Source organism: Amborella trichopoda, chromosome 11 (genome assembly GCF_054954075.1).
Source record: "Amborella trichopoda isolate Santa Cruz 75 chromosome 11, AtrichopodaSantaCruz75HAP2 v2.0, whole genome shotgun sequence".
NCBI classification, from domain to species: domain Eukaryota; kingdom Viridiplantae; phylum Streptophyta; class Magnoliopsida; order Amborellales; family Amborellaceae; genus Amborella; species Amborella trichopoda.
The window spans coordinates 41,718,777-41,783,656 of record NC_142346.1 but is presented as its reverse complement, the minus strand read 5'-3'; the positions used below and the strand labels follow the sequence as shown (position 1 = coordinate 41,783,656).

General features: G+C 36.2%; 4 protein-coding genes across 11 annotated transcripts; all 4 read left to right on the top strand.

Annotated features, from left to right (window-relative positions):
• The first annotated feature begins 5,704 nt into the window (after positions 1-5,704).
• On the top strand, positions 5,705-24,341 carry LOC18424672 (uncharacterized). Its single transcript, XM_020661723.2, has 8 exons — positions 5,705-8,789; positions 10,884-11,189; positions 17,736-17,948; positions 22,117-22,197; positions 22,302-22,388; positions 22,492-22,587; positions 22,710-22,763; positions 22,847-24,341. Exons 2-8 carry the CDS (start codon positions 10,950-10,952, stop codon positions 23,045-23,047), a joined length of 972 nt encoding a protein of 323 aa, XP_020517382.2. The 5' UTR covers positions 5,705-8,789; positions 10,884-10,949; the 3' UTR covers positions 23,048-24,341.
• Positions 5,782-8,883, top strand: LOC18424671 (disease resistance protein RPM1). The gene has a single exon (XM_006829260.4). It carries the CDS (start codon positions 5,782-5,784, stop codon positions 8,533-8,535), a length of 2,754 nt encoding a protein of 917 aa, XP_006829323.1. The 3' UTR covers positions 8,536-8,883.
• LOC148779914 (uncharacterized) lies at positions 23,096-24,341 on the top strand. The gene has a single exon (XM_088852371.1). It carries the CDS (start codon positions 23,096-23,098, stop codon positions 24,233-24,235), a length of 1,140 nt encoding a protein of 379 aa, XP_088708497.1. The 3' UTR covers positions 24,236-24,341.
• A 3,271-nt stretch (positions 24,342-27,612) lies between these two features.
• On the top strand, positions 27,613-52,628 carry LOC18424673 (uncharacterized). 8 transcript variants are annotated; one of them, XR_016044823.1, is made up of 12 exons: positions 27,613-32,721; positions 33,336-33,537; positions 33,676-33,826; positions 38,795-38,924; positions 39,257-39,331; positions 43,581-43,677; positions 43,836-44,106; positions 44,239-44,281; positions 44,365-44,468; positions 47,205-47,672; positions 47,854-48,059; positions 51,668-52,628. XR_016044823.1 is itself a non-coding variant. In XM_088852370.1 (11 exons), the coding sequence occupies exons 1-11, from the start codon at positions 28,068-28,070 to the stop codon at positions 47,601-47,603; spliced, it is 5,673 nt and encodes a 1,890-aa protein (XP_088708496.1). In that variant the 5' UTR covers positions 27,613-28,067; the 3' UTR covers positions 47,604-48,207. The 8 variants fall into 8 exon arrangements, 4 of the variants coding, with proteins under 4 accessions (XP_088708496.1, XP_088708495.1, XP_088708494.1 ...); XR_016044826.1 differs by lacking the exon at positions 51,668-52,628 and having other exon boundaries at positions 27,613-32,205; positions 32,653-32,721; positions 43,587-43,677; positions 47,854-48,207; XR_016044825.1 differs by lacking the exon at positions 51,668-52,628 and having other exon boundaries at positions 43,587-43,677; positions 47,854-48,207.
• Positions 52,629-64,880: the final 12,252 nt, after the last annotated feature.

Genomic DNA, 64,880 nt, shown 5'->3' with positions numbered 1-64,880 from the left:
CTGGACCGGCTCTGCCTGGCTTTAATGGGGCAAGGGCAGGCCTTATGGGAACAAGGTCGGGGCTAGGGCCAGGGCTAGACTGGCCTGGCTCAGGGTCGTCGCCACCCTTGTTTTTATTGTACAATGAGACGTCGTTTGTGGTTTGTATATACGATGAAACCATGTTTGTTTGAAATAAATATTCCAAAGTTAGTTCATAAGATAAAGAGAGAGGGATTATATGATGATCGTGAGTGCTATTGGCATTTTATTACCATTTGACATTCACCTGAGCATGAATTACGTACATGTAAAGAGGGCTTAACCGTTTGGTTCTTAATGTATAATTTGATATATGCAGCATGGCTTAACCTTTTGGTTCTTAATGTATAATTTGATATATGCAGCCATGCTCCATTTATCCTTAAGTGTGAACCGTCAAAAGGATGGTTGAAACTAATTGTGGATATACCAAGCATAAATTGTTGATAATTGAGGATACATTGACATTATAACATGTGTCAATACTGTAACATTATGTTCCAAGTTCAAATACCTAAGAAAATAAAAAGAAGTGACAAAGATTATTAAGGGGTTAACATCTCAAGTTCGAATTCTACCACTGAACTACTAAAGAAAAAACAAAAAGAAGCGAGAAAGATTATTAAGGGGTTACCGTCTACATGCGTTATATCGATTGAAGCACCCCTACTGCATCAAATTTTTTGAGAGTATACAACAGTTTCTAATTTATGTTGCATAGTTTTTACTTATTTTCTACATTTAACATTTTGGAAAAATATCATTTAAGGGGTTTAAATACATTACAAAATCATGAAAAGCGTCAAATGGTCATAATTAACATTTGAGGGACTGCTTTTTCATTTTCATTTTCATTTCACTTAGCTACTTTTTCAAATTTTTTTTTTTCCTAAATTGCTCTTTTTCAGGGTTGGGAAGCATAAACAATCAAGTGCATTTAAATAAGTTGGCCCTTAGAAGGCCCCAACCAAATGACAAATTTACCTATATTTGTTCGGGGTTATAAATAAGGAGCATACTATGCAGGACAGTAATAAGGAAAAACTAGAGTATTTTTGTTATTTGACATCCAAATGCATTTCATATGTCAAATGACATAAATACCATTAATTTGTCCTCTGTAAGGACCCTTAATAGTATGCTCCTTATTTTTAACATTGGACAAGTAAGGTATTGTTATATTATTTGGTTGCGGCCTTTTGGAGGTTAAATTATTTAATTGCCTCTAATTATTTAGGCTTCCCAACCCTGAACTAGAGCAATTTGAAAAATCCATATTTGTTTCGAGGAAGTATGTAAGTAAAATAGAAATGAGCAACCGCTCAAGCATTAATTGCCTTAAAGTGACTTTACAAGTTGTTGATTATGTGTAGAAGGAACAAATCATTAATAGTGAAAATGAAGCTCAACAACATGATGCTGCTTACAATGTAGTTATTGAGGAATCTCGTGTTCCCTCACAATATCTAGAGGGACAGTATGAAGTTGAGGAAGAAGGTAAGGGTATTCCCAGATCTTCAGTTTGAATTACCCCTCCTTAATCTCTTGGGTGATCCTATCTTTGATGAAGTACCAAATGAATGGGAGAAAGTTGTTTGAGATAATGGGGATAACTTACACCTTAATCCATGGTGAGGTGGAGGCCATGGTTCCCTTCATTAAAAGTGAACAGAAGTTTGACAACAACAAGGTCAATGAACAGTTATTGCCAGTGATGGGAAGAGATCTAGTAGTTTCTTAAAGAGCCAATTATGTTCACTCATCACACAAAAAACATAGGCAAAATACAAAAAGAGTTGAATTGACTCAAAAATTACAAAAAAGTCAACTACGGCAGATTTTTTAAATTTATCTCAAAAAACACCTCTCGGTCCGAGGATACCATCCCCGGACCAGTTTTAAATTTTTTTTTTCTAGTTTTTTTTTGTTGTGTCCTATGTTTTAGAACAGCTGGCGACTGGTTTGAGATCCCCATCCTTGGATTGCCCACATTGTGGTCTTACATTACATTACAGGTGGTCCAAAGTCATCTTTGGGCTGCCTATATTATAATGTTACATCACATTACAGGCGGTCCGTAGTCACCTATAATGTAGTATAACACTACAATCTAGGCAGTCCGAGGATGGGGACATCAGACCGATCACCAACTATCCTAAAACATAAGACACAATGAAGACAAGTAAAAAAATTAAAACCGGTCTAATGATGGTATCCTCAGATTGAGGGGTATTTTGGACGGGCGGGGGGGGGGGGGGGGGGGGAGAGTCTACAATAACCGACCTTTAATTATCAAGACAATTTGACTCTTTTTTGTAGTTTGCCTACTTTTTTGATGTGTGACATGAGGCTCGTTCTTAAATTGATCGGATTCAAACACCATAGATGCTGAATGGAAAAAATCTAATATCAATTCAAAATGTTTGGGTGTGGAGACATGGAGAATCGACAAAGGACCACCATGTGAAATGGTGGGATCTGAGTGTTAAAATTCAAATTTGTCTTGGAGATGAAAGAAAAATAACTCTGGAGATCAAAGATGGCGTGTACAAGTGAATGGTCATGCCGTTTGGCCTATACAAACGTGTGGGCCATGTACTATATTTTCTTCAGCACTTTGTTGCGGTTTATTTTGATGACATATTGATATATAGTCAGAATGAGGAAGAACATCAAGAACACCTCTTAGTTGATTTATTTGATTATTGGAGCTTGATAATTGAGATAGAGGTCGTGAAGATCTATAAATTACAACTTGGATTACAACAAAAGACTTGCAGTAAAGGATAGGGACCTTTATGCTCAATATGTTGAACTCAACTTGTTAGAGCTAATTCTTCCATGTAATGTTATTAGGACAGGATTTGAGAGGCTGGTCCTACAGTTGGACTATGGACCAGTGTCAGTTTAGACTAAAACAAAAATTAGGTTCGAAAAAAACTCGCCAAAATCAATGATCATCTAGATTTAGCCTATTAGTATGGCCAATTTTAACCCATTGTACATGCAAATGTAGGGCAACTTTTTTTGTAATATATTTAATATTTTATAACTGTTCTTCAGACACACACACATCCGATCCAACAGGTACTAACGGCAATCAATACAATTTTGACTAGATCCAACCAATGAGGTAATGACTATTCAAGTGGTCGGCCCATTTTTTATAACGATATTTTATAACTAGGAGGAGTTGATGTAGGGCGTGGAAATAAGGAGATTATAGGACAAAAGGGGTGATCATTGGGGCTTGCTTGATATGAAGATTGGGAAACGATTATCATTTAGTGGTTTCTAATTAGTTGTGGTTAAGAAATTAATCTACTTTGTAGTTTCTAATTGGGACCCTGTGAATCAGTGATTTCCCTCGGCTGGTGTTACTAGTTTTCCATTTTTTTTGTCGGGTTACTTTAGATTTCAAGTGGTGTGTAATTTAGGAAGACTTGTTGATATTATAGTTTTTTATTTTTTCTAATCAATGAAAAGAGGTTGAGGTTGCGGTGGTAGCACACCCCATATCTTAGTTGCACATTGTGGCTTCCATTCCCATTGAAGCCACTAATTAATTCAAAAATAAAAAAAAGATGTGTTTAATGAAGTGGTGTCAGTAGGAATGGAAACCACAATGTGGTGATTAAGGTGTGGGGGTGCTACCACCACGACCCCAGCCCCTTTCTCTAGACCTATTATAGTTGATTGACCATCTTGGAGATCAATTAAGGATCCAAAACTTCACAGCCCCTTTCTCTAGACCTAGTATAGTTGATTGACCATCTTGCAGATCAGTTAAGGATCCAAAACTTCACAGGTGATCTACTATAGTTGATTGACCCTCTAAGGAAAAAGGGCGGGTTGTTTGAAGGTTTCATTGGCTTTGTTTTTTCATACATTTGTAGTCTTTGCTTTATGGGTAGCTTCTTGAAGGTTTCCTTGGCATTATTTTTTCATAATGTGTTCCTTAAATTTGAAAAAATTCCTAAAACCCCCCCTTAGCTCAAGTTTCTTAACATCGTGCTTTTAAATTTTTTCTTGAATCACTAAAAAAACTCCAACAATGTTTTCTTTTGCAATTACCCCCGATTGAAAAAAAGTATTCTTTTGGACTAAAATACCTTTATTTGACCAATGATTACAGCATCCTTTTTTTTTTTTTTGTGTGCCGGACTGGCACCAATATGTATCTGACCGACACCAAAATGTGCTAGACTGGTCCAACACATTGATTTCATAGTGTTGGTCCAACTGCCAGACCGACACCAAAATGTGTCAGACCAACAAAACATGTGCCACATTGATACCAAAATGTGCCAGACCGGTCCTGCACATTAACCAAAATAGTGCCGAATGAAGCCGGTCCGACAGTGTTTTGTGTTGGATCGGTACTATAAAAACTTGGGTACAAAGTAAAAAAAAAGGTATTTTGGTCATAATTTTATTGACTATTTGAATGGGATAAAAGCGTAAAACACGATAAGCATTTTTTTTAGTGATTTAAAAAGGCTTTGGAAAAGGGCTGTTTCAAGTGATTTTTTCCTTAAATATAAAAGGGAAGACCTTGACTACCATGTGTTCCACGAAGAGGTGTCACATATTCATGTAGACTTCAAACATGCCCTTCTTCCCCTCAACGTCCTTTCGACCCTTATCTTCTACAGCGACCAATTCTAAAGTTGTGTTCACAAGGCCAATGAAAGTCATGTCTCTCTTTCTAGGGGTATTCCATTCTACAAAGAGATTGTCTATAAAGTGAGAGGGTATAATCATTCGTGGCCCTTAAATTTTAAAATGAGTAATTGTAAAGGTGTCATTGAATAGACATAGAGTTTTAAAAAAATAATTTTTCGACCTCGTGACGCATCTCCAAGCCATCCAATTTGACATTTAATGAGTGTGAATAGTTGTGAGAATCATGTACAAAAGATAAATCATCTCTTCCTAAAGGACCCCTTTTATTAAAAAGACTCCAAAAGATTTCCTACTCCGTAGGAGTGCACTATCTATTTACTCCCTTGGGCAACCTAGGGATACTTTTTACATCTCAAGTTTTGGAGTCATGATCTTTGGAATAGTCTAAGCAAATTTTTTCTTTTATAACAAACACTCTATGTACTAAAAAAACACTAATGCCTAAAGATTGAATAGAGACCATCCAATCTTAAAAGGGCTAGATCTAAGCGTCTCATATTCTTCTTTAAAAAATAATCATCTAATAATTGCTATATGGTTCTCAAAATTTTATACTAAAAAAAAGTTACCTGGCTAGGTGTTGGTGGGAGTAGATGCAATGTACGGTCGTGCTGGAGCACAATATATGCACTCTAAAAAGACCGGGGTAGTTCATTTCATTTCGAGGATCTGTTTGAATGGACCACTAAACATGAATTATGGCTCTTTTTAGCAGGAGCATTTTCATGTCTTCATCCCTTTTTGAAACCTGCTTGTGTTGAAAACAACCCCAAATAGAAGCTAAGCAATTAAAATTATGTCCCACAGTCTAAAATTATACTGAGGGAAATATCGCTAGGACTGCCGTCCAAAGTCACCCAAACATGTGTGGAATTAGGATACCAGTATCTATTTTATGATGTTTTGGCCACCATTTGCAATTTGTATGTAGTTACATGGTCTTAGCAATTTTCAATTTCAATCAATTTCCTTAGTTTCATCTTCCCTAGGCCTACTCAATATCTTAGTAATAGCAATAGAAGTGCCTTGTAAGCCTAGGTCTTTTAACCATAACCATTCTCGAGAGGATTAGAGATGGCAGATGCTGCAGTGACATTCTTCTTGGAGAAATTGGATTCACTTATAACCCAAGAAGCAAGGCTCCTCTCTGGCGTGCACAAGGACATCGTTTGGCTTAGGGATGAGCTAAGCACCATGCGTGCATTCTTGGAGGATGCAGGTAGAAGGAAAACTAAAGAACCCCTCATAAGAATTTGGGTGGAGCAAGTAAGAGATGTCGTCTATGATGTTGAGGATATCCTTGATGAATTTGTCATCAAGATGGAGCCGCAACACCGATTTTCGCTGAAGAAGCTCATAATTCTCCATCGAGTTGGAACCGAGATACAAGGCATTAAGGCACGTATTCGTGCCATTACAGATAGGAGAAGGACTTTTGACATTCAAAGGAAAGAAGATGATAAAACTCTGGATACTTCAGGTTTAGAAAATCAAGATCCAGTTGCAGCTTATCCTTACTTTGAGGAAGCCTGTATTGTAGGTATCGAAAGTGATGTGGAGATTTTGGTGGGATGGCTGCTAAATGGAAGTTCAAAACTTGAGGCAGTTTCGGTTGTAGGGATGGGTGGGATAGGGAAGACTACTCTTGCTAAGAAAGTTTATAACATGGAAGAGATTAAGATGCACTTCGATTGCCGTTCATGGGTGAGTGTATCACAGTCCTTTACATTAGAAGCACTTCTAACAGCTATAATAAATGGCTTTTATGAAGATGAAAAAGAAGCAATTCCTATCACCGTTGAGGCAATGGACGAGAGGCAGCTTCATCGATACCTTAATCTGTACTTGCAAGAGAAGAGGTATCTTGTTGTGTTGGATGATGTATGGAGTGAAGATGTTTGGAATGGTGTAAGAATTTCTCTACCAAATTGTGAACATGGAAGTCGGATTGTCTTCACAACTCGGTTGAGGGATGTAGCTTCTTTGACACAAATAGAGAGCCATGTGCATAACCTTCAACCCTTGGCAGATGAGGAGGCTTGGACCCTATTTTGTAACACGGCGATTCGGCAAAACGATCTAAAGAATTTCACTCAAGAATTGGAAGAGGTGGGAAAACTTATTGTGAATAACTGCGAGGGTCTACCACTGGCAATCGTGGCTATTGGGGGCATGATATCCAAGAGAGCGATGGCAGTGGCTGAGTGGAACAAAGTGCTAAAGAGTATCAACTGGGAGTTGGCTAACAATTCCTTGTTCAGAAGAGTGAGAGGGATCTTATCGATGATTTATAATGATATGCCACCTCTACTCAAATATTGTTTCTTATATTGCTGTTTGTTACCAGATGGTTATGAGATCAAACAAAACACATTAATCAGGTTATGGGTTGCAGAAGGATTTGTAGTAACTCATCACGGATTAACCAGGGAGGAGGTAGCAATGGCATATCTTAAGGAGTTAATTGTTAGGAACTTGATTCAAGTAGTGGGTACTCGCTTCAATGGGCAGGTGTGCCGGGTCCATGATGTAGTGAGAAAACTTGCTCTCTCCATTTCTGAGAATGAGAATTTTGGGGCAGTTATAACTGGTGTGGAGACCAAATTAGATGATAAGACTCGGCGCACCTCAATCCATGAGTTCCATGATAGCTTCATGACTCAGATACAAAAGTCGCGCCTTCGCACCCTACTCATGTTTGGTATGGAAAAATTGCCCTATCCTCTATCCTCTTTTCTACCCAAATTTAGATTTTTAAGAGTCTTGGACATGGGAGGTGTTCATATTCCTAAACTACCTAATGAAATTGGGAAATTAATTCCTCTAAGGTTTTTAGGATTGAGGAATACAGGGATACAAGAGCTCCCTAAGTCACTGAAAAAGCTTCATAGACTAGAGACGTTGGATGTCATGGGAAGCAATTTGGAGTCATTGCCCTCTTCAATCTCGAGCCTGCAAAATCTGAACCATCTGCTTGTAAGTCGTAGGCAGTTTTCCACAAAGGAATTCATGACTGAATTGTTTGAATCTGACACAAACCTCCTTTATGATCAATTTGTTCCAACTAATGTTTGTATCAGGGGCAAAACAAGCCTTCATGCATTAAAATACATCAGAGTTGACAGTGCTCTTGTTAAAGAGTTGGCAGATTTGGTTCAGCTTGAGAGACTACATGTCCAACTAGTGAGAAGGGAGGATGGGAAGAAGTTATGGGCCAGCATTCAAAAAATGCAGCGCCTTCAGACCTTGGTACTACTATCTGTAGATCAACACGAACCCATGTTCATTGATTCATTGCCTTCTTTGCCGCCGCATCTAACCCAACTGCTCACTGATGTGGTTTTGGAAAAGCTACCAAACTGGTTATGCTGTCTTTCTAGCCTCACAGAGTTATGCCTAATTTCTTCAGCATTAGTGGAAGATCCACTTAGTGCTCTACAATCACTTCCCAATTTGGCAGTTCTAGTTCTTTCAAAAGCATATAATGGGAAGACCATGGGGGCTGATGGAATAGGAGGATTTCCCAAGCTCAAGTTTCTCATATTTCATAACTTGGAAGAATTACAGTGGTGGGGAGGAATGAAAGAGGGAAGCATGCCAAATCTCAAGTCCATGTATGTCATTGGATGCAAGAAGTTGAAGATGTTGGATGAAAGCTTTAAATTTCTGACTTCAATTCAATATTTCTTTCTCGGAAATATGCCAGAGGAGTTCGTAGCCAGGCTGAGATCTGATGGTGGGGAAGACAATTACAAAATTCAACACATCCCTGTCATTGAAATATTTTATTTGATTGATGGGGAGTTGGTCTCAAAGTACCTAGAGTGATTCTTGGGCATTTGGAAAAACATGCACAAAACCTGGATGCATATTGGTTTCTCTATATCAGTGTGTTTGAGGACCTGGAGAACGTCATTGCATGGTGCATCTCCCAAGAACATATACCTTGGTCTTGGACTTCTATCATGGATGAGATCACACAAGCCTTACAGAGTAGAGAAGTAATATTCAGGCATGTAAACAGAGAGCGCAATGGAGATGCTGATCGATTAGCCAAAGAGGCAACGTTGTCCTAGCTTTATGTACTCTTGCTCTCTTTCGTCCTGTCTCACCTATTTCCTTTGTTCTTCCTTTTTTTTGTATCATTTTAATGGAAATTTTCCGTCTTTTCTCTCCTTTTACTTTCACATTTTGTTTACCCTTGTACCTCTTAATTATCTCAGCGAAATTTACTTGCCGTTCAAAAAAGAAAAAAAAAGAAGACCTTGTGAAGTCCACTTGGACTCAGCTGAGTAACTTAGTCTCGGCATGGAGCCATGGCGAGTTTGTATTTACCAATTCGGGGTTGTAGGGATGTAATTATTTTTATGATATTAGTAGTACTAAATCACTAGGTTGTTAGGGGATATTTTGGCAATTTAGATGAGTGGCTTCAGCCAAATGACCTACCCCTGCAACCTAGGTTTATAGATCTTAGAAAAAATATTGGAAAACATTTAAATTCTTGATGTAAATTGTTGGAAGATTTAAATCATAGATTTTGGGTACACTCTATTTGAATGAGAATCTTGATAGGATCATGGTTATATCTGTAGAAGTTTACATGCATCTCCTCTTAAATATCCATTACTATACATATCCTTTTATTATCCAAAATGCTGTTTGCCACTTTGATCCAAATTTATCACTGAAGTGGAGATATTTTAGAAAAATAAAAAATGCTTAATATAAATAAAAAAAGTGTTGAAAAAAATAAAAAAAAGACAAAAAAAAAATCTACTAAAATATAAAAAGCATATAAAAAATGTTTAAAACAAAACACATTCAAATGAAGTTGAAAATTAATGTAAAAATGGATTTTAACGAATCGATTTTTGAATTAAAGTGAGTATTAATGACCTAACCAATTTTTACCATAATGTAAAGAATATTAAAAAATGCATTACAAACCAAATTCCTTATTTTTAGAAATTTATATACATTTTTTTTTAAATACCTGTCGATCACCAGTTGCTTGTTTTGATCTAATCGGGATGTTAGCGGTTAGATCACCCAGTTTTTCCAACAATGCTCTGAATGACAGAATCAGCTTTGAAATGATGTAATTTTTAACCCAAATGTGTATTTGGGGTGATCCAAAGCTTGAATTGAAGATATCTTCAAAGATATGCACCCTTATCTCTATGGTTGTTTCAGAATCTAGACATTAGGGCACTTCCCCCCAAAAAAGAATAATCCAGAGTTTGGGCTTCAAATTGTGGTTGAATACTTGCTGGGAAAATCAGTGATGAATTTAATTTTTTTGGTGTTAAAATTTCTAATAATTAATATTCTTTGATCAGAAAATTCACAAATAAAAATAAAAATTCTTTGACCAGAACCCATGAATTTCTAATATATGGATTAGAACCCATAGATTTTATCTTCTAGATTGATTTGGAAGCTTCTTTGATTGATCTAGAGTTAAAGTATGGGTAGATTAGGATTTGGTAACCACTGCAAATTGATACACTATCCATTGACCAAATCAATCAATTCATGTGAAATTTTTGGGTTTTCGCTTGTGGTGAGAAGCCTCTTTAGAGGAGAGATTCCTGAACTGTTTTTGTTGAGGAAATGGTTTTAGATCTCTAGCTTAGCATTTAGCAAATGCTATAAGTCAATGCTCTTTTCAAAAGAGTGATCTGTCCTACATTTTTGTGAGATGTCATATTGTTGTGGGTATTTAGTCATCTAGAATGATCAATCTTCGTTCTCATGTAAAATCTTCATGTGTAACAAGGACTCATCTATTTTCTTAATTCAAAGAGTGAAGGCATAAAGTAAATTTGTTATGAGAAGTTTACTCTTATGTGCAAGTTGTAGCTGTTTTTGTTTTGCTGACATATGCACTTGATTTAATGAATTGTTTGATGGTTCTATTCTTTTTGCCTGTTTCTTTGATACTATTTTGTAAATGAGTAATTTTAGTATTAAAAGTATTATTTCGTTTTGGCACAAGGAAAATTTATGAACATATGGTTGAGGTATTTTTATACGTTATTTCTGTTGCAAAGTTTATTTTTGCTTCATTGAGGAACCATATACTTTCTTTCTACCTAGGATCGTGAATTTATATATTGTAGCCATGGATATTAGTTTGATTATTCCTGTTGCTTATTCTAATACCCTTGCAGGAAGACAGTTGTTCAACATCTTCACGGTGTATACTGAGCTTTATTTTCAGTTTTCTCAGTAATATTATGGAGGAAGAGGATATAAAGAGTGTCACTGTTATTTGGAAGGGAAAGCAAATCACTGTAGAGACTAATTCAGGCTCTACTGTTGAAGAGCTTGGTCAGAAGCTGCAGACAGTGACGAATGTGAAACCTGAAACAATGTGGTTACTTGTTCCACGCTCTACAAATAATAGCTCCAAATTACTTTTACCATTCTCACATGAGCACTCAAAATTAAGCTTGCAAGAAACTGCTGTTCTCAAGGTAAAGACTTTATTTGTGATTCAGTGATAATATATCCATTTTCTTCTAGTAAACCTGATGAACAACTCTACTTCTTGTCTTTGCCTTATTTCTTTCATTTTTAATCATGCTATTATTGGAGTTATTGAGTTCGTTTCAATTGCATATAGCTTGTTTAAGTTGCAATTATTTGTTTGTAGAATGTAATGTGTTGTATGATGGTTTTATATTTATCAAGCTCTTTCCTTATTGTTTTTTTCCAGCTGTTTTAGCAATTAGATTGTTATTTGGGTACAAAACCAGGAGTTTAAATGTGGAGTCATCTTTATGCATGTTTTCTGAATATTGCAAGGATGTTTCTTAACTGTCTTCATTACTGTCTATTGTGGCTTCCCTTTGTCATAATGATCGTTATCTATTGGTCTCACCAATTCTAGATGGGATTTAACCTTGGAAGGCTTGATGTTCCGCATTTGATTTGTGGTTGTCCTGTACTTTCTCTAAATGCACGTTTTTGTGGCATATTTGTTGTAAGAAATATGTTTTTACTTCAGTTTACACAGGACATCTGAGGTGCCATCTAAGCTGATCATGTATGGATGCTGTGGCCCACCTTCTTGTTTTTTTCATGTCCCAGCTTGTTGCTTGTATGAAATGGCTTCTAGTCCTTTGGATTAAGTTAGTCCCTCATATCTGTTCTCTCTCATTCTGGTCACTAGTGGTACAACCATAGGGACTTCATATTATGTTGGCACGGACTAATTCCTCTCTCATTAACTTTTTCTCTTCTACACAATCATTCAGTATTCCATCTTTGTGGTGATGGAGTGGCCAGTTCTTTATGGAGCTGTATCCAGGCTGTAAAGCTGAACGCTAGTATCTAGGGAAAATTACAAAAAAACCCCAAGACTGAACAATTTATGCAACTTACCCCCAACCTAACCTTTTCTCTCAGTTTTTTTCCTACAACAAACTTTCTATGCAAATAACCCTCCCAACCCAAAAAAAATAAAAAAAAGACTAAACTACCCTTAACACTATTCCACATGCCTCTCTCTCTTCGGCAGTAGAACCTGTGAGACACAATGCTCCAGTAGTAGCAAAGGGCGCTCCGGCTGTAGTGCTCCGGCAGTTGCAAAGGGCGCTCCGACAGTAGTACTTGCGGGACATAGCGCTCCCGTAGTAGCAAAAGGCTCTCCGGCAGTAGGAAAGGGCGTTCCGGCAGTAGCACTTCGGCAGTTGCAAAGGGTGCTCCGACAGTAGAACTGGTGAGACACAACGCTCCGGAAGTAGCAAAGGGTGCTTCGGCGGTAGGGCTCCAGCAGTGGCAAAGGGTGCTACTGTAGTAGAACTTGTGAGACGTCAAATCTCGCCAAATTGATTTTTTTGTATGGGAAGGGTATTTCCGTCTAAAAAAGGAACTTTTTACCTTGGGGGGGTTTTTGCATAGAAAGTTTATTGTGGGGAAAAAAGTAAGAGAAAAGGTTTGGATGGGGGTAAGTTGTATAGATAGTGTATTTTGGGGTTTGTTTTGTAATATTCCCTATTATCTATCCATCTATCTATGAATAATGTTTTGTTTTTTTAACTATGTACTCATCTACGTGAACAACCTTCTCTACATTGCATCATCTTATATTGCATCTTTACTGCCTATCCATATATAGTTCTCAGCAGGTGCTCGACCTTTTTACCCTGACATTGTCTCTCTTGTGTGGATTTCTTTCATTTATTTGGCTTTATAAGTGAGGAACATATCATTGGCCAAACTTCAATGAGTGTACATCAAATTGCAACTAGTGGAGCCAACTCATTTTTCTCCGCTCGCAAACAAGGTCTTATGCGTTTACTATGTCAAGCACTGTTTTATGTAATTTCATTGCTTTCATTGATTCTCTGTGTTCCCAAGGAATGACAAGGATATGAAGTTGTTTCATTTGTGATTAATTTTGGGAACCTATGAAAGTAATCCTGTATATTATTCATAATACTTTGGATCTTATCACCACAGATTCTTGAAACTTGTAATAGGGCATTTCTTGCATGCATGGAACTAGCTTGGCAAGTTGGCCCACAACTTGTTTAATCTTTATTCGATTCAGTCGTGTGGCCAGACAACTTGTCAAATGGCATGGTCATTCTTACTTGGTCAACCTCCGTGATCATTACTTGGCCAATCGTGTTTAATAGATACCCTATGATGGTTTCCTCAGGTTTGTCTAGTCTTTGAGGCCCAGAGCAAGATTGCTGACCTTTGCTTTCATTTACACTTGATCTAAATACCAATTTAGGATTGTACTAGGTATGAAAAAGCTATTAATGGTGCTCATTGGCAAGAGCAATTTGTAAAGAGTTCCATGCACTTGAGCAACTAATACTGGAGACTTTTTTTTTTTTTTTACATAGAAATTCCCATATGTTCCCATCCATTAGAACTGTACATTACTATACTAGCTTGTCATCCTTTATGGATATAATGCAAAACTGGTTATGGAGGGTCTGTGTTGAAATATCGGATTGATTAATAGGAAACATTATTTCATATTTCCAAACTTTCAAGTGCTCAGGTATTGTTACTAGTAGCTATGAAACGATGATGGGATACCATGTGAGCATAACAATGCATTCATATGTATAAGGATCCATTGGCAAGCCCTAGTTATATGTCAGAGTCCTCTTTGCCAGTAAAAGAAGGCTACATATAGTTTCAAACAATTCCCAAGGTGATCATGTTCCTCCATTCTTCTCTATCAAGGGTCATACCCTTAGTAAGACCAAAAGTCACCATATCTTTTCTCATTACTTCTATCCATGTCTTTTTGAGTCTTTCCCTTGCCCTTTTAGAGTCTTCCACTTGAACCAAATCGCACACACCTTCTAACCTGTGTTGTATTAGGTCTACAATGCACATGACCAGCCCACCTAAGTCTAATTTTCCACATCTTATCGCCTATTGAAGTGTGGTTTAAGTGCATTGTGTTGACTTCTTTTTATGTGAAGCATTCCAAATATCAGATTCTTGTTCTCTGATCTTTGTACATAGCGTAATGATTAACTGGAATGACCTGACCATTATTTCTCATATTAAAAGTAAAATACTTCAAACACTTTTTTTTTTGAAACATATGGGGCATTTATCTTACTTTATAGAGAGTCACATTAACTATTCAACACAAGTATTTATAGACATCATATCTCGAGATCATTTGTCAAACTCTACAACCACTGGAGTTCCACTTGAACTTGATGCCAGGTATTTGATTGTGGAGCTGGTAGACTTCTTATTTCAGACGTTGAACCTTACCTGACTTTGCATCTGTTAGTTTTTTCGGTGGCTTTGTACTGTCCCCTGAGAGATTGCCTCTCGCTGTTATGCTTTGGAATATTCAGTATACTGTGTCTAAAAACATTAATGTTTTGCCTATGCTATCTTATCTGATTTCCAACTAATACATATGCCGAATTTGATTGAGCCGGTTTTCGAGGGATTAGTCAATCTACTACTGACTATAGCATCTTCTTTAGTCTTCCTTTTAATCCATGGTGCCACAAGAAGCATGGCGCTGTATCCTTGTTAAATGCTAAAGATGATTATAATCTGTTCATTACTTGAGATGAAACAGTTTGCCTTAGAGCTTGTTTTAGTAATTCTGGTGTCGAGATAGGAATGCTTACCTTTCCATGAAGATATAGTGCTCCACAAAGTTTGTTCAATTCAGTATTTCATGACAGGTCCAAGCATTCTGATGTAGAAGGTGATTTATCATAGGGAATGCATGCAGGGATCATCAGTTTGCCTCTATGTTACCTATACTAGTATAAAAAACTGACTTTTTCACTAAATCCTTGACCGTAGACACAGTTATTAGGGAAACAAACTTTTCAGTTTTTTCTATGAAGGGGCTTGATGCAGTGAAAATCAAACCAACAAGTAAAACAAGAGAAGTGGAAGCTCTAGTTTCTTTTCATAAAATAATTACACTCTAACATAATGTTTCTCATGGGCATTAGCCCCCTTTTAATACAAGCCATCAGAAATAAAATAAAAAGAATATCCTCTCTCTCAAAATTACGCAAAATCTCCTGATGTATATATTTTTGGGAAAATTACAAAAAACCTCCATGACTACACTTTCTATGCAACTTACCCCCAACTAAACTTTTTCTCGTCCTTTTTTATCCAAAACAAACTTTCTATGCAAATATCCCCCCAAGGGAAAAAGTTCATTTTTTTAGACGGAAATGCTCTTCCTGTACATAAAAATCAATTTGGCCATATTTGACGTTGACTTTTGGACCCCAGTTGCGCATTGCCGGAGCGTGCCATTGCATTGCCGGATCCAATATTCCATAAACTTTTGCCAGACCGCCCTAAGACACCTACCAGACCGAAACTAAGTACTGCTGGACCGCCCTTTGCAATTGTCAGAGCCCAGTGACTTCAGAAGTTCTACTGCTGGACCGCCCTTTGCAACTGCCGGAGCCCTGTGACTTCAGAACATTTACTGCCGGACCGTACTTACAAAGTGCTGGAGCCTTATGACTCCAGAGTTGCCGGACCGCACTTGCACAGTGTCGGAGTGTTGTGCTTACAGAGTATTCCACAGCCGGACCACAATTACATAGTGTCGGAGCCCTGTAACTCTAGAGTGTTTCACTGTCAGACCGCACTTACACAGTGCCGGAGTGCTTGATCCATTGCCGGACCGCACTTACACAGTGTCGGAGCCTTATTTTGGTGGGATAGAGGAGAGAGAGGCATGGGTAAAGTAAAAGTAAGAGAGGGTACTTTAGGCATTTATTTATTTATTTTTTAGTTGGGGGTATATGCATAGAAAGTATATTTTGGGGAAAAAAGTGAGGGAAAAAATTAGGTTGTGGGTAAGTTGCATAGAAAGTGTAGTATTGGGGGTTTTCGTAATTTTCCCTATATTTTTTTGAACTTCACGTGACTCCCTCCTTTCCATCTTTAAACACCTACTTTCTCTCCTTCTAGATCCATCAATCTAGAAAATATTCTCTCTCTCCTAGGTAAGATATTCTCTACAAAATCCCATAAAACTAGGAAATCACTCTATCCCGTAAAAATAGTAACAAGCCCACCATCATAATAGGATCTCCCTTAGCACCTACGTAATCTACTCCCAAGTATTCATTAAGTTATCCTTTTATGGAAATGGAAGTGCTATCATACGCTAGAGTAATCCTTAAAAGGGATTACTCTTATCCGAACCAAACTATTAATGATTTTAAGATAATGATCTGACATATTTTTTCAAGGAAATCCTAGAGGAAGATCTAGATGGTAAGAAGTGGGAGAACAACCTCAATCTGTACTGTGATAGAGAAAAGCTTTCTAAAAAATGTAACTTACGAGCCTTTCAAACAACTTTTTAAAAAATACTCACATTTCCTAAAAAACATTGACTCTTATTATCTTTGTTTTTTTTTTTTTTTTTAAACTTGTTAACATACTTTATCAAACTAACCTAAAAATCCTATTTCTAACCATTGACCCTAATAACATAAAAATAAAAATGCACCCATAACTCTAAAAATAAAATAAAAATAAAAACAATAATAAATTTTTGAATCAACCCATTCTTGATCTACATCAGGGCTATTAAGAGATATCTAGTTCTATTTCCATTTATCACATTAAAAGGTTATTTTGGTAATGAGGGGTGGTTTAGTCTCTTTGTTGTGGCCATTTGTACATGTAAGCATATTTACTCACATAACTGTAGTTTAAGGAACAACTTTCTAATAAATAAGCTCTTGTGTTCACACATCTTTTGTTCTCACGCTACCAAATTCCAAACTATCCATTCCTCCCAGAATCATTGGCTTCCATTGCTTTAAACTACAAGAAGAGACTTATTTTTTGAGGAAACAAATATCTGCAGAGGAATTTATCTTAAATTTTTGCTCTAAATGGTTCTTTTCAATTTGATGTTTTTGGTGTAGCTTAAATACTGAAAAGTTGTAATAAAGTCTGGACGCTCAAAGAAAGTAGTCAGATCGCTTGGGCCTTAGATAATGTTTACTTCTTTTCCATTTACTTTGAGTATTTCTTTTTTCCTCTTTCAAAGTTACATAACATATATATTCTGTGGTTCAAATTATTTGCAGTGTTTGAAATTAGAGTAGTATTTACATTGTTCCTTAGTAGATTTATCCATCACTCGTAGATTTGCCTTATGTTTCAAGCGTCTAATAGTTTTAGACACTTCTTGGCAATTTAACTTGAGTGGCACTGACTGACTTATTTGTGAGTTTATTACAAAGTTGGATAAAGTTGTTTAATTTATGTGGTCTCAATGGATTTGTGGAATATTTGATTGTTTACTGCTGATTATGTTGTCAAAGATAATTGTTTTACGTAGAACATTGTTTTCTAATTCCATTTATATGTTTATGTAATTCCTTTTCCCTCATCAAGAAAATGGGTATATGTGTAATTCCATTAATACAACATTCTATGCGTACTCAATTGGGAAGTATGTAGGCAGGTGATTAATGGAACCGTTCTTTGTGTTTATTCTTGTATTATTTTTGTTACGGCAGTGGAAATCTATTCGGATGATGGGAGTGTTTTCAGATGAAATTGAAGAGGTTTCCCATGATAGTTCTAAACCAGATCTAACGATCGCTGGATTTGATGAAGAGGAAAAGAGATTAAGGCAACGCACATTTGGGAGGCCCCAATCTTCATTGAGACTTCCACAAGGACCTTATATCTTTTGTGATTTTTGCACACTCAGCATTCCAGGAATTCAGGTTTGTGTATTGCTTAATCTTTCTAGAAAATCAATCGAAAGAATAGTAGCCTACTTTGTAAAGATAGCCATAATATATTACAGTTAAGACCCCTTACAGATATTCAGATACTTAAGAAAACATGTGATTCCAAGCAGAGCCAAAAGATTTCCTTATGGATAAGGCATATTGCTTTAATAGCCAAAAAGATCCCACTTTCAATAAGAACAAAGAAATAAAATAATGCAACCAAGATTGCTAGCCTTCCTCATTATCATTGGAATAGTAAGGGCTAGACCATTTTGGGATGGACATGGTAAATATGATTCTTTATCTTTTTCTTCTCCTCAATGATAGGTTGGGAAATTTGTGTCCTCGCCATTTCATGGGTTCTGTTATCATAGGAATTAAGTTGACTGAATAGCTGCATGGGTTTTTCCCTATGCAGTTTATTCCAGTAAATAAACTATGTACATTTCTATGAAAATTGCCTATCACTTGCATGATAGGATGGAAATTTTCCCTTGTAATGTTTATGTCAGTAGTAATCTGACTTGAGTCTTTGTTTTCCCCTCAGATCAAACCAAAGAACTTTCCTTTAAGGGCGGCACATCTTTATGCAAGCTGTAATTGCCCATGAACTCATCCATTTATCACTAACAGTAGAAAAAGCCCCTTCTGCCTTACAATCATAAGGCTTTTGACAAGGATAATGAGGACTTCCTCTTATGTGAACTTAAAAGATATGGTTACAGGGAAACCTTTATCAATTGGATGAAATTGTTCAACTCTTACCCTAGGTATTCCATTGTCCTAAATGAGACCACCCTTTGGTTACTTTAAAGAAGAAAATGGGTTAAGACACAGCGACTTGCTCTCCCTTATCTCTTTGTTCTAGCCATAGAAGGCTTTAGCAAGATCATTGGCAAGGAGGCAAGAGGGGGGAAATTTCTACCACCTAAGATTCCGAGGGTCACATCCACCCCTTTCCACTCAGTCTATGCAGGTGACCTTCTTGCTTTTGGCAAAAGTAACCCATGAACCTACCAGTCCCTTAAAACCACCCTTTTGGAACTGCAATGCTCGGTGCTACCCCCAACTTACCTTGGTTTACAACTATTCGAAGGGAAACTCACCTTCTGACTTTGCGAAAACTTTATAGACAAATTTGTGCCTAGGTACAAAGGATGAAAAATTGAAACCCTTCAACACCAAGGAAGACAAGCCCTCATAAAATCACACGTCAACCTAATTGTACATCACCGGTGTTCTATATACAAATGCCCCTCCATCACAACCAATGCTCTCAAAAAACTCCAAAGGGACTTCCATTGGGGCAACCAACTTAACCAAAAACATCCAAGCCTTGTCAATTGGAACTCATTTGTAAACCGAAGCATGAAGGTGGGCTTGGTATCAAAAGAATCAAGGAAATCAACCAGGCCTGTTTGTCATGCTGGGATGGAAGCTGGTGAGCTGAGAAGATATTGTGTGTGACACTAATTACTAAGAGTTACATTAGGAGATGCCAATTGTGGGATTCTAGGACATAAGGAGAGATTCATGGGAAAAGGCATATATTGCAGGATATCAAACATAAAAAAGCACTCCATTGAGTAGAGTACAATGATGGGATGAAAGATATCAGCCAGTTTCCCTCTTAATATGGATGCTTCTCCCTTGAAAGTGTCTATGAGGTGATTGACGAACACAGGAGCAGCAATGATGTCCTAACAGCAATATGGAAAAGCTTGATCCACCCTAATGTTTCCTGGTTTACTTGGTTGGCATACCAAATGAGGATGCTCACTTGATCCACCCTAATGTTTCCTGGTTTACTTCATTGGCATACCAAATGAGGACGCTCACAAATGATAGACTTTAAGGATGGGGACCCCCATTGGAAAACGCATGCTACTCGTGCAAATCAGAAAGGAAGAGCTATGACCACTTGTTCACATCTTTCACCTTTGTTAATTACCTGCATACCATGTTGTGGAGGTTTAACACAAGCCTTAAGACCCAGAGCCTAATAGCAAACTGGTTCCAAAAGAAATTCCGTAACAACTTCCTTGACAAACTTTGGAAGGTCTCTCTCCCTACCGCGACACCAGACATATACATATCTCCCCCTCCTCCCACACCCACACACCCACATACACACAAAAAAGGAAGAAGAAAAAAACCCAAAATGGAAAAAAGGGAATATCTTGAGCTCATTTACAATAGATGGGAGTTATGGCCCTCACACTGAGAGCTTTGAGTATATAATTCTGTGTGATGAAGTGAGGAGACTTGTATGTTGGGAGATCTTGAGAGCCCCGTACATTTCAGTGTTGTATGTTCCCTTTTGTACATTTCTCAAACAATACAATGGGTGGGGTACCGGCTGAAACCCCTTGTCATACTTATTGGGGTGAAAAAATAGTAATTTGATATGAATGGCACAGACTGCTATGAAGAAGAGCATGAACTGGATATCAATGTGCCTTGTTTTTCCTTTTGATCGATAAGTGGATATCCACATGCCCCAAACTATAGGCAACAAATTTTTCTGACAGCAAGAAAATGCCATTCTTCACAATTGAAGATTCTTGATTTTGTGATATTTTTTTTGGTCATTGTTGAATACCTCAATAGAATGGAAAAACTATAGTTGTTGGAAATGCCTTGTGATCTAGTAAAATAGGATTCATGTGTCTTATCTTGATAGAATTGGCATTCCATCAATTTGGAATCAGTTTCCTGCTTTTTTGGAGTCACGCATCAATCCACTGTGATTAATGCCATCCAGAATCACGATCTGATAAAATAGGAATCTTGATTCCTATACTGTTTGAATCACTGTTCCATCGATTTGGAGTCGAGATTCCTATCATTCAGGAATCACACACCAATCCACTAGGGACCATGCCAAAAGTTTTAACGAGACAAGATTTAGAGTTTCATATTATTTATAAGCTTGAATTCCGGGTTCCATATAGTCAGTACGATTATCCAGGGCTCCTATATTATTTGGATTGATGTCTTTATGTATCTACTTTCTAGGAGCTTCTAGAACTGCAAGAAAACAATATGTCGTACGTGTTTCTCATGCTTATTTCAAGGACGAAATAAGGAACTGTGTTTTCTAACTAGAAAAGAGTCTTTGACATGTGGACCTCAAGCTCTTAGAGCATCATATGCTTCGATGCTTTATTGAAAAACCGTTGAACATCGGGGTCTATCGGAAGTGAGAAACCAAACCAATATGTTGTATGTGTTTTTCATGCATCTTTTGTTGTGGAAAGAAAGATATGCATCTTCTCACCCAAAAATGAGTCTCTATGATGTGGACCTCAAGCTGCTAGAGGGCCATGTGCTTCATCGCTTGAAAAACCCTTTCAACACATCATGGTCTATCAAAAGTGAGAAAGAATTTCTAATTTCGTGAGGAGGGTGATGAAGTGGTTAAGTACTTACCATTCGTACCCGCAAGGCTCAAGTTGAAGATTCTGGTTGAGGACACTTAACTACAAAAAGACATCGCTATCAATAAATCTAGAATTTGCATTTGAATCTTGAATCCATGTTATTAGAAGTTCGATTCCATGTTGATCAAAACATTGTTTGGTGCATCTATGAACCCGGGTTCTGATGTTGTGGATCTAGCTTCTAAATGATTCACTATTCCTAAAAAATGGGATCAGGGTCTCATATATGAATCCCAATCTTGTGCACCTATGGATCACATATTTTGTGAGATGGAATCTACATTCCCAACTTCTAGGGATCGGGATTCCAAAAGTTTTTTGGAATGAGATTCGAGGAATTTGGAATCATGATTTTTATATTCTAAGAATCACGATTCATCCTGGGAAATGCAGAATCGTGATTCCAAACCGGAATCGTGACCTCGATACACGATTGGGGGGACTATAGGCAAAACTATACCTTGTTTTCTTTGGTATAAAATGTAACCCTAGGCCTAATTGGGTATTACCATATTTCTTAAATTTGGAACATTTAGGTATTTACAGTTTTATGGATCTTAATTTAAAAGGAATACTACTATCATAGGCTTTACAATGTAAAAGTTTGTATTGTAGCAGATCCAGCGAAGGAAACTACCATAGTCAGTTTGTCTTCTACTGCATGGATTCATTTAATCATGGAGAATGATTGGATTTGTATTGTTAATTCCTTTCAGTTGAGTCCTCCACCCACTGAAGTGTTACAAAGAATGCATATGCTTGCTAGTGATCCGGGCATTGTTGCTATCATGAACAAGGTGCTGATTCTATTTCATCCATTGAGTTTGTCATCCGCTATTTATTTCATTAACAGTCTGTCTTGGATGTTTATTTTTCTGACTAGTGTTCTTTCGTTAATTAGCATAAATGGCGGGTAGGAATTATGACAGAGTTAGCTCCAGTTGGCTATGTTGGGGTCAGTCCTGAGTGTATTCTTGGATTTAACAAGGTGCCTCCCTCAAGCTATTTCAATTTAGCTTCAGGAACTGGATTGATTATTCTAATGGTCTGGTTATCATTCTTTATTTGAATGAAAATCCATCTTTTTACAGAATCATGGAGAGGAAATTTCACTTCGGCTCCGTACAGATGACCTCAAGGGATTCAGGAAATATGAGAGCATAAAGAAGACTTTGTTGCATGAGCTTGTAAGGCTTGATCCTGGAACATGTCTTCCTATAGTTATCTTTAATCTTCTTGAATTGGTGTCATAAGTGCTACTTGTCAGTATATTTGTCTTCTGATTTTATTTTATTTTTTATGTTTTTAGGCCCACATGGTACACTCTAAACATGATACGAACTTCTATGCCCTTGATAAGCAGGTAACAAGGAGACTTCTCAGGTTTAAATCTATTTATAATTAGATTAAATACCATTACTTAATATTTTAATTCCTTGTGTACAGCTGAATCAAGAAGCTGTCACTTTAGATTGGACAAAATCTAAAAGACATACCTTGAGTGGAACCAGTTCAAAAGATGATTATGAATGGGAAACCCAGATAGAAAGAGTTCATCATGCTCCAAAGCTTGGCGGTAGAAGTCTTAATCCAGGCATTCATGTACGAGAATCTTCAGTGGCTGCTGCCTATATTCGATTATTATAGAACTCCTCTGATAATGGTTCCGAAGAACCCAAGAAACAGGCTGATGCTATGGAGATCGACTCTTCCAATATGAATTCTAGTGGTTTTGTGAATATGGGAGAGCCTGATCCTGATGATGGGGATTCGGTGAAAAGTAAAAAACTGACCCTTGGCCATGAGGAGCCTGATCCTGATCCTGATGACTGTTGCCTCCCAAACAGTAGCATCATGGAGTATATGAACACATCATTGCCAGATCCTGATGGTTTTTGTGACCATAAAATAAGCGAGGAACCTGATCTTGATGATTTGTGTGACCATAGGCAAAGAGAAGAACCTGATCCTGATGATTTGATTGACCACAGGCGAAGAGAAGAACCCGATCCTGATGATTTGTGTGACCATAGGAAAAGAGAAGAACCTGATCCTGATGATTTGTGTGACCATAGGAAAAGAGAAGAACCTGGTCCTGATGAATTCAGTACAAAGAAGGGCATTTTGAAACATGTGTCTGAACCTGATCCTGATGATGATGAGATCCATGAGGAGCCTGATCCAGATGAAACAAACAGCAAGGTTTTGGGAAATGAGTTAAAAACCAGTGAACCTGATCCTGATGACACTGGTGTAAGTGAAGCCATGGCAATTGAACCTGATCAAGATGATACTCAGGACATCTCTGAGGGTTTCAAGCCTGATCCAAAAGAGCATTTAGAAACACAAATCAATGAACCAGAACCTGATGATTTTGAAAAGGCAGTAATCAATGAACCAGACCTTGATGATTCTGAAAATGCAAGGACCAGTGAACCAGATCCTGATGATTTCGATAAAGCAGGGACGAATGAACCAGACCCTGATGATACTGAAAAGGCAGGGGCCAATGAACCAGATCCTGATTATTCTGATAAAGTGGGGACCAATGAACCAGTCCGTGATGATTCTGAAAATGCTGAGACCTTTCAAGCAGAAGGCATGGACTTGGATGAGCTGAGAAGGATTCAAGATTCTGTTACCATTGTCACCACCCGCCTTCAAAGTTCAATTGAGAGGCTGAAGGCCGAAGCTTCTCCCTTCGAGGCTGCTTCAGTTATTTTGACTCTGTTCAAGATTCTTAGGTGTATGGCATGCTTATTCACTAACTTCAATAACTCAAAGCGAAGTCAAAAGTCAGTCACTGTGAAGAACAATTGGAGTAGAGGAGACTAATGTTAGTGACTTTTCGGATCACATTAACTTTTTTTTTTTGGATAGATTAACTTCTTTTGGGAAATTCTGAAGAAATTTAGAAAATATAATAAAATGATATTTAAAATATGTTTATTTTTTGGTTATTTTGCCTCTTTCAAGATTGATAAGTATGTGACATGGACATTCACTATCTTCAAGAACTCGAGTATGTCCAACGTCAAGCACTGGGAAGAACAACTTTAGTCGATGTGTCGAGACTGATGTTGGTGACTTCTCTATATAAGTTTTTTTTGTGATAAAATAACTTTTCGTGGAAGAATAAAATAAATAAATAAACATAATAAAACGATATTAAGATCTGAGTAATTGTATTTACATTTATTAATCTTTCATATTAGTATTGATGAAAAGTGATAACATAGAATTTGGCTTTAGTTGCGAAAATGAACAGATGTGAAAATTTTAGAATTCAAGACTGAAGGATTGCAAGTCACAGAAGATAAGGTTACACCCCCATCTCGACCTGTGTTGCACGATTCAGATGATTTGGGTTGCCTTTCTAAACGTAACCAAGTCAAAAGCAGTTTTAGGAGTTCGCAGAAAAGAGTAGGATTTGCTAATATAATAACAAAGTTTAGAAACGTGATCTATACAATGGGTGTTTCAAAACTGCGTAGGTGGGTGGACCATCCACCCCACAAATCCATGTTTGTAAACTAGATCGGTGATCAATCTAAATCGGTTTGTTTCGACTATCTAGAGAAATATTTAAAATTTAAAATAAATATAAAAATAAAATATAAGTTTATAAGGTGGAGATTTATAGGGACTCAAGAAAATATTAAATAATAGAAAATACTGGCATATGCTTACTAGCCTACAAGTACATATAGGCCAAGAGCCTAGATTGAATCTGGACAGATCCAATGATCACGATTGCATTTCATATTTGAATTTTAATTTTTTTATATATATCCAAATCGTTTTAAATTTTGGACATGTGTTCTTTAAAAATATTAGAATCCAATAAAAAATCAAAAAATTATTTCGTGAAAAATAAATTGACCAAAATACCCCCAAAATATTACAAGGGTATTTTGATCAATTTATATTTTATGAAATATTTTTTTAATATTTTTATTAGGCATGCATTGATGAGAAGGACAGACGTCTAAAATTTCACATGATTTGGATTTGTACAAAAAAAAAAACTCAAATAGGAAATGAGATCGTGTCCGTCAGTACGTTCTAAATTGTTGGGCCTATATGTAGTTGTAGGCTAATGGGCCTACACCAATATTTTCCTTAAATAAATATCGAGAAAAAAGAAAACAATGAAATCAAGTTTTAGAGAGAATTAGCTTGGACTAATGCCTTTCCAAAACTAGTTGGGTCATGATTAATTCTAGAGCGAAATTAGCGATTATTGATTCAGATCACCAAATTTTAAAATCGGCATTTTCAAAATGCCATTTTATTGTGTGGAGAAAGTAGTGAACATGCCAAAAACCAGTTCAGATTGGTGATCTAGAAGTTCAAATCACCATTTTACTGTAGAGAATTGTCGTTTTACTGTGTGGAACAGTTGATTCCCTTCTAGACTTGGTCATTTTCCTATATATATACAAAACCATAATAAAGTGACCGATTCCTAGGTCGGACCGAACGTTTAGACCCAACTCAAGACCTGAGGAATAGACCCAATCGAGGTCCGGGTCCGGGTCCAAATATTGGACTCGAACACTATTCGAGTGGGGGTCCAAACGGATCTAACTGGCTTTAGGTCCAAATCCGGTAATAATTTTTGGGTCCCTTTATATAAAAGGAAAAGTTTATATAGAGCCTAGGCTCTAAACGATCAAATTTGAGCTTATCTCAAAATTTTCACTAGAAGAGGTCGTTTGATGCCCAAGTATCTTCAAATCGATCATCTCGACATCAAGATGCATGGACATGAGAAAAAAATGGATTTCAAGTTTTGAAAATAGTGTATTTTGTAACATGTTTTGGACAGTCAATTTTCAAGAAATTCAAGTTTTCATAGGTCTGTCGATCTATACTAGTTTTGAAGCTTTAAACTTTATAAATAAATATGAAAATATATTTTAAGGCTATTACAAAGATTTCCAATATTAAAACGACATTTCTTGAAACTATTTGAAGGTAGGCTCTACTTTGATTGTTTAGAGCCTAGGCTCTATACAAACGACACCCTATATAAAACGACCCGGTCTCTATATGGCCAAGCTAGAAATGCTGGCCTCTTAATAAATCTATTTTTGAGATGTATTTTAAGATTTAATTTTTTAAGACATGTAATCTCTAACATGGAGATCATGAATATGAAAAAATAAATAAATGTTAAAAATAATAATTCTAGCAAGATAATATTTGGATCATTAGTTTTTATTCTTTTCACTTGCATCCATCTTTAAGATGGATGTTTTACACTTTTTGGACTGCACATGCAGAAATGTGGTCCAACCCTTTCCTATATAAAATATATTTAAATGGGAAAAGTTTATATAGAGCCGAGGCTCTAAACAAACAAATTGGAGCTTATCACAAAAATTTCACTAGAAGTTGTTTTGATGTCCAAATATCCTCAAATTGATCCTCTCGACATCAAGATGCATGGACATGAGAAAAAAATAGATTTCAAGTTTTGGAAATAGTATATTTTTGTAACACATTTTTGGACCGTCAATTTTAAAGATTTTTCAAGCTTTCATAGATCTATTGATCTATACTATTTTTGAAGCATTAAACTTTATAAATAAAGGTGAAAATATATTTTAAGGCTATCACAAAGATTTACAGTATTGAAACTACATTTCTCGATACTATTTGAAGGTAGGCTCTAAGTTGATTGTTTAGAGCCTAGGCTCTATACAACCCCCACCCCATTTAAATATAGTTCACTCCATAGATATTTTAATTTGGAAAAAGTTTACATAAGGTTGCAACCTTATAATGTAGAGCTCTGGATGCACCTCAAAAATCATCTAAAAAGGTATTTTTAATGTTGAAAAACCTTTAGATTGATCATTTCAATAGGACCATGAAAATAAAAAGATTTTAAATCTCATAGTACATTTTACAACATTTGTAAGTATACACCGTTCATTTGTAAGATTTTCATATGTTTAACTATTTTTAAAATTTAAAATTTTATAATAAGATATAAAAATAAATTTTAAAATAATCTTAAACATATTTTACATCAAAATTATATACAATCATAAAATTTGAAGGCACACCTCACATCCACGCTACGGATGCATCCGTGTATGCGAACTGTAGCCTTTTAAGTTTAGGTGCGACCCCTAGATTCTGGGTAGACCCTGGAATCTATTACTTATAAACTTGAGGGGTACTTTCAATATGACAAACAAAAATTCTACCACAAAGAGAAATGACACGTACAATAAAATCAAGATGGCCGAAATCATTTATCATTTCGGACCGTAATTTCGTGGATAATTTCGCCGTTGACTTCATAGATGTAAACGCGGAGAACGTGGGAATCTGCCCTTTCGTTACGGACAAAAGAAATCGTTCCTTTATTTCAAAATGAATCAGAATCAAAACGCAAACGAATTTGATTTGAATTTCGCAGCCGCCTTAACCCCAAGTCTTATTCTCTTGGGTTTTCAATTTTCATGGAAGATAGGTGGTTAGGTTTCCGTTGCACCGGATTGTTCTTCTTCTCTTCTGCTAGATTCGAAGAAAGGAGGAATTAAAGATCAGTGTTTGCGAAATTAGGGCTCAATTTCGTCATTTCTTTTTATCCGCAACTAGTAAGTGTTTGTTTGAGCTTTGGGACTGAGTTTTCTCAAGATCTGGTTCAATGGATCCTCTCCTTTCCAGGTATTCTTCTTCTCTCTCTAATATGGATCATGGGTACCACCACAATGCCACCTTTAATGGAGTTCACACACAGCCACGCCATTATTCCAGTCAAAATTATGCCGAGGCACAGCACCTTATCCCCCATGACCTTAGAATTAGGGCAATTAGGGCAGTGGGGGAACGACCCGTTGATAACTTGCTTGGGGTATTCGAAAGGGGTCATAGAACCAATCCTCCAAGCCATGGTCCAGACGTTGGATATAGGGATGAATATTGCCAAAGAAGAGGGTCAATTGGAAGAAACCAGATGCCTGAGGGCTTAAGCCATGGAACATCAGCTTCAGATTGGGATAGGGCTAGAGAACATGGTTATCATAGGAATCGGGAAGGGCATATATACTTTTCGTGTAGGGAAAGTAACTGTTCTTCTGGGCATGGCGACAGTTTGGATCCTTATCGAGAAGGTTATCGGCCTCCACCAAGTGGAGACACTGGTTCAATTGGTGTGCTTGGGAAGAGATATAGAGGGGAAGAAGTTAGGGATTCTTGGATGAATGAGTATGATGGGCGATTTAGAGCTGATCAATTTGATTCTGGGGCCCAGGGTTTTGAACCTTGCAGCTTTTCAGAAGAGCTTAGGGAAGTTTGCACGAATGGGTATGTTAAGCCTTTCAGAGCTGATCAATGTGATTATAGGGCACAGGGTTTGGAACCGCCGAGGAATTCGGCAGAAATTAGGGAAGGTTGGACAAACAGGTTAGATAAGCCATTTAGAGCTGATCAATTTGATTCTAGGGTGCAGGGTTTTGAAACTCCGAGGAGTTCAGAAGAAGTTAGGAAATGTTGGGCAAATGGCTATGATAAGCGATTCAGAGCCGATCAAATTGAATCTAGGGCACAGGGTCCTGGGCCTCGGAATTTTTCGGAAGATTATGAAAAGCGATTCAGAACAGAGCAATTTGATTCTAGGGTACAGGATTTTGAGCATCGGAGTCGTTCAAGGTCCCCTTCTAATATGAAGTGTGTGGAGAGGGATAAGAATCATTTTCATTCTTCTCGGAGAAGGGACAAGAACAACAGGTTTTCAGACTCGTTTCAAAGTCCTTCTACTTCCAAAGCTTGCTCCAGTTTCCGTGAATTTGCAGAGAGAGAAACAAGAGGTTCCCCATTGAGGTATTCTGGTCAGCATTCTCACAGTAGCCATGGATTTAGTTTAATAGATGGCCAAAATGGGGGGTTTGCAAAATTCAGCCATAGGATTGCTTTGGAGAAGAAAAATGACAATGCCTCTTCTAAAGAATTTAGTACGTTTGAATACACTGATAATAATCATGCTTTAATAGATAAACACAAAGAATATGACTGTTCAACCAGGGATTTGGCGATAAGCACCCCAGAGCAAGTTGGATCTGGAAAAAAGAAGGAAATAGTCGAAGATTGTAATGCTTCTTCTAGGGTTCAACGAAATAATGTTAGGGAGAAAGGCAAACGTCTTGTATCCCATTCTGAACAGAAAAGTCTTGAAGTCCTCACCGGTAAAATCCATGTAGAAAGAGCAATGAGAAGGTCTGTTACACCCGAAAATAAGACACTGGACTGTGAAGAGTTGCCTTGCAAGCGAGGGGTTGTGATTGCAGACAATAGGGTGGCTACAAATCCTTTTGTTGAATCTAAATGTGATGGTTCAAACTTGAGCAGTAAAACCCATGAAGAAGTTACAACAAATAAGTCAGCTACACCAGAAAATAGGAATCTGGGTATTGAAGAGTCCCTTTGCAAGTCCAGAGTTGGTATGTCAGACAATGGGGCGACCGGCGGTCTCTCTGTTACATCCAACTTAAATGCTTTAACCCTAATGAGTAAAAAGGCCCATCTAGAAGTTCTTCGGAAGAGGTCACTTACACCAGAAAATAGGACTCTAGATATTGAAGAGTCGTTTTGCAAGTCCAAATTGGAGATCTTGACTGATGGTGTGGGGACAGATGCTTCTCTTGCATCCACCTCTATTTGTTTAAGCCTCACAAGTAGAACCGATGTAGGTAGTGTCCCAAAGCAGACAGTTACATCCGGCAATATGATTTTGGAGTTTGAAGAGTTGCCTTGTAAGTCTGGACTTGAGATTTTGGACAATGGAGTGGCCACTGATCTTTCTGTGATATCCAAATCTGATGGATTAAGCCTTACCAGCAAAACCCATGTAGAAGTTGCACCACAGAGGTCAGATGCACTGGAAAAAAAGACTCTGGACCATGAGGCGTCAGGAATTGAAAATTTGGACAGCAGGATGGTTACAGATCTCTTGACTATACCCAAATCCGATGCCCTGAATACCCAGGGGACATTAGCCCTAGTGCCTTCTGTAGTTCACAATGGAAAGTCCTGTGTAAAGGAGGAAGAGAAGGAGAAGAAGAAGAGGGAAAACAAGAAAACTATAGTCTCTGACTCCGTTCTCATGGTTTCTGAAGTTGGTAAAACAAAAGGAGGAAAGGGAGTCCGAGACTTGTGTCTTGTTCCTGATGTCACTGCTGCAGGCCTTGTTGGTGAAGGTCGTACAGCATCTGCAACTGTATTGCAAAATGGGTCTACTGATCATCCCAATCCTAGTGGAATGAGATTAGAAGTTCCTGCTATTGCTGATGGTAATGCTTGTGCGAAGGTGTTAGAGATGAAGAAGAAGAAAAAGCGGAGGAAGAAAAAGAACATTGTAGTCTCTGGTTCTGATCTCAGCTGTTCCGAAGGGGGTAGAACAGAAGTAGGGAAGCAGATCCGAGATCTAGGTCTTGTTCCTGAAATCACCGTTGGAGGTCATGTTGGTGAATGCTGCACTATAGATGCAAATTTGAAGCAAAATGGAAACGATCCATTTGATCCCAGTGCTATGGTTGTGGAAGATGCTTTAGTATCCCAGGATAAAGATGGTGGCAATAAGTTCAACTTTGTTATCCTTATGGATGGAGGAGGTCGCAAAGAACCAAATTGTGATTATCAACAGAGTAGTGAGTATGGTATCATGAAGACATCTGCTACTGATAAACAGGATGGTTTCATTTCAATTGAATCTAATGATGAAAGCTTTTTACATTCTGTTAAAGATGACTGCCTCGATCCACTGAAATTGCAAGTAATGACACCTGAGCCGGTGTATGTTTCATCTTCAGAAATCCAATTTTCAGGTCCAGAGAAGCACTTGGGCCATGAAATTGTGGAGAGTGACAGCCATAATGTTATTACAAAGAATTGTGTGTCTCAAAGCGAGGATCCTATTGCAGAGCACTTTGAAAGGGAAGATTTTGAAAACTTGCCAGAAACCCCTGAATTGGAATTCTCAGTCTCCCCTCCTGCATTTTCAGAAGCAACAATTATAAGGACAGAAGAAAAGCCTTCTTCCGGTTGTGATGACAAAAGCTATTTCATGGATAACCCACATCATCCTCAAACGAAGTTAAAAACTGATAGTGGTATGCTTGTAACTGCCAATGATTTGGTGGTTTCTTGTCATTTGGGTGCACAAGCAGAAACTGGTGGTGAAAACCAAAATCATAGTAAGTTCGTTGACCAAGTGAGGACCAAGAACGTCTCACGTCCTGTTTCAGCGCCGGCAAGGGTTTCTGATCTGAAAGAAACTGGCGTAGGAATGATCAACAAAACACGCCAGACCACAGAGATGCCTCGTTTGGCAGGGGCATTTTTTGCATCACGGTCATCAAGTAATATAATGAGGCCTCGAACTTGGCATCGAACTGAGAACTCTTCTGGTTCTGCTTTACAAGGACAAACTATTCTTTCCATTGGCGCTCCTTCAGGAAAACAGGCATCAAAAAAATTTGAAAGGCATCAGAGTACCTCTTATATTCGTAAAGGAAACAGCCTGGTGAGGAAATCAGCTGCTATGTCCACCGTCAGCAGGGCATCATCAATTGGTCAGGGAGTCTTTGCTAATCTAACAATGCCAGTGGGAAATCCCTTGGATAAGAAGTCCTTACCTGTGGGAAGATATAACATCAAGAACAGTGAAAGTTGTGAGACCAAGAAAGGGACTACAGATCCTTTGGCTGGTAGTAGAACTGGTAATACAACTTTGGAAAGCCCGAATATACTTCCTCTGAACCAAGGTGGCAAATCATCGAGCTCCACCGGTAAATCTCCTAAGATTTCTCCCTATTTGACTTCTTCTGCAACTGGTATAGGTATTGCAACATCTAGGATATCAGATTCTAGTGGACTTAAGAGTGACTATGCACAGCAATCCATCAGAGATGCTGAAGATTCACCAGTTGATTTGCTTGTTAGCAAAATGTTGACTGGGAGGAGTTTCTCAAATGAAGAATTCTTGAAGCCCTCTGCACCCAAGCAGATGACATATATTAAGCCAAAGCTGAATCAGTTGGTTGCTGCCCCCAAAACTAATATATTGAGCTCATCTGTAAACAACAATCAAAAGACTCAGACGCTATCGCAGTTTCCTCTACCTAATTCCTATGTCAAGAGGAAGAAGAATCAGCTTGTCCGGAGTGTTGATGCTTCAGTGAATAAAAATGCTCATGCTTCTGATGCTTCTGATGATGGTTGTTTTTCTGGTGCAGAGGAGAAGAGCCTTCCTAAGCTGCTTACTGAAAATCCAAGAAATTCCATTCACATAAAGCCAAATAAAGGTTTCTTTTAGCTTCTTTAGTGAGGGCTTGATTCTGATTCTTGTAGTGATTAACTTGTGGTGCTTTTGCTCTTCTCCTTTATTTAGTTCAGATGCCTAAGTAGATTCCTAAGAGCAATTTATTAATATATAGACTCATTTTTGTGTACTCGGCAAGATCTTATACTTCAAGTGGATCCAATATCTTTTTATTATTCATTTTGTTTAAGTTTCAGTTATAAAGAATACTGAGATTTGTTGTGCAATTAGTTTCAATTGGAGTTCTTCTAGCAACCTCAATACTCCTCATGCGTATGCTTTTAGGGTTCCACAGTTCCTGATACGACTGGCATATTTTAAAATAACAGAATCATAGTACCTTCAGGCCCCATTTCCTAAGTAGTTCTTACTTCTCTGGAATTTTGATTCTATCCTAGGTTTTGATGCCTGCAATGTTCTTTCTGGTATGTATCTATAAGTTCTCTTGTCCATCAAGCATTGACTTCGTCGAGGATGGAACATTCCTTCTCATATGCATCTATGCTTGATTCTTTTATCCTGTGTGTGTTAATTTTCATCTTGATAAGGTGAATTTCAGAGTTGTCGTGATGTTGTTTTTTGTCTCTGCTGGTTTAGGGAACAAGATGTCGACTCGTTCAAAGTCCTCTTGGGTATGGACCCTCAATGGGGCACGTTCATGGCAGGAGGATACCCCGTCCTTGCATTTAAGTAAGGTTCTGCCTTCTCTATTTCCTTGGAAGAGAATGATAAGCAGAAGGTTTGCAAGAAATGGGAGGCTGGCGACAGTTGCAAACAAGAGTTCCTGGTCTTTCATCAGGTTTGCATGTTGGCTCATAGTGTATCCTTAACTCAGTCACACACCATTCTTTATTGTGGCATGTAAATATATGTCACCTAATTCCATCTTATGACTTTTTTGAATGGTTGTTGCCATTGTTGTATTTTAAATTTTCAGCAAGAAACTGCAGCTTCTGCGAAAGAGGGATACAGTTTATACAAGATCAAGGAGTGGTTTCTCTTTATATAAATCAGGTGTTCTCAGTATTGGAGGATCCAATCTGAAGTGGTCCAAATCAATTGAGAGACGCTCAAAACGGGCTAATGAGGTTTGTGGTTCTTTAATACACAGACACCCCACATGTAACATGGACATAATTTTTAGTAACATGCTACTTATATGTTGTTTTGGTGTAGATAATAATCGTTATCCGCATACACTAGCAATTGTTTCATCAAGTTATCATCCAACAGTTCCTAAATTCTGCATGCACCTGTTTTGATGTATATTCGCTAACTGCTGATGTGTTTATCTCGTACAGCTCATTGGAAACCTACTGGAAATATGTAATGGTTGATGATTTCCATTAATTTGGATGATCTGGTTTTGCTGCTTAGCAGTTTAGCTTTTAGTTAGCTATGTTCTGTTCTTTTTGGTATAGCGTGCTATTTCATGACATGGATGACTGTTTTGTCTTTATTCTTTTCGCTTGTCTATTGTGGATGCTGACTACTTGTAATATTTACTTTGTCAATGGTCATATTATTTGTTCAGAATTATCGGCTCAAACAGTTTAAACAAAATAACTACATTGGTTGAATGACTTAAATGTTCATGTTGATTTGACATTTGTTGACATGGCTGCAGAGATGACGACTTCAAGTAGATTAGTGGGCAAGTTGCTTCCCCCTCTCTCTCTCTCTCTTATCTTTTGTCCTAGAAATACATTAAGAAATGAACGTAAAAGACTTATACCAACAACAGTTGAATGTAATTTCACTCTTTGCTGAAAATTTCAAATGCTTATATCTGATTTATATACCTCTGAAACTCCAGCATTTGCTTCTGTGTTCTTAGAATTCCAAATAGAGAGAATGTCGAGGCCTCTAATTTTGTTAATATCTGCCAAATGCCAAGGAATTACAATTGTGTATGTGATTATCAGCTGCATGGTTAATGTGACCAGCCGTCCTCTTAAGAGTCAATTCAGTCAACTTGATTCGATGGGGTTTCAGATTGATTCACAGTAGTTTTTGCTGGAGCAAGGCTAGATGAAAGACCTGATTGATTGGTGTAGATTTTAACTGAGTTGGCTGGCCTGACCACTTGACCATTTCAATGTCTTCTATTAGTGGAGAGTCAAATTAAGAAGTGACTTCTAGCTTCTCCAAATGTTAATGCATATGCTATAAGGGGTTCGTTTGAACCAATATTTGAAACTCAGACTAAGTTGAGCCCCCTGGCTGACCAGCTCAGGGCTTGCGATTCAGACTTGGATAGTCTTGTTTGATTACTTAGAAAATTTGAAGAGAAACATCATAAAAATGACAAAACAGATGAAAACAACAATTATAGAGAGCATAAAAAAGCCGAGAAAAAATTAAATAATATGAGGCACCATTCCATAGCCCATAAGATTTACTGGAAAAGATGAAAATGCATTGTAGTTTCTGATGGACAAGAGGCCATGAAAACTACTGGTCTTGTAGGGTATTTGAAGACTCAGCAAGTCTCTACCAAGCCTTGCTGTTCTCATTTTTAACTTTTTCTTTGTTGTTGTTGAGTATGTTGTTGTTGAGTAAATGGGACTTGGGATAGGCCCCAAGCAAAGTTGATTTGTCTGAGTCTCGATTTAGTGAACCAAGTTTTTAAACACTACTTTGAACCCCTCAAATTATCCTGAAGCTAAGTATAACAATCCTTATTCAACCCAAGAGTGGGAATAACTTCAAGAAATTGAAATTGAAATTGAAAATGCTTTACCAGTCCCTTAGTGAAAACATTTAAAAAGGTTACAGATTTTACACTCCTACAGTATGTTGACATACTTTTGTCCTGTGTATTGGTTATATTTTTTCATTAAGGGTTGCAATCATATTAGTTGAGAATTTTCCCTTGTATTGTTGAGGGGGATTAGTTTGTTTTGAAGTGAGAATCCTATTAATAGGAATACAAGTTAGATTCCTGTATAACCCTTGTCTACACCCTTCTAAATTTTGTCATCATATTGCTTAACGTTGGCAAATGTACACATTTCATCAGACAAAAGTCGTCACCGGTCTCTGGGAAATTTCCTTTTATCTCCAGGGAATCAGGGAGACATCTTTTAAACATCTGCTAACATTTAGTATCTTTACATAGAAATATAGATGAACATTTTGTGAGATTCTTTCATTGATATTTAGCTCCCAAGCTTTAGTTAGGATCCTAAGCTCTTTGTTATATCTAGTACTGCCCTTTCTTTAACCGCTAATAGCGGTTAGGGTCCCCCAATGGTACCACACAGCTATTGTCACCACCAGTGGTTTAAAAAACGGATCGGTGCACCTAAAAAACCCATCCGGATCAGTGAATCGGTGATCCGGATCGGGAATTGGTAGAATCGGTCCGCTCAAAAAAATTATGAAAATTCATTATAAATGTTATTTTTTAAGAATCCAATAAGAAATACAGGTATTACATTATTAATTTTCATTTTTAATCAATTTGCGAATAATTAAGATGTTCTTTCCCTGTATGAACTTATGTTAACCATTAAATTTGCATCACATAAAACAAAAAACATAGAATTACCATGGATAAAGTATATAATCATACATAGACTACAATAAATAATGGATTAAATCGATGAAAAATGGCCATGAAAATCTCGAATTGGTGGAAAACCCTAATCCACTAAAAAAAATAGAACCAAATTATTACAGCCTAACTAACTATAATCCAAAATTATTACAACCTATCTAACTGTAATATTATATATTGCAACGAAAAATGTTGGTTTATATTTTATTATATAAATAATAACAAATTTAAAATATTTTATAATATCATTTAATTTAATTTTATAATATCATTTAATTTAAAATTTATTATTGACAACTGTAAGAAAAATAATACATTACAAGATTTATAATGCAAATAAATAAATAAATAAATAAAATATTTGATTATCAATATAGAAATTATTTGAATGCATATCAATTTTCGAAATAACACTTTAAAATTTAAAAAATATAATTTTTTAGAATTCTAGAATAAATTTAATGGAAGAGATTGTTAGACAGAGAAATATTTCAAATGTGTATGAGTCATATCTTAAAACTAATATTCCTAAATTTATGTTAAAGCTTACCATATTATAAAAATAAAACTTATAATTAGATCAGTTATTCCTAGTTTGTATTAAAAAATATTTGTTGTATTAAGAAATATCTTTTATTTTTTTGGCAAGAAATACTTGTTTTTTTTTTAACGAGAAAATATGATATTTGTTGTATTACCTTTTTTTTTTGACAAGAAAAAAAAGAAGATGTTATATGACTTTTTTTTTTTTTGCTTGTTGTATTACTTTATATTTTTTTATTTTTTACATGATATTATTTTCTTCATTTAAGTTTTTTTTTTTGAAGACAAAAGTAAAAACCTATGTTCTTTTTTTTAATGATATTATTATTATTATTATTATTTTTTATGAAGACAAAAAGTGAATTTTGCACAATAGCGTCGCAACTGAGATTCGAACTTGGGACGTCACGCCTAGAAACACTGTTGCGAACCACCGCAGCCCTTCGCGCGCTGCTAAAGAGTTCTCTACAATAATTACCTATATTGAATGAATTTTGAACATAATAGCACTTAGCGCAAGTCTCACATCGAGGAATTGGAGAAAGTTTACATGGTATAAATGCCTTTACAAAAGCCTTAACGTTTGCACGATAGAGAGAAAGGGTACATCTGCAGTGATATTTTGAACAAAATTACGAAAATGTCCTCAGTTAAGGACTCGCCCTGTGACGTCACTAAGCGACTTGAATCGCGATTTATGATGTAATCAGCATCTGGAATCACGATTTATGACGTAATCGGAGCGATTCACTGTTCAAAATCGCTGATTCTCTACTAGGATCGGGCGATTCCCGGTTTTACAGAAGAATCGACACGGGGTGACCGATTCCCGTGTCGACTCAGGCGAGTCCGTTGCGACTTGTCGATTTTTAAAACCCTGGTCAACACCAAACTCAATCACATTAGTTTTACATCTGTTGCCCGATATTCGTCTGTCTGGAAATGTTGCTGAAGCATCTTAGCAAGAATTTTAAGGTCAAGCATTGCATTGATTGATACCCTGTTGAAACTTATTTTATCATAAGCAAATTTTTTAGAGCAAAACACCTTCCCAAGTTTAAAGTCTTCAACAGCCTAGGCCCTAGGGAAATGCCTTTTCGTGTCAACCATAGTGGTACATGGAAACTTGGGTAAGGGATCCCCTTTTCTCATGCCACTTGAGTGTCTGAAATATCTTTCTGGTGGCCTTTTATCATGAGCAAGTAAGGTGCTCTTGAGAAAAACCTGTGCATCACGACGACCCATGTAGCTTTGAGTCAAATTGTCATAGCATAAGTTCTGAAATCCAAAAAGGATAAAATCAATATGGTTTTATGGCTTTTTCAAGTTCAATCATTGAATCACTTTCTGCTTATCAGGCCTCTAGTGGGCATCAATGAACTCATGAGCAGTCCAAGCACCCCCAAGGATGTCTTAACTCACGAAGCCTCCTTAATCACGATGAATACTAAGCAGCATGCGTTCTTTAACTCTCCTCTAGAGAACTTTCACAATGGTTTAATTTTGGCAATGGTTGCTTATGTATGGCATCCGCCTTTCCCACTTTGCTTAGTTTAAATCCTTCAAAAAAAAAAATTTGCTTTTGTTGACTATCTGTCATTTATAGTACATTTGTTGTTTTCTTAATGTCTGATAGAGAAATGGGTTTTATCCTAATTGGGTTCTTGACTTGTTTCCGTAAGGCGAATATGACTCTTTCTCTAGACTGAATGATTTGCCTGGGTTCCTCTTGGTCGTCTTAGCTTTCTTCACTGGCTTACTGTATTCTATGTTGTAGTGACCTACATCATCATCATCATCACCCAAGCCTTATCCTAATGATATGGGGTTAGCTGTAGTGACCTACATCAATGCTGAAAACTGAATTTGTTTGATTAGAGATATGCTGGTTTCTACTACATGATTGGTACTAATTGTATGCACTGTTTTACTTGTATACACTTGATTGTAGCAAGCTACACTGGCTGTTGCTGCCTCAGATAGAAAGAAAAGAGAGAAGAGATCTCTTAGAAATGTTACCTCTGCAAAAGATAAGAAGCATAACTCTTGCGAGGCAATTTCAGATATTGAACTGTGCCCAGGTAGGTCTTTGACATTGACACTGCACCATTATCGTGGCTACTTTATGGTTTTGGTCCTTGAATGCTAATTATTGTAAATGTACTGGCAAGCGGTGTAAGGCATTGACATGAACTCCTGTTTGGTTAATTGTTTTTCTGTGTTTGGAATAAAGAACCTAATTGGATAAGTTGCTTAATGCTATTGAATTGTGTACAGGAGAGCGTATTTTTGCGTTGGTTCTGTTCATTACAAAATGGATTGACATAATCTCCTGTTTGGTTAATTGGTCTTCTTTGTTCTAAAGGAAGAATCTAATTGGATTAGTTGCTTAACACTATTGAATTATGTACAGGGGAGCGTATTTTCCGCATTGGTTCAGTTCATTACAAAATGGATTCTTCTAGGCAGACCCTTCTGAGAATTTCTGGTAACTCATTGTGTTTTTCAACATTACATGTAACATGCTCCTTTTGTGTTTTCTTTTGGACTTCTTTTTCTTATCTTTTTTTTTTTTGATGACCTATATGAAGTTCTTAAAGTATTTCATTGGGTTTGTTGTGTTGTGATTGAGAGGTTTATACTCCATTTTTTGCTAGTCATCATTCGATTGAGTTCAACTCCTTTAACCGTCCCTTCCCTTTTCGAATCATTATGCAGTTTGGCTTGATGTACATCAAATAGAAAGTTTTGCTCACACGTAGTCTTAGAATGAATTTTTGGGGATAACAATCAAGGATGTATTTTCGTGAAGGAGCATATTCCTGCAAAAGAAGCCTTTAATCTGTATTTACTTAGTGGCTGAAATGTGCTACAACAGCTTTTACTCCAAAGATTTTTCCAACACAGTGGAACCTCTGTTGATTGAATATGAGTTTTTTTTTTTTCTTTTGTAAGAAGTTAGAATTCCAAAGGTGAAGAATGTATGATATTCTGTATCCTGTTATTTTGTCCCTCTCATGATCAGGTTACTTTTCATTCAAGAAATTCAGAATGTTTTGAAGAGCAGAAAATACCCCTGGTTTATACACCAGGTTCTTTTCTGTGAATATTTTTATTTTTATATCCTACATAGCCTGACCTCTGAACTTCCCTTCAGTAACATAAACCTTATGGGCATGTTCTGTACCTTGGAAGCCTTATTAGAAGGACAAATGATAGCAGGAATTACATCATCCAGAGAGGGAGGGGGAAGGTATTGTAACTTGTAAGGTTGTTTGGGAATCTCTCCACAAATCTGACTTCAAATTTTGCACTTACCTGAAGATTCTCCGATTGTCTTGGAAAACATATCAGGGAGTTTCCTTGCCCATTTTTTGTTGTCTTTCTGATTTAATTTAGGCAAATAATCATGTGAAATTATTGTTGTGGATATCGAACATGTTAAATAAGGAATGTGATGCAGGGAAAATGGGGGAATAAATAATTAATATAAAAATAATAATAAAGGGTGACAGAATGTACCTTCTCTCAAAGTCTGCAAGGGAGCCCCCCCTAAAAGATCTTTTCACAAGACTCAAATTCTTGACTCAAATATAACTTTCTCCCTCCATCATTCCCTGCATTAGTTGTTATTAGAGCCTTCTTATTTTGTTCTCCCTGCATCAGTTGGCATCAGAGCAAGTAAGATCCAGTTATTGCAATGCCATCGAAAGCTAATCTTGCTATGGATGATCGCCTGAGAAAAATTTTAGAAAATTTGACCAAAGTCATGGATGATGTTCGAAAGGAAGTTCGCGAAATGAATCAACGGTTACAACGGTTGGAGAACAATGTTCATAGTGAAGAGGGTGCTCGCAACCATGAAGATCCGACACCAGAGTTCGTTGTAGAGATGAATTGAGGCCCATGACTAATTACGGGTGCCGATCCAGAATGTGACGATCACATTGTGATGCAAGAACCACGACCTAAGGAGTATCCACATGATCTTGGTATTCAACTCGATCTTCCCAAGTTTTACAGGGAACTTGAAAAAGAAAAAGAAATCACGATTGCGTCCGAGATCTCAGTGTTCTACTTCGAGATAAGCATGAAGTATTTGATGAATCGGTTTATTCAAGAAAAAGTAACAAGACGCACGTTGGCACTACATCACCAATTATTCGATTGGCTTCAAGCTCGAGGTCGAGCTTCTCCCAACCCTGGGAGAATGATGCAATTAAAAAAAAAGGAATTATTATTTTTAATGGGTTACTTTTTTTTAGGAATTGAGCGGGTGTGGCGTGAGTTTTTATGAGGTGGTTAAAAGGTTGGATTTTAGGATAAGCTAGGCTACATGGTCAGGTTTTCAAGATATATTGGGTAACTTGGGCTTACCTAATGAAGTCTTATTTTTATGGACTTAAAATTTAGGAGGAGATATGGAGACTTATAGAGATTCAAGTGAGAGAAAATAAGGAGATAAGGAAGAGAATTTTGTGATTCAGTGAAGAGTTGATCTTGTGAATAGATTTGCATATCCCGAGAGAGGTTATATTCTCTCACCCTTTAGTATTATTTTTATTTTAATTATTTCTCCTTGTATCAGAACGGTTGAGATAAACCATTTTGCCCATGTCTTGCTATGTTAGTTGGGCTGAAAAATGGTTTCATTTCAACTGTACTAAAAACTTGAGGTGACTTGTAGCTTATTGTTTGTGAGCTACTTGTAGCATTCAATTCCTATAGTTCTGACGCATTCAATTCCTATAGTTCTGACGTGTTACTTTGGGTTGAAAGAATGAAACAGCCATAGGATTCCATTGGAACTTAAAAAGGAGTTGGTACTTTTTAGCCTAGAAATTGCAGTGACTAGAGCACAAAATCATGGCTATTTTAGGGTGTAGGAGTGTGTAATTTGCCTTGGGGTTTGGGCATCTGGTTTGATGGTTAAGTTGTTGACTAAATGTGCAGGCTCAAATCCCACTGCTGACCTATGAAAAGGCTGGAGTACTCTCTAGCCTAGAAAATTCCAGGTCTTGAACATTAAAATCATGACTATTTTTGGGTCTACATTTGTAATTTCTCGGGGATTTGGTCACCTTGCTTGATGGTTAAGTTGTTGATACTTGCTTCCAGACTGGAGAAACCTGTGTCCCTTACAACCAAAAAAAAGGAGAAAAAATCTTTTATTTATCAATCTTTTTGTTTGTATTTCTCATGGAATCTTTTGGAAGCTTATCAAAACAGATGAAAGTCAATTGTTTACATGTGCTTCTAGGTGTTATCTTCCGTTGATTAAAGATCAATTATACTTTAGAAATGATTGAAGTTCTTTATAGTTGATAAGAAAAACAAAATGGACCTCATAGTAGTCGATGTTTCATTTGGAAGTAGTTTATTTGCACCAATCTTGGCTGTTCTTAATTTGTATACTAAATTTCATTGTGTGCTAACCATTCGTCCATAAATTATCCCTTGTTCCTTTGTTTTCCATATTTCTGTTACAAAAACTGAACTGGTCCTTACTTCACTTCAGCCTGTAATTTTGTTCAATGTTAAAAAGGTGGGCCACCCTGGCGCCTAGGCTTGCCAAGGCCCTAGGTACATTGGCTAGTGGTTGGGGGCCGCCTAGGGCGGTGGTGTCTCTAAGGGTGCCTCGTGCCTTGAACCCCTCTTCTTCTGGTGGTGTCTCTAGGGGTGCCTCGTGCCTTGAACCCCTCTTCTTCTTCTTCCGACATATATATATGTATATGTATATATTGTATTCATTAATATATTTTATAAATAGTATATAATAATATTATAGATAGTAATAGTAATATATTATAGTGCTATAATGCTATGTTATATATAATAGTTATACTGCAGTACTATTATGTTACTTATATATAGAGAGAGATAGAGCGAGGGATAGATGATGGGTCTCTACTCTCTCTTCCCTGTATTAAATTTTATAAGAGGGACATAGTGCAACGGGTAGATAATGGGTATCCTAGGTGGTCACCCCCTTTCTTAAACATTGGTGTTGTTCTCACTGTTCTCTTTATAGTTTCATTGCTTGCTTCATTGTTCCAGTGGAGCATGTTGTCCCTTTTACCTGCACAAAGTAAAAGTGGTGTTAGATTGCAGCCTTTGGGGGATTTTTTTTTATCCCAAAGTTTGTAGATGCTCTCATCATTATCATATTAGCAACTTTTTTCTTTAAAAAGAAAAGAAAATATATCGATTTGAGTTATTAGTGTCTTAGATCTAAAATGGTTGACTGGCATTCACCAAATTTTCTTTCTTAAAGAAATCAGTTTATTTTATTTATTTATTTATTGAGATCGTTCACTGAGTTCACGACAGTAATGTGCAGAACTTGAGTTCAAACAAATACCTATAGTAAGAAGGTTAACTATCTCAAAAATACAAATACCTATAGTAAGTTTTTAGGAGTTTTCGGCCCCCTGTGGAAATTAGCTGAGCAGTGTATGCAAGTATTCTCCATGTTTGTGTGTGCGTGTGAATGGACGCTTGCGCGTGTGTGAATATATATATATATATATATGAGAAATTTATTCTGTCAATTCCTGACACTTCAATCTTTAATTTTGTTAAAACCCAATAAAACCATGACTTCATGTATGATAAGAAAAAAAGGCCATAAAATCTAGTGCATGCTCATGTGTTCGGACTGTATTCAATAATTCCTTGGGGTTCATTTTAATGTCGAGTTGCAATATTTTTTGTCATCTTGGATCTTTGGATGTTAGATACAGACAAGGAACCATCACGTCAAGCTGAATGCTCAACAGGAGCTGTAAGTGGGACCAGTTTTATTCCTAGGAGATTGTTGATTGGGAATGATGAGTAAGTGTTTGCATCCTTTTACTTAAGCCAATTATTTGATTGAGCTCCTAATAGATGTTATTCACTATGTAAAATGATTTGATGTATCAAAATTGTTATGTGGAATTATGAATAGATTTATGATATGAGAGGTGGCATTCATAATTTCTCTTGTGCAGATATATCCGAGTTGGTAACGGTAACAAACTTGTTAGAAATCCAAAGAAAATGAGTCGTGTTTTGGCAAATGAAAAAGTTCGGTGGAGTTTGCACACTGTTAGAACACGCTTGGCAAGGAAAAAACAATACTGCCAGTTTTTCACAAGGTTTGGCAAATGTAACAAGGAAGGTGGTAAATGTCCATATATTCATGATCCTGAGAAGGTAGCTGTTTGCACAAAGTTTCTGAAAGGATGCTGCTCCCGTACTAATTGCATGCTGACTCACAAGGTTTATTGGATGTTCAGGCGATTCCAGATTCTCACGATCTATTATGAGTATCATGATTTACCTTCTCGCCCACAATAATAGAATCTCAGAAAATGGCACAGCCTTATATTTTCGTACTGTGATACTTTGCAGGTTATTCCAGAGAGGATGCCAGACTGCTTATACTTTTTCGAAAGTAATTGGGACTTTCTCATCTTGTTTTTATACGATGCTTTGGTATAGCTTTTCCTTGAACAGCCCTAATAATTTACATGACAGGCATGTGTACCAACGAGAAATGTCCTTATAGGCATGTAAATGTTAACCCAAAAGCCTCTGTTTGTGATGGATTTCTCAAGGGTTACTGTGCTGATGGTGATGAGGTATGCCATATTTTGCATGACAATTACTAGACTCTAGATGGGAGACTTTGTGCATGTCGTTATGTATTTTTAGGCTGTGAAAAATGCATCATCATTATTTTATATGCAAGTTATTCTTTTCATCTCTTTAATTGATGTTGAGTTATATATTGGTCTTGGGATTTCAATATCACAGCTGGTACACTCTTATAAAAAGATTTGTGTTTGGCCGGCTACTTGGATGCGCTGTTTGTTGTTCTCTGTTGGTTTTATTGTAATATTTGCATGTATCATTTTTACAGTTGTAATTTGAATAGACTTTCTAAAGAAAACCTAGTTTGTGATCTTTTTCTCTGAAAAAGTGACAAATTTGAAAAGACATGAAAAATAAGAAGTATGTACAAAATTAATTGTAGATCAATTATAATTGTTTTAGTCAAATTTAAATCATTATATATAAATTAAACTCATACATTCCCACGGATTTTGGAGGTGTTCCAGCTTGGCAGCATGTCAAGTCCAAGTGAATTGGGCGGAGTCCAAGTCGATGCCCGGCCAAAATTGAGGCGTGCATAACATTCAAGGGCCCGCATACAATGGGGATTCACTGCTATGATCATGTCTTTCGCAGCAATAACTTTATATAAAATAGTGTTATTTTTATTTACGAAGCCTTAGCAATTGCTTAGTTTAACGCGCTGCGTTTATTAGTTTATGGATATTAATAGAAGTAACCTTCTCTGTATTTGTGTCAGACAGGCAGGATGAGCATTTTCTAATGCCTTTAAAAAGATCTTTGCTTACAAGATATGGGTGTCTGAAATAGCCATATCTTTCTTTTTCTTTAGGCATGGTTGGGTTGGTTAAGATGTTTGAGTTGTTGACTATTGCAATACTATTCCCAATATTGAATCCTACCACTGAACTACCAAAAAAACAAAAGACATCTTTCTTTGTTCTTTTTTACTTTTAAACATGAGATATTCAATTCCAAAATCACTTCTTTTCTTTAAACTACTTTGATCTTGATGTTCATAAAAACAATATCTCATGACTTGTAATATGTTGTTCTAGATAATCAATATGTTGAATAGTGTAGTTGATAAAAAAAACAAAAGTTGAATAGTGTAAAAAAAAAGAAAAGGAAAAAAAAAGAGAGAAAAGAAAGAAGTTCTCTCACGCTCTGTACGCTGTCTTTCATGCTCTGTACGCTGTCTTTCACCCTCAAACCTTCTCTCTCTCTCACTCCCTTCTCTCTCTAAACTTTCATCTCTCTCCTTCCCTTCTCTGTTCACCAAACCCCCCAATCCCCCTGCCCCCCCAACATTTTTCTCTTCAGCCCTTCTTCTCCCGCATCACCACCTTTCAATCCTCTCTTAACCTTTCTTCTTTTCTTCCCCTCATCTCCCCTTTGCTTGTGGTCTTTCACGCTCTGAATTCTATGTATCGCTCTCAACCTTTTCTTTTTCCCGCTCCTTTCTCTCCCCTCTCCGTTAAACCCCCCCCCCCCTCCCTCCCTCCCTCCCTCCCTCCCTCTTTTCTTTCTCGTCAGCCCATCTTCCCCCATCTCCTCCATCGCTTTCTCTCTCTCTCTCTCTCCCACCCCTCATCCCTCTCTTAACCACTCTTCTTTTTCGTCCCCTCTCCCCTCTTCCCCTCGTGACCCCCTCTCCCTGTTGCGGCATTGACACCTTGGACAGGTGAACTTGAAGACCCACTACAATATTGGGAAGCCACTGAAGTCCTGTCCCGTTCTCGAGCTGGCACCATCCTAAGGGCCTTCTCAAGTACAAGTTGAATTTTCAGTTTTGGTTCGCTCTAGTTCTCGTCTCTCCTCGACCCTAGTATAAGTTTTCACCATTGTAGGTATTTTCTTCTCCCCCCTCTTCAAGTGTTTACTTCATAATCTGAGCACCCACCTTTGGGTTGCTGACTTTTGCTTTTGTATTCTTAACCCTCGTTTCTCTCTTTATTTGCAGTGTTTTTACTCTCGTTTTACCTCCTTTTCTGTACTATATTCTCCCCCCTTCAACTGTATATTTTTGTTGTCTGAGCGCCCAACATGTGAGATGCTGTCTTTAGCACCATTTTGATGTAATTTTTTTATACTTTAAATACAAAGTTAATCATTTCCTCAAAAAAAAAAAATGTCGAATAGTGTTTTAAAACAAAAATAAGTTTTTGATGGAGTGAATTCCAAAAGTGCCCTTCCACAAATTATGACATGTATAGCAAAAATGAGGGGTGAAATTGTTAAAGTCACAATTTGCCAAGGTTGATCTGATAAAAGCCCTAGAGATTGGCAATTTGTGATAAAAGGATTGAAAAGAAGTTTATTTGTATAATCCACTCAGAAGGGTTCTACATTGAAGTTTAAGAGATTGAGGATGTTGGGTTGGGTCAAAAGGAGTTGGAGAAGACAATGATGAGCATGCTAGGGGAAACTTAGGGAGGATAAATCCATTCGAATTATCAGGAGGTGTTGAGGTTGTGAACATTTTGAGTTCTTGTTTATTCTATCTTAAAGCAGAAATGGTCTGCAATATTGTTTGAATAGCTATCCTAAAATCATTTGCGAGAACATTTTTCTCAATCTCTATTGTGCCAAACAAGTACTCTTTTATTTTTATTTTTTTACTTGATCTCTGAAGTTGCTGTGAGCTAACAGTTTTTTTTTTTTAACAAAAGTTATTGGAAGAGGGTCCTCTTTGAAAACCTGATAGTTTCTCTTTCTTTTTACCTTCTCTTGATTTTCAGTGCAATAAGAAGCACACATATGTCTGTCCCCTGTTTGAGGCAACTGGTGCATGTCCACAGAGGCCTGAATGCAAGCTTCATCATCCGAAGAAAAAGAAGCAGTGCAGCAAAGGGACTCATCAGAAGGCCCAAAAAGAACCTAGGAATCGCTATTTTGTCTCTGGGTTAATTGGTGGAAGTGAATCTATTTCAGAAAACTGCTCCTCCAAAAACGGTAGAGGCAATGTCTTCTTCAGTGAAGGAAAGTGTGCGGACTATATCAGCATCCTTGACTCTGACAGTGAAGAAATTAACGAAGTGAATGATGCAATGGAAATACAGACACAAGCTCGAGACTCTGATCCAGATTCTCCAATTGATGATCTTATAAAACCAATTCGTCTTTTCCAAGAAAAATGATATGTGACAACCCCAACAAACTGACTTCTACCGGGAATAGAAATGCAACGACTCCTGAAAAGGCCCAGTGTACAGAGTGCATAGGATTTGCTGCATCGGGACATTTTTGTCTTTTCTTCCATGTCTCATTAGTTTACTGGCATATGTGGTGTAAAAAGAGAGGGAGTTATATGATCTTTGTTGTGTTAAATTTTGTTCTATGTTCAGTAGTAACAACCTGAGCAAGAGCTTGGTTTTAATTTTGTTGCAGTTGTACGGGTGATTGCTCCCACTCATATGGGCCTTTCGCGTGGTTGCTTCTTTACTGGATTGGGTTGCACCTGTGGCAAGCTTTTCCATGAGTCGAGCCTTGGCGCCAGTATGGGATCATGCGGGGAGTCTTCATGGGTCACAACTCTTATCACTCAACAGTTCAAGTGGTAGCATCACTAACTGGGAGAATGCATTGTATATGAGGTTAGAATAACTTCCATTGTGTACCATTTGCTTAGAGTGACTGAAAGTTTTATTGTATATTAGTTTATCATGAAAAGTATCCTTATCCTGTACCATTGTTTAGCACTGTCATAAAGATCGCTTTTTGTATTGAACCTTGGTTTACTAAGAATCTCTCTCACTCTCTCTCTGTCTCCCTGAGTGTGTGTGGATGTGTTAATATCCACTTTATCGTACACAAATACAGCTATGATCTGCAATGGAAAATGTACCTTCATTTTTCAGTGTTTACCTTTCTAAATAGTACTGGTGATGACTTACTCCTGTTCTCCGAGGGATCTTACTTCTTTTAAACAAATTATCCTAGGGTAAGAGGGTGCTTTGTCTCTGGTATCATCTTGTTTCATACCCAAATGACCTGTATTTGTCATGCTTCTTACTATAGATTCCTTGGGGTAGGCTCCTAAGTAAAAAGTTTATATGGACAGTTACTTTTGTTCGATATCTCCAGAAATCTTGAGTCAACAGTTTCAAAAAAAAGATATCTCCAGAAACCTAAACTTGAATGTCTACTAATTTATCACTAGGCTCTTCTTGAGTAGGGTTGCAGGTTTACCAAAACATTTGAAAATCCTAATATACATGGAATTAGTGGATATCCTTTACCCAGTTCATGTGTCTTCATCCTTCCATCGCCCACCATCCTCCCTCTTTTTATTTTCCAACGTGCTCTATATATATATATATATATATATATATATATATATATCATCATCATCATCATCATCAAAGTCTTTTTTCAACTATTTGTGGTCGGCTACATGAATCTAATGTTGTTAAAAGTGTTGGTGTAGTTCATTTCTATAATCTAGTAATGTGTTGCTGTTTTTTGCTATCATTTGCCATGCTCAAATGATTGAGGTAAATGACCATATTAACTCAATACAATGAAGAGATATTATACAAAAGTAATGACTTAAGTTGTCATTACTTTTTATTTTGCATTGTTTTTAATCTTTTGAGTTTGTCTTGCAAATAATAGAAAACAAGCGAATTACTAAGAAATTAGCAAACTTTGCTGCTGAACACTTAAAAAAACTGAGTACAAATAAAAAACAAATTGGAGATGTAATAACTACGAATATACAATATGTAATTCTCTTATAAACAATTAAATAATTTTCTACAATATTTTAACTGATGTTAAATTCTATGAAAGTATTTTGTCTGACCAGCCAAATCGACCCACGAAGTCTTGGATCAACCATACCCACTGAACTTGGGTTTGGGTCCTCGTTCATGAATTGTGGCGATGATCCTCCTAATAGCATAGCACTATAAGATTCATATGATGCAGTACGATATTCTAACTTCCAAACCACATTAAGTTAGTTGGGATAAAGCTCAGCTAACGATGATGATGATATCCAAACCACATGGAGTACCAATCCAGGCATCTGTGTGGAGTATGTATGGGAGAACTTACAAGTCCTTAGGAGCATTACACTATATTGCACCTCTACCTCATAAACCTCCTTTAAATGAAGCAGGGACCTAAAAGCACTCATGATCACCTCTCCTAATCGTCTAGATAAGATAAGATTTAAGATTTGATCTTGAAGTTCCGACGAACCTTATATTCCCAAGTGGGCACGTTTGGTTCGCATGAAAATGTTTTTTAGAAAGCATTTTTATATGAAAAAATTTTCTCATGCGGTCAAATGTGAGAATATTTTTACATCAATTAATTGCCGATTAGCGTGAAAAAATGCACTAAGATCAATTGGTATGAAAATATTTCCACACATGACTACATGAGAGAATTTTCTCATGTGAAAATATTTTCTAGAAAAAAATTTCATTCGAACCAAATGTGATCTGAAGAATACATATTTGAGTTTCGGGGCGAGAATAGATTTGGAGCATTTAAGAGGATATATTTTCTCGCAAAGTAAAATTTGATGCAAAGATCGTAGAGTCCGTTGGGTTCACAGCCCATACAAATGGACAGCATACATTTAATTTGGTAGTGGCAATACATTGGTAGCATTTTAGGTGCTCCAAACCCTTTTTCTTGTCTTTTTTTTTCTTTGAGAAAAGAATTTTCTTGGCGGAGATTAATACCTCAAAATTTGGTCTTTTTTCAGTTGGAGAACATTACTCTGAGGCAATATATTTGATAGGAGACTGATATTCAGTTTCCTAAAAGTCGACTTTTGAGGTCTACTCCAGGAGCATTAAAAATAAATGCTTGTGAAAATTATGAGGAATTTTTTATATGCAAATTTTTTTCCGTGCCGAACCTTTTCCTTCTTTTTTTTTAAAAAAGTGTTGGTAGGTCATTCGAACGTGGGGTGTAGCGTAAGTCATGGTCGTCAACACGATCAGCAGCGGAGTCTTTTTATTGAACCAAATTGAACATATTATAGTTGGTAACTCCAAATCATGAATTCGAGAGAATTAGCAACTTCACATGGGAACTCTTACGAAAAGAAAAAGAAAGAGAAAGAAAAAGTGACCGGACCCGGGCCCGGACCCTGGACCCGACTCAAAAAATAAAAATACATATTCAAAATTATTTAAATGTCATGTTAAGTATATTCATGTATTATTTAAATATTATAGCAAAAAATATATAGTTATCTTTATTTAAATACTAATAATATATTATATATTAAATAGTATTTGAATAGTAGCATTATTTGGGAAGGGTCCGTAGTGGGTCCACATGCACCTGGGCTTGACTTGCCAGGTCCAATTCTTGGACCAATACATAAACCCCCGTCAGGTCCTGATCCATTGCCACCCCTACTGCCAAGTGGTTGAGATAAACTACCAAATGGACCATTTGTACTTGTAAAAATAACAAGAAAAGAACAGGGGATGAAGAGAGATTATGCAAATTGCTAGAGAGAGGGGAGGGGAAAACAATTTAAAACGTCCATGAGTTAATTTCTGCAATATTTCACTCATAACTCATTATTTATAAAGTCCATCAATTGTCTGATTTGAATTTTAGTAATTTTTTAAAAATTAGATTAACCTCAAAATTTGATGGTATGGGAGTGTCACTGGGTCATGCTTAAATAAAATTTTAAAAATAATAGAAATAATAAAAATGACCATATTTCCTCAATGAGTATTTCAAGGGTATTATGTTCTTTTTATTTTATATATATATATAATTTAGTTATGTTTGAGATGGTTAGATGTAAAAATACCCGAAAATTCAGATAAATCTGATTTGTTGAAAATATATTAATATTCATACATTATCATGCAGAGTTTGGATGATAATGAGTCATGATTGAAATTTATATAAAAATTCACTACAGGGTGCCCGAGGTTCTAGGCACCAGGAAGGCTGCCTAGCATTTTTGGAAACCTTTCCCCTTAGTTCCATAATTTCCATTTAATCCAACTAATACTTCCACATCTTAACTAGGAAAAATAAAAACAAAAACAATAAATCATACTTGAAAACAGGAGCCCCCTCATATAAAATTTAAATGACTTGGTTTATCTTCTTGCATGGAACAAGGGTAAAGTCGTGAGGAATAGCACGATTTGAAGTCCGATCAGTACAATTCCCAGCAAAAACTAATCTTTCACTTTTAATTTCAAACCAGAGGGACGTGTGATCACATTTCAAGAGAATGACTTCCCCATGTAGAATACCATCCACAAAAAGCTGCTCGCTACCAATTGCTAGTTCAAATGATTCAATACCAGGAGGTTTTACGGTATAAGGGAGCACAGTGGAGATGGCACACTGACGGCCTTCGATCATAAACACCATGATGACCCAAGACATGGGCTTGGTCTTCATAGACCCAATAGAACGATCCATCGACAAACACCGATGATGACCCAAGACATGGGCATGGTCTTCATAGACCCAATAGAACGAACGATCCATCGACAAACACCGATGATGACCCAAGACATTGGCTTGGTCTTCATAGACCCAATGGAACGAACGATCCATCGACAAACACTGATGATGACCGAGAAACCTGAGGTCCAAGTTGTTCATCATACCAATCACAATCCACGTCCTCAATCTCGAATTGAAGGTCTCAATCTTGATGGGGATGACACCAACATAACCACCTGTAATGCGGTAATCAAAGGGTACCGAAGCCTCTACAACCATTCCCATCGCTCTCGTTCGAATGTTGCTAGCAATTGGAAGCAAAGTCCTATCACCTGTGACCAGATTGTATATCAAGAAAACCCCTTGATTCTCATATTACTCTCACAACAAAGCAACCCCCTAGAAGAAGCTTTAATGAACTCTCCACTCGGCTTTAAGTAGGGGGTGACACTTACTGGTTCTAGGTAACGGATACAGTTAATGAACCTGCTTTCTATTATGAATCCAGAACAGGCAGCCGACCTGAGACAATGTGCCTGGATAAAAAGGGGATCCCACTTCAAAAGGTGACACCACCTTTTGTCCAAACACCTTTTTCATGGATGATTAGTAGTGCTTCATTATTTTTCTCTAACTTTTTTTTTTTGTTTGTTCGTATAATGATGTTGTTTTGCTCCTTAATTCTCATCGATTCAAGGTCTCATTGCTCCTCATTCCTATAACTGTGCATCATTTTTTGGCTCCTCAATCCTATAATCATTCATGTATAGCTGGTTTATGGGCTTGTTGTAGATTTTTTTCTTTTTGATAAAAAATTTGATAGTAGACCGTAGGTGTCTATTACTGATGTATGTGTACTCAACTTCTTGTTTGTTTGTAACATTTTTTTCTAAATTATTTTTTTATTTGTTATAAGTTATCTATTATTTTGCTTCAGCTCTTCATTCAGTTTTTAATGCTTTTACATCTCATCTAGATTGGGAGAGGTTTTAATTTTGTATTTACCTTATGCAATCCTTCATGATTTTCCTCATAAAATGTTTGTTGGTTATAATTGTTTTATGAGTTATAAATATGGAATTAATCGCGCATCCTGGTTTTCAGGACACATCTCTTATTCTCATGGAATCAATGCTTGCATCATATTTCTTTTTCCTTTTAGAAATTTAATTTGATAGATAGTCGAAATTCAATCAATAGTCTAAAATTTTAAATCCCCAATGGTGTTGAGGTTTGAAAAAACAAAAATTACCTCGAGTTGCATTATGCATAGAGGGATGGATCTATTTGTAAGGCTTTATTTAGTTTTTCGGTTCTCGAAAATGCAAATAGCACATTGCTTGGGTAAAATATTGAGGCAAAAATGTCACAAATAAATAGTTTTTTTAGTGAACTTTTATGGTCAGAAAAATTTGCAAGAAAGTAATAAGATGAGTAGGGAAGATGAGGCGTGGCAGTATGACATAAAAGTTAATGATGAGGGAAGAGTTCAATGTAATTTTTGTAACAAAGAAGTGACAGTATGGTATAAAAGTGAATGATAAGGGAAGAGTTCGATGTAATTTTTGTAACAAGGAAATGGGTGGTGTTGTTTATCGCCTAAAAGAGCACATTGTTTGGGTAAAAGCTAAGGTCACCGGTTGTAAAGAAGTGCCACCGGTAGTAAAACAATAAATGTTAAAATTAATTGCTGATGGAAAAGGAAAAAATGTGCAAAGAGAAAGGATGCAGAAGAGTTAGCAAGGGGGTACGAAAGTGCAATAGATGAGAATAAGGACCAAGAAGCAATGAAACGAGCTAGGATTGTCATCCTCAAGAGCTGAATTATCGACAAATGGAAATTCAAGAGATGTATGGGAGAAGGGATGGTGCATCCGCTTGCCGTCAGCCTCAACAACCTATAGTATCGGGTAGGGAAGGATGTAGGCCTTCATTGCTTAGGTTCACATGTAGTAAATTGAGACGTAGTTTCTCTAGTTACCAATCATCTTATAGTCAGCCACCTACTACGCACAGACATGAACCAATAGATGTGCCACCAATGACAGACGAACCCTCTAGACTTGATCCCCACAAGCCACAATATCATAAAAGAAAAATAAAATTAATGACCCGCGAACCATTTGGACTTGATCCCCACAAGCCACAATATCATAAAATAAAAATAAAATTTCCGTCAGCAGATATATTAATATAAATAGCAAAAAAGATGATTAACATGTTCGCGATGGACTTGATCCCTACAAGCCACAATATTATATAAAAAAAAAATTCTGTCAACAAGTATATTAATAGAAACGGTGAAAAAGATGATTAGCATGTTTTGGAATGCTAATGTGCTGCCATTTAATTTTATGAGCTCAGACTTCTACCCACATATGGTATTTTCTATAGAAGAGGAATGATCAGGTGTTAGAGGCTAAACTACAAAGGAGCTTGTAAGGGCATGTTTAAAAGCTACGGTTTAGGATGTCGATAAACATATTGCACAGTTCAATGTCTGTTGGCCAAGTATAGGAGTGACCATCACGACAAACGGCTGGAAGGACAAGTCCCACATGTCAATTTTTTTAATAAGTTGATCTATAGGCGTTGTTACCACTCGAGCATTGACTTATCAAGAAAGAAACATACTGAGAGACTAATATGCACACACTTGAACAAGATTGTACAAGAGGTTGAGCCTAAAAATTTGGTCCAAGTAGTGGTTGACAATGCTGCAAACTACAGAAAAACATGCTTGTTGCTAATAGAGAGAAGACCAAATATTTATTGGACTCCCTGTGCGGCCCATTGTATTAATTTGATACTTAGAGAAATGGGGAGCTAAAGAGGGTTAAAACTTGTATTTTGAAGTGCAAGCTGATTAGAAGATTCATATACAATCACACGTACCTCCATGCTCTGATGAGGCAGCATTGCATGCGAGAGATTTTCTGGGAGTCCACTACTTGGTTCGCCACAATGTTCCTTATTATACAATCAATATTGGGAAACAAGGCAGGATTGAGGTCAATTGTATGCTCTAACGAGTGGCAGACTGATAGGTTAACAACGAGTTAACATGGAAGGCAGGTTGAAACCATCTTATTCGATTGGAGGTTTTGAGCTCGATGCAACAATGTTGTTTCTGTAACTGAACCTTTAGTGCGGGTGTTTATGTTAGTTGACTCTGATTATAAACCCTCAGTGGGGTTTCTACTCAATGCAATTAGAAGCACAAGGGAAGCTATATTTAATAATAACATATGGACTAAAGAGATGTTGAAGATTGTTGATTGTAGGTGGAGAGACCAACTGCATCGGGATATCCATGCGGCAGGTAATTTATGATTCATCAGCACAATTCATGATTCTTTATCAACTTCGAGTAAATTTACCGTAATTTATAATATAGCAAACCATGTGCATGGCTCTTTCTTAATCCACAAAATTTGTACTCCAATGCTACCTTAGATGATGCGGATATCATGGAGGGGGTGACAAACTGCATCTCTACACGTTTGAGCCGGATCTTGAAACTCATATGAAGTGTATGCAGTAGGTAAACCTTAATCAAAACGTGTTTGTAATAAAATTTCAATTCAGAATAATGAATTTTATTTCTATGTTGTACTAATTTCTTGTATACACATCTTGTTATTTGTAACTTATCATGCATATGAAAAACAATGGGGAATTTGCAAATATCAATGACAAAAAAGCAGCTTGAAAATTGCACCCAGGTTAGTTTTAATTTAAAACTTGCAATAGTTTAGTATAATACTATTTGTGGTTTTTTTAAATCAATTTATTTTTATTGTTAAGTATTTATATATTTGTATGAATTCGAACAAAGCAATTGTAAAATATTGCAGTTAGAGTTTTGAGTCAAACCTGTACTTCCTTGGGATGTGAGAGAAATTGGAGTACATTTCAATGGATACATGTCCCAAGGCCGAATAGGTTAAAGACTCTGACGCTGCACAACTTGGTGTACATTCATTACAACTTGAAATTTAGAGAGAGAGACATATAAGGAGGACCCCCACAGACTAAACGTCGATCAATCTTGATTATATCTTCCGAAGGGACCTCGGGGATGAGTGGGTATCACAAAGGACCCCACTACTAGACCAGGATTTTCTTAGTGGGGCGGTTGTCAATATGGATGATAATGCGGATGTTGCAGCATCCAATGAAGGAGATATGGGAGTGGACATGGATACTGACTATGACGCTTATACACAGGATGAAGATTAGGCGCAGGATGACGAAGAGACATATGAGACAATGGAAAACGGCTGCCACGATTCAGTCATCCAAGAATATGAAGGGGTGCAACATGATGCGGTACTTTATGATCAGGAAGATTCAATGAGATTGGCTTAGGAGGAAGTCCAGATATCGAGGCATAGCAGTTCCTCGACAAGGAAGAGACGAAGCCGTAGCTATCACTATAACCTTTTTATTCATGATGCTGCTACTCGACAAGGGAGAGACGGAGCCGTAGCCGTCAACGTAACTTAGTTATTCATGATAATGACAATATTGAAGCTGCTAAGGGCCATAACATAGAACATGGTGGGGTAACAGAAAACAAGGTGGGGGGAACACAGAACAAGGTGGGGGAGAGCATGAAGGCTAGACGAATCTATAAGACTGTGGCCAAGGGGGTACCACGGGAAATGGACTCAGAATTTTCGCCTGTCTGATAGTGAAACACAACAATACCACGATCCCCTTCGCCACTCTCATTACTACTAGCCATTATTAGTAGGACTTTGTAAACTTCATCAATTGAATTAATGTCAAATTATAAATTGTCTTGCATATTTCCATAGTATTCAAATATTAATTTATATGAAAAGTTGTTTCAATTTTTTTTTGTAAGATAAATGTATGCAATATGATAGTAGTATACACTTAATCTAAGTTTTTTTTTTAAATATATTTTTTGGTGGCTTTTTTACCCATTTAAAAATAAAATAAAAAATCTACTGGACTGGTTAGTCCAGTTCCGGTTCAAACCACTCCCAGCCCCATGTCCGTTTAACCATTTCGGTTCGATTTTGCGAACACTACTCTAGATTAACATAAATATGAGATTGCTTGTTCTGGGAATCTGCTGGCATTCTATGGGTGAGTGAAAGAAGGGGTGAATACAGTGGGTCACAGGGGGTTAGGGCCTTGTTGGGGATCGATCCCATTACTGGCGACGGCTATGATCACAACTTACGAGTTCTTGATGACGCTTTCAGCAAAGACACATGAACTTGGGATTAGAGAGAGTGGAAATGGTGGATTATGGGTTTTTCCTAGTTTTTGTGTCCTTTGTTTTCGTAAGTTGGGGTTTTGTAGAAGGTATATATTGTAAGGATTAGGTCATGTTTCTTTTTTTTACTGGATAACGGCCTTTTTTCTCTCTAGTTTTATTGCTTCTCTCTATCTGTCTTTTCTAGTTCTCTGTTTTTCCTCGGAACTGGGCTTTTTGTTTCATGGGGGTAGCAAAAAATGTTCTCATTCTTTTTTTTTTTTGACAAATGTTATAAAATAATAAATAATAATAAAAAATGTTCTCATGGTGCTTTCATCTCTCTCTTTTTCAAGTTGTAGGCTTAAACACCCACATATACATGGCTATGTATATGGCTTAGGGATGTAATCTCCAGAACTCAGCAGTCAATCTTGAAGGAGAAAAAAAATAAAAAAACATTCTCATTACATGCCTAAAAAAAAATGACATCCCAAGATTCCACAGGAATCATCCAATTTTTTGGCAGAAAGATCTAGAAGTTCAAGAACTCAAAATCCATCTTCTTGTTTTTTTTTTCAAAACAATCATTTAGTTATAGATAGATCCTGAAATTTAGAATGAAAAACCCATCCCAAGTAGCTATCCTGAAATTTAGAATGAAAACTTTCCCCTTGATATTTTTACTAGCTTGTGGGCCATCCATGGGGCAAGCTATTAGACAATTTAGTTTTCAAATTTTATTTAAAATTGACATAATTAATAAAATAGCAAAGCACGATGTATATATTTAAAAAATAAATTCTTTATTTCTACACCAGCAAGATCACTTACAATGTCCAATTATAATCAAACCACTCTTAAAATAAATAAAATAAAATAAAATTAATTCTCAATGTCCAATTACAGTCAAAGCAATAAAATAAAATAAAATCGGTTCCTGCTACATCTTCAAATACAAATCTTTATTCAACAAACAAAACTAAACTTTATTGGATTATGGGAAGAGAAGATCAAAACATAAATAAAAGATTTGAAAAATAAAAATAAAAATTGTCGAATATTACCTTAACCGGGCTTCATACACCCATGCCCAATCTCCTCTTTCCGATGCTGCTCGAGATCTAGAGATGGATAGAGGGAGAGACCTTAGCAAAGGGGTGGAATGCTGCTTGGGATCTAGAGTTCTGATACTGTTCGGGATCTAGAGATGGATATCAAGAGAGGGATAGATGTTAGCAAAGGGGTGAAATGCTGCTCGGGATCTAGAGATGGATATCAAGCCTCCCCTTTGGGAATCTATTTGGGAATTTAGGGAGAGAGAGATAAAAATCTAGAGATCGATATCAAGCCTCCCCTTTGGAAACCTATTTGAGAAACTAGGGAGAGAGAGATAAAAATTGGAGCGTATCTCTCCTTTGGGAATCTATTTGGTAATATAGGGAGAGACAGATAAAAATTGGGACATGCCTCCTTTTGAGAATCTAAAATTTGGTGTGCCTATCCTTTGGGAATCTTAAATTTGGGGTACCCTTTGGGAATCTCCCATTTGGAAATCTATTTGGGAATCTATTTGGGGTGCCTCTCATTTGGGAATCTTAAATTTGGGGTACCCTTTGTGAATCTCTCATTTGGGAATCTATTTGGGGTACCTCTCATTAGGGAATTTTAAATTTGGGGCACCTTGAGAGGGAGACCTCTTTTATGAATTTTTTATTCCATAAATTTTGCCTCAGGGTCAAATCTTAACGGTCGATATAGGTAGACTTCTGGGGTGAGAGATTTGAGCCATCTATCTCCTTGATGGACCATTTCATTGATCTACCATCAATATTTACTAGATGAGCTAGGTCGTTATCATCCATTTTCTAGATCTATTTCCATTAAATAAGTAAAGTTTATATTTTAATATATACAATCTTTAATTATTAGATTAAACAATCTTTGATTCAAATATTTAGTAAATATTTTAAATATTCAACCTTATCACGTAAGTAGTAGTAAATATCTCAAATATTTAACCTTTGTTACATAAGTTGGTTATACCATAAGCCAACCAACAAGAGGATAAATATTATTCGAATGGGTGGGGGCGTGCCCCTATCTAATCCACATATTTTTAATTTTTGGGCTCCATATTTTATGGAGGTCCTATATATTTTTAAAAAATATTTTATTTCATATTTAAAATTTTTAAATATTATATTTTATTAAAAACATAGAAAAAATAAATTTTCTTAATTTATAAATCCAAATGACAAAAAATAAAATGTCAGAACATTCACAAAAATTCAAATAAACATTCTAAAAATCACATAACATAAAATTAATTAAAATTAATTAATTTTGATAGGAATAGGATCCGTTAGATCCAAGAAATTATCAATACATGAGAGCACTCCACCTGCTAATCATGATCCGTCACGATCCGCCTAGCTTTATCAAACTGACCCAGCATTTCCTATGATCCACAGTCCACTACAGGGTTATGATTGGACCACCAAAGTCAGCTAATAGATCAGGGGACACAATCCCAGTTTATGGATTTCAGGTTCGAGACAAAAATCGTGGTCCTCCAGATCATGATTTAACCATGACACTATGGTGCATAGGGGTAATCTCTCGCACATGTACACGCTTCACCTTCATTAGTGAATCTAAAAAACGATTATGTACATGTCGTGTAATGATATAACGATGTGGTTTTAGCCATGTCTCTAAAGGCTAGTCATCACACGTAATGGCTATACTGTCCCTCGGGTCTCATCCAGGCGTACACCAACTATGCCCAGGTATCTTGGGTTTTTCCTCGACTGGCCTAGCTCGTCGAGCATAGTCTGAGTATCAGTAAATAACATTTGTCTGGTATTGTCCAAAAAAGAACGACACTCCCACTGAGTTTATGTTTCATTTATTAAAAATATTTTATATAATATCTTGTAAGGCTTTTAAAGGTCACATAAATCCAACAATAAATTATTTGTATGTGTGCGGTTTCTATAAGGTTTCAACGTTTAACAATCCAATTAAAGTGCACCTCCAAATTTTATCATAACATGTAATTTTGATGTTTTGTTTTATTTTATTTTGTTTTTATTTTATTTTTATTTTTTTAAATTTTAAACTTCAAAAATGGTTAAAATCATGTAGATCTATAAACACGTGAAAATCTTGAAAATGGACCGTCTAGATAATGTATTACAAGATGTACTATTTCTAGGACTCAAAAATCTTTTTATTTATTTTTTATATTAATTTCTTTTTTATATTCATACATGTCGATGTCAAGATGATCAATTGGAGGGTTAAAAAACATCAAAACAACTTTTTCCGATTGATTTTTGAGGTGCATATGTAATTCCACATTTTAGGGTTGCAACTTTATATAAACTTTTTCCTATTTGTATACAAAGGTTGCGATAAAATATTGAAAATTAAAAGTCGCCTACGAAATCGAAACAAATTGAGAAATGTATTATTTCATTGTGCATATGCAAAGATACCATACTATTTAAAATTTTCAATAATGATTTTTCTTATTTAATATTTTTTTGTTAACTAAAAATACGAGATGCAAATATTAATTCTTAAAAAATATCATTTTAGAATTAGGGATTTAATTCTTTGCGTTCTATATTTATTTTCGTTGGGAATAGAGATATGATAATGTAGTTTTGATCTCATGCAATTTTTCATAAATATTTTTTTTGTCACTTTACCATAATTGTTTGACTTTTTTGAACAACATGACTAAAATAAAAAGCACTAATAATAACAGAAAAAATGTTACATAAAGTGTCAAACTTATACAAAAAATGTTATATAAGGTGTCAGCCTTACGTTAAAATAAAGTAAATTTGAGTAATTATCCTAAAATTTACATTTTAGCAATAAAGTAAATCAAATAAATATTGAAATCTTTATGACTGAAATAAAATGCAACAAATAATAGCGTAAAAAATGTTATATAAGTTGTCAAACTTATACTAAAAATGTTATACAAAGTGTGAACCTTACACCATTAAAATAAAGCATATCTTAGTAACTATCCAAAAATTTACATTTTAATGATAAAGTAAATAAAATAAATATTGAAGTCTGTACGACCAATTATATATTAAAAAAAAGAAAAAACTGTATGGCCAATTATTGAAATATTAAATAAAATTTCTGGCCTTAAAATCTTATATAAATATTTTATAATGAACAAAATTTGAATGAATTAAAATTGATCATACTTTGGAAAGACCCTTGCCTACGTTGATTATTGTCAAGTTGGATAACATTGAGCAACTCTCATCGAACCGTTTTTATGGACTCAACTTACCCGGCCGAGTCCGGTCGACCTGGCATGGACGGAGTCGAATGACTTAAGTTATTGTCATTACTTTTTATTTTATAGTTTTAGAGTTTATCTTGCAAACAAAGCAAACAAGTGAATTGCTAAGAAATTAACAAACTTTGCTGCTAAACTGTTAAGTAACAACTGAGTACAAATAAATAAATAAAAACTATACATATATAATTTTCTAAAAATAAATTAAATAATTTTCTACATTATTTTAACCTATATTAAATTTTATGAAAATGTTATGTCTGATCAGCCAAATTGACCCCCGAAGTCCTAGATCAACCTTACCCACTGAACTCGGGTTCGGGTTCGGGTTTGGGTTTGGGTTCGAGTTTGTGAATGGTTGCGATGATCCTCCTATGAGCATAGCACTATAAGATTTATATGATGCAGTAAGATATTGGATCTTCCAAGCCACATGAAGCTACTTAGGATAAAGCTCGGCTGATGATAATTACGATGATGATATCGAAACCACAAGAAAGTTGGACTTATGAGATCTAGTACGGAGTATATATATCTTTAAATTCGTATTCCTCTCTTATACTATTTTCTTTTCGGCTAGATCACTTGTAAATTGTCCATTACAATAAAATTAACTTGAAATAAAAGAAAAGAAAAAGAGATTAGATCTCAAACTTGATTCCACTAAATCCACTTTTTTTTTTAAATCAATCAAAACCACAATACTAAGCTTGTAAATAAGAAAAATAAAAGCAATAAATATGCACGTACAAACCTTGAATTCCCTTAGATCCATTGCCCATATAAATGTAGAACACATATTCGAGTTTCGGACGAGAATAGATTTGGAGCATTTAAGAGGATAAATTTTCTCTCCAAGTAAAATTTGACCAAGAGATCTTAAAGTCCGTTGGGTTCACAGCGCATATAAATTTGGTAGTGGCAAGAGATCGGTAGCATTTTGGTGTTCCGAATCGCTTTTTTTTTTTTCTCTCTTTTTTATTTTATTTTTTATTTTTTTATTTTTTCTTTTCTTCGGTTTTTTTTTCTGAGAAAATTTTTTTCTTGGAGGAGATTGATACCTCATTTTTTTTTAGTCGGAGAACATTATTATGAGGCAATATATTGGGAGCATTCTTTGGTAGGAGACAGATTCAGTTTCATAAAAAATGATTTTTGAGGTCCACTCCAGGAACATTAAAAATAGTTGCTTGCGAAAATTGTGAGGAATTTTTTTATATGTAAATATACAAGCTTGTGTTGCTCTCTTTTTAGTGGCCTTCATAATTTGCATGCAGCAGTCTGCCTTTGCGATCTCGCAAACATCTTGAGATCTGAGACTGGTATTGATGTGGACTTGTTTATTATTTGGTTGAATTATTGGTCTCTGTGTTTGAAAGTTATATGGCTTTAATCTTTGATTTTGATATAATTGACACCCTTTAATCTTTGTAATTGAAAGTTATGTGGTTTCGTCTTTGATTATTGTGAATAAATTAGCTATTCACTTGTTTGCTTTTAGGGCATACTTGATTGGTTGAACTTTCTAGGAGTGGAAGACCTAAGATCCATTAATCAACCTGCCCATGTTTAAGACTCTCATGAGACATCAAAGGACCTTTTTTTTCAAAAGGAGGCAGAGCAACCTTCCCCCTATAGGGGTAGGTTTGAGAAAGAGAGTTGGTTAACTTCCCATACAACATGGAATATCAGCTGTCCAATTTTGATAAAGTGAGTCACTCACCGTTTGATCTTAGATCCGACACTTTAGAGTATTTTATTTTTATTTTTTTAAATACAAATTGTATGAATATGAAATTTGGTACGTGTCATCATCTCATTGGGGTGCACCTTCTAAAAATATTTATTTATTTTTTATAAAATATAATGACCAAAATACCTCTCAAAACTTTCTGGGGTATTTTGATCATTTTATTTTATTGAGATTTTTTTTTTTTATACATATATTGTTTTTAGAAGTGCGAGTTTAATAGAGGATTAGATGCCCAAAATTTGGAGTTAAAATATTTTATAGAAAAAAATTAAAAATAAAATAGTATAGAGATGTGACATAGTGACAGGGCCATCTTAGCTCTCCATTCAGAATGGAGGGTTGGATAAGCGGAAGTATATAAGTTTTATGTTTCGGGGAAGCATAGAAAGCTTTCTAAATCTCTTTTCCATCACTAAAAATATTTGATAGTTGGGGTCAATTTTTTGAAGTTTTATATACTCATCACTTCTATTTTTCGAAGATTTATATACTTATCTTTTCTAATAGACATCTATGCAACCCTAAAATAATACATAATAGCATATATGTATCTCTTCTAATAGGCATCTACATGACCTTAAAATAATGTGACTGTATACAATCAGACTATTTACCTTTGGTACAATGATGTCACAATTACTTATAGTCATTAGATGTGAAATATGATAACTTGAGTGTGTTACAGAGTTCCAAAAAAATATGATAACTTGAGCTTGGTCAATGGAGTAAATGCATCCACTCAATTTGACATCCAATGTTTGATATTATTTGAGGCCACCTTGTACCCAAGGTAAATGATCTCATTGTATATTTTTCTTAAAACAATACATAATAGCATAAGTAAATCATGACCACTATTCAAATGTTCACTCAAATAACTGCCATATATATATATATATATATATATATATATATATATATATATATATATATATATATATATATATATATATATATATATATATAGGAAAACACTACATATAGGAAAACACTACACAACGCCTATAGGTAAAAATGAACAATGATTTCACTTATGCTCATCACTGTCCAAAGTTCATCGTACGGTCACAGTTGTCCGGTAGTGTTTCATATTTCATTTTTTTTATACAAATAGGAATGATCTGAAATTTAGAGGTGTGTAATAAGGATAGAGTAAAGAGATAAAATTGTGTGGGTGGTGGGAGAGATTTATTAAGGAAGAGGAAAAAAGAGACACATAACACAAAAATAGAGAGAGAAATGAAAGGTAAAGGGGAAATTTATTATGGAAGAAGAAAAATAAGACACGTGTCACAAAAATAGAGCGTGTATTCCTCTCGTTGAATATATAACTAGTGATATATGCATGAAATTAATTATTAATTGTCAATTGTGCATGTTGTTTTAATGTAAAAAAAAGAAATTAATTATCAATTATAAAAATAATTTTTTATTTTGAAATAATATTTTAAAATGACTTTCGATTATAAAGAGAGAAAAACTTCTAATAGATTCATCTTCGCACAATTATAGAGAGAGAAGATAGACTTACTTTACAAGTCTTAGATAAAAATAGTTGACAAACGATACAGTGAATACAAAAATATGAATATTTTTCACTTATTCTAATTCAATGCATTCTACATATTTGTAGGTCAAATCAA

Coding starts and splice junctions, on each gene's coding strand:
- LOC18424672 (XM_020661723.2), top strand. CDS start 10,950: ATGGAGGAAGAGGATATAAAGAGTGTCACTGTTATTTGGAAGGGAAAG. Junction 17,949..22,116: donor TCAGCATTCCAGGAATTCAG/GTTTGTGTATTG, acceptor AATTCCTTTCAG/TTGAGTCCTCCACCCACTGA. Junction 22,198..22,301: donor TTGTTGCTATCATGAACAAG/GTGCTGATTCTA, acceptor TTCGTTAATTAG/CATAAATGGCGGGTAGGAAT.
- LOC18424671 (XM_006829260.4), top strand. CDS start 5,782: ATGGCAGATGCTGCAGTGACATTCTTCTTGGAGAAATTGGATTCACTT.
- LOC148779914 (XM_088852371.1), top strand. CDS start 23,096: ATGGAGATCGACTCTTCCAATATGAATTCTAGTGGTTTTGTGAATATG.
- LOC18424673 (XM_088852367.1), top strand. CDS start 28,068: ATGGATCCTCTCCTTTCCAGGTATTCTTCTTCTCTCTCTAATATGGAT. Junction 38,925..39,256: donor AGATATTGAACTGTGCCCAG/GTAGGTCTTTGA, acceptor AATTATGTACAG/GGGAGCGTATTTTCCGCATT. Junction 43,678..43,835: donor TTGTTGATTGGGAATGATGA/GTAAGTGTTTGC, acceptor TCTCTTGTGCAG/ATATATCCGAGTTGGTAACG.